This window comes from Calidris pugnax, unplaced genomic scaffold, assembly GCF_001431845.1.
Source record: "Calidris pugnax isolate Ruff unplaced genomic scaffold, ASM143184v1 scaffold56, whole genome shotgun sequence".
Taxonomy (NCBI): domain Eukaryota; kingdom Metazoa; phylum Chordata; class Aves; order Charadriiformes; family Scolopacidae; genus Calidris; species Calidris pugnax.
In genome coordinates this window covers 1,303,163-1,375,251 of record NW_015090839.1, presented here as the reverse complement: position 1 = coordinate 1,375,251, position 72,089 = coordinate 1,303,163, and the positions used below count along the sequence as shown (strand labels likewise).

At 35.9% G+C, this 72,089-nt stretch overlaps 1 long non-coding RNA gene across 1 annotated transcript; it reads right to left on the bottom strand.

Annotated features, from left to right (window-relative positions):
• Positions 1–25,648: 25,648 nt before the first annotated feature.
• Positions 25,649–47,767, bottom strand: LOC106887915. The gene is made up of 4 exons (XR_001411994.1): positions 47,644–47,767; positions 45,948–46,026; positions 34,828–34,932; positions 25,649–26,334 (listed from the first exon to the last, which is right to left on the bottom strand). It is a non-coding gene; the product is annotated as an uncharacterized LOC106887915 (long non-coding RNA).
• Between the last annotated feature and the right edge of the window lie 24,322 nt (positions 47,768–72,089).

The window sequence follows — 72,089 nt, the reverse complement described above, 5'->3', positions numbered from 1 at the left end:
TAATAATTGCATTGTTGGTGTGTGAGTGGATGCCCTTGCTCCTCATGACAATGTTTCGAGCATCAGTCCCATCAGTTTGGATGGATTCTATCTGAACTTGCAAATTATGTTACTGGTGAGCATTCTTCTGTTTTTCTTGGTTATTCATTTTGCAGTTTTCTTTCTCAAAAGTGCATAAGAGATTTCCATGTGCAATCTTCTTGCTAAATTCAAAGAGACCCCAAAAATAGTGGAAAGTTCAAATAAAGCCTTGCTGAACAATTCCTGTTCACACAATTGCAGAGCATTTTCATTTTATGGCTCTCCTGAGACAACTTCTCCAGGTGTGAGATTGCTGTAGGTTTCTGGCTTTCAAGGGTGCTGAAAACCTATACCTCTTTATTATCCTCTACATCACATTATTCCATACAGCTCTTCTGACTCTCATCTTCCAAGAAAGCCTGGCTAAAGCAGGAGCTGCCACTCTAGCAAGAATGCCAACCACACACATAAATGCATAGCTTACATTTCTGAGCCACTGAGATATTTTTGTTATGAATGTTCCAGTATAAATCTGCCATCCTTATAGGGAAAATGACTTTTCCTGAAGACACAACGAGGCATCGTATCTAGTGTATACTATGTTAGGAGGTTTAAGTGGTCTCTGAAGAAAAAAGAAACCTTTCTGAAAAAAAGGAAGTTTGGAACATATCATGTAGCAGTAACAATAAATAGGTTTAATTTATAAAGACTTTTAGGAAATGTGCGGAGTTAAATAATACCTAATTAAAAGCAAGAACATTAAGAAGTTGTAGACAAGAACAAAGGGTGTGTTGTGTTTCAGAGGAGAAGGGAAAGTTTTCTTATTAACGGACAGTTCAAAGCTACAATTGAGTAGTAATAATTGCTTAGAGTTTCATAACGTTGTTAGACAAAGCAAAGGATACTAGACTCTGTTGGTATCCTGGGATATTCAGGAATGGACATGCATTTCTTTCTGCTCTGTAGAAAAGGAGTTCACTGTGTGTTATAACTGTAAGTCTAAGAACTGGGTGTGTTTTGCATGGTGTGTACAACTAAGCTTTTGTTGCTAGCAATATCCTTAAGCACCTATACTGTACTCAGCACAGAGGACCCAATATCTCAGAAAAGACAAGATAGACTAGGACAGCAATATTCTAGCAAACACGTTTGTTTTGTTTCTTCTTAAAAAAAAAAAAAAAAAAAGAGAGGATTGATGAGCTAATCTTCGAAAAGTATGCTAAGCAGAGCTACTAGTACAACTAGTCCTTCTGTCCTTTTGTATGATATGGTGTTTTCCATTTCCCTGTGATTCTTTGGTAACTTCTTAGTAACAATTGTAGAATTTAAACTGATAAGGTATGGTAAAGAATATCAATGAAGAAACAGTGGAAAAAGATGATGTCCCTAATTTTTTTTCTTTCTTACTTACTGAACATTTACTATTCCTACTGAGATATGGAATTATTTATCCAGTCTTGTGGCAGGTGGGTAATACTCAAAATTTCAATATAGAAAAAGCTGGTTGTTTTCAAGCTAAATGAAAAAAAGACGAGGATGGGAAAATTTCAAAAAACACGTTTTTTTTTTTTTTTTTTAAAAAAAAAAAAAAAAAAAACGCCAAACAATTCTTTTATTATAGGTATTTGAAAACTGAGGTAGAAAATAGAGGGAAAAGGGGCATTAGGTTCCAGGACAGTAACAAAATAAAAACCAGATAGTTATGAGAAAGATTAGAAAAAGAATTTGGCCAGTTAAGAATTGTCGGTCTTTCTTAGGCTGTTAGTTTTTCCCAAGTGATGTATGGATGGGTGTGAACCTCAAAGAACTTGTCCTACAGTGATCAATATGAATAGATACTTTCCGTTCATCTTAGCAGAAGCTACATGCACTCCTGAAGGACAGAACAAATCCCTTAATCTTGTCCTGGTATTAATAGCCTATTAAGATCACATTACAAAAGCCTTTCTAACTGATATCAATGTCAGAGGGAAACTCTAATTATGGATTGTTTTAAAACATTACACTAGGATTTTGAATTAGAGACTTATGAATTTTATCATGTAAGAGAACTCATTCTGATCCCTTCTAAACCTTCCTTTATCACTAAATACTGTATTAAATCAATAAGACTTGGAGTCTCAAATTATTCTATAATTTGGGCTTGTGAAATTAGTGTTATGTGTTTATATTATTCCTCCTCAAGACAGTCCATTATTTCTGATTAATTTTAATTAAGCCAGCAAATGGCCTTTTATCTCTGTACTTCCAGTAGCTGCTCTGTGCTAACATTTGTTTCAGTTTACATTTAATAAATATCTTGTGCTTAACCCTTCAGCAGCAGCTTGAACTGGAGTGCTGGTAATGAAGATGTATGGAAATAAAGACAGGAGAAAAGCATTAGAATGAAATGGATTAAGTTGGCTAAGGAGTCTGAAAGGCTCACATAACAAATGATGCTAGAGGCGCATCAAGGCTGAATAAATATCAAATTGATTTAATTGGGTTACTTTTTCAAGGTCACACCTGAGAGATTATATTTATGGCTGTTGCCACACAACTCCTATTTGGATTAGGGAAGCATAAAGCAACACCCTGGAGGAAAAGAGTAAGTGCTGCTACTTCCACACAACTGCACCAGTTCTGTTGGACAATATGCAACTGTTGTGTTCTCCAAAAATAAGAGATTTTTGAAATCCCATGTTAAGTTACTAACTCTTACAGTACTCTGCAGAAACTACATATCAGCCACCATCTGTACCCCACTTAGATGACTGGAAAGAAGCTATTAAATATAATCTGGCTGCTGATGATCCAAGGCTGTATTGTCTAGTGGCTTCATTAATTGCTTCATTTGAACCGGAATAGCGACTTGAAAGTAGGAGCAGTTTAATAATAAAGGCATCATTTACTGGTGTAACTTTCTTAGTTTTGGTTGATATTTTATATTTCCTGCAGTCAAGATTCTAATCACCAATGCAGCAAATTTATACAGTCTTGGTTTATTGAATACTGAAAAATATAATGATATAATATATTTCTTCAAAACATTTCCAACTGATAAGATTTTTATTTAAATTACCCAAATTATTTTGACATTCAGTATTAAATCATTTAATATAAAATAAGCATGTAAAAGCAGTATGTATCTTTGAGTTATAGTTGATAACAATACTTAAAACATGCATAAATTAAGTATATTTAAAGTTTTGTGCCTGCTTTTGGGTTGATTTTCATGGAGTTATTTCTTTCTCTTTTTGCAGAATGTGTTGTTAACAAAAGGACAAAGGGGTTATGAAGCCCTGGATTTCACTGGGAGACACAAGTTTGAAGTCCCTTAGCCTTTAACTTCAGCCTAAGTACTTTCTTAGACTGCAGAAGGTAAGCAAACAATATATTCCTCATGCTCATTTTAATAGCAGGGACCATATATGATATGAGTTTGGAAATGCACAGAAGCATCCTTGATCAAAAGTCTGCTTAGTGTGCCCTTGGTTGCTTGAACCTTGAATAATGTGTTATTTGGAGTTCAGTAAACTTCATCCCTAGGAACATAACAGAGTATTTTTTAAGATGTTGTATGGATAATCACAAGACATTTAATGGATAACATATTTTTCACTTAAGAGGTTTAAGGGACCCAGTGGTGTCTTGCTGGCATTATGCCAAATGCGTGGCTGGCATTGTGAAAGTACTCAAATCTGTTGTAAGAAAACTTGTACTTGCTGGTTATGCTTGATAGGTGGTGATTTTGTGGTTGGTTCGTATTTCATGCTGGGAAACGGAAAGAAGGGATGCTTGCATTAGCAAGTATTTCACTAGAATGCAAAGAGAGACTGACGTACACAACCAAATACTGTGCGCTTTTCTGTGTGAATTAAAACTATATGCTGGTATATAAAATCAATGGGTCATCTAAAGTCTGCTTTATTTGTAAATGAGGAATTAGTTTTGGTGTTGGTAACAAATAAAAATTATTTAGAAATCAACAGTTACATTTCATACGATGCCTTTGTTTTGATGTTACAGAAACCCCTTAACCTCTCCTTAAAGTTTTTGCTCTTGAAAGTTTGCTGTGTAGAAGATACTAGAGAGACATCACTTATCTATCTGTTATCATGTTTTATGAACTTAAAACTAAAAGCAGATGCTACTGCAACCGAGTCCATTGACTGCCATCAGCTTAACTACATTTTCCAGTAAGGTTTTTCAGTTTTGCTGCATTTTCTTTCACCAATTCTGAAAGTTCTTTGACTTCACCAGAATGAATTCCTAAACTTTGTGAAATTCTTTTTCAGAATCTCCGTAATGTTCAATTTGTATTTTTTAAAACTTCTGTCACAAAAGTTCTTGCAGATGTTTGGGTAACGCCATAATATTTGCATTTCTTCCTTACGCATTCCTCAAATATAGCCCTGGCAGTGTTAGTACAGAAATAGTGGTTTAGATGGAATTATTGTACTTAGCAACCTTTAATTGCCCTGTATGCTTACTGTTACGAGAGAGAAAAAAGCATGCCTGGAAATGAGTTCTTGGTAGGCAAAGGCAGATCATCACCTCTGTGGGTCTAGAAGGCAAGCTTTATTTTTTTGCTTGACTTAATGAACTATTGCTGCTGTGCTTACACTCGGGAAAAGAAAACCTAAAAGTCTTCACAAGTTTCTGAACTGCATTTTTTACAGCGCTGAAACAAACAGTGCTTCTGCCAGTTTGCATTTAAAATGTTTCCTTATTTAACCATGTGCCATTTATAATCAATAATTAGCATTGGTTGCCCTCCAAAGTCTTTATACATTTTAAGCCTTTTATAAAAAGGTTTAATAAGTAAAATAGATTTTGCCATGTCTTATCTGAAGCAGGTGGGTGGAAGAGTTTCAGTGGTCAAAAGCGCGTATTTCCTAAAAAGTTTTTTCATGTCAGTCATGCAAATTAGTGTGTGATACAGTTCTCTTGGGAATACTGTAAAGCAAGGCATTGCTTGTATGAACGTTCTAGAAAGTACATTGGATTGTGACTATGGAATTTATACTTCCTTTATCTCTACTGGCCTCCTTTAGCACTAACTAGAGCTTTGAATATATCACGGGTCACAGAATGCTTTCATAGTTAAGTAACCTGTATTAAAATGCATTTCTATGCCATTCTATGGTTTTCCATTCTCAGTGCAGCAGGACCCAGCCATGTTTGCTGAGGTCATCATGTGGATATTGATTTCTCATTTTTATTTTGTATGCCAAAACAATTATATTGTATACAGAAAAGAAAACATGATCCCTTTCATAATAGTAAAACAGAGACTTCACTGAGAAACTAGTGTTGACTGGGCACTGATTCTGCTGATGACTTCAAGCATTTGGAATGCCACCTTCCAGGCTCTCGGTTAGTATCAGACTTCAGTTTTTTTCACTGGTATTAAAAGAACTGCTGGTTCTCGCAATATTACGGAGCAGTGCATTCTGAATAGTTAATGACCAGAAGCTTAAGCCTTAAAATTATTGCTGAATGAAATGAATATTGGAAACTCTGTTCAGTTTATGTGAGGACAGGTATTTTCAGGCTTTTCAGAGATGGTAGGTGCTAGTTCTCCCTGTGGGCTGCTCAACACCTAGGGAAGGCCCAAACGCTTCTTTAGTGGTAGCCAAGGTCAAGTGGATAATGACATTGGAAATGCCCAGGACACCCTTGGCCAATTCAAGTGACACTTGACATAAACTCCACAGTTTCTGTAGCTGCTTTATGCTCTTTGCAAAAACAGTACCAGGAGTGGGTTTCTCTCTTGCAACAGAAACCTCAGTTCCTGGCTTGGTTCCAGAGTCTGAAATAAAACCCTGAACCCCAAACCCCATTTGTACCCCACTGAAGGCTCTTTTACCATGCAAAGTTAGAGCCAGAGCACAGTTCTGTGACTGAGTTTACCACAAAACCCCTTTAGCAGAGAGTATTATACTGCTGATGCTACTGCAGAGCCCTGAATCCGATGTCCAGGCCTTTCCAGAACAGTAAATAATCCCACATGTAAAACCAAGGTAGGTCATCATAATTGTTATCACCCTACAGTGAATGCCAGAAGAATTAGTAATGACCAGCCACTTGCTGCAAATGTTAGAGAAATATGTCTTTTATACTTTATATGCAATAAAAGATGTGGCCGGAATGCAAGACACTGGTTTGATTCCCTGCACCTGGAGCCTTGGGGCTGTTTGTATCTTTCTCCTTTTCCTGTCAAATGCGGGTGTCCTCATCCGCTTTCTTATTTTTTACAATGTGTATTTGTTCATTTTTTTGTTTAGTCTTTGCATAGGTGAAGGCATTTAAAGTAATATCTCATTCCCTTTGGGTTTTATTTACACACATGACACACACTCACACCATAGCTGTAACTGTCTGGAGAATAACTATTCAGTGCATGAAAACTCTCAGTGTATGACATTTGTTTTTATTCTGCATGGGAACTAAATCAAAACAATCCTGAAACTTTAAAAAAAAAAAGTGTCAAAACAGATGTCTTAAGAGGGTAAAAAGCCCAACAATGTTTTTGGCTTTTCTCTTTCTGTCTGCCTCTGTGTCAACAAAAGTAATTGGAGAAATATGTACCTGAAAGATTGCCTACATAAAAGAACACTGAAAGTAAAACACTTCTAGTAAAACATCATAGTATTGAGAATGAATAGTTCAATCAAAATATATTATCTCAATGTTCCTATTAGGTACGTCTATAAACACTTCATAACACACCCTCATACCTTTCCCCCACAACAGACATAACACATGTATCTGTTTCAGTATAAATACATTAAACTATTCACAGAATCATAAATATATTTGTGAGCACAAGACAGTCATTTACACTTTGGTAGAGGTACAAATTTAACAGACATATAACGTGTAAAGGATATCATCAGGTCACTTCCTTTTTCCTCACAGAAACATTCTTTGCACCTTTTCTGCCTGGCAGTAGGAGTCACCTAAAGGATGTCAGGCAGAGGAACAATAGCTATATGGAGGTCAGTCAAATCCTGCTGTAAGAGCAGCAAGATATGCCCCAATGTTTCTTGAGTACTTAATCATCTGATCCGTGTCCCAAGCCAGAACCACCGGAGAGATATGTGCCAAGGTCTGTTATTTAAATAAGTGATAGACTTTGAAGGTAGCCATTCCCTTTGTTACTAACCTATATCCAGATCATGTCTTTATGAAACAATATTCACACAAGTTTTCTGCAAAGACTTCACTTTCCTATTTGTCCATCTAAGCAGAGTGTTTGTTTGTCCTCTTTGGTGGAAGCAAGAGGGGTGGGTCATTTTCATAGCTCTTCTACAACGTTTTTGAGGACTTTGTTCTTCCCAGGAGCTCCCTGTTAAAGGGCTTTCGTGCTACAGAAACAGTAGGGAAGAAAATAAGAATTGTATCCTGTTTTGGTAACTTGAGGGAATTAGCGATGCTCCCTCTTACACACAGCTGAGCTATGCAAACAGCAGTCTGAGCAGTTTAAAAAAAAAAATAAAAATAATCACACTGTCTACTTTGCACTAGAGTTCCTGTTTTGAGCAGTAATAAAGTACTGCTTTCTTAAAGGAAATTCCACATGAAAATTGTTGTAGTTGGAAGCCAAAGTCTCCTCTAAACATATTTCTTTAACTGGTATTAAAATGCAGTTGGCTAAGAAGTTTGGGTTTTTTTCCTTTAAACTGAGATATGTGCAATTATGTGCTTAGTTATATCAGTTCTAGTTCCTGGAGAAGAATAAATAAACTATAGTAGTGAAAGCAATTTCATACCATTATGCCAGCAATCATAGCCACACTTAAGGGACTGCACTACATAAGTCTTTTGATATAATCATAACAGTACAACTCTTGTGTATAAACAGAGCCTTTTAGAATATGGTAAGTATCCTGCTGATCTGTACTTGTTACTGGGATTACTGGCCCCCTCTGACAGAGCCGCCACAATATTTATAATATTTCTGCTTACATTTTATTACTTGTCATTCCTATCGCAGCTAGCTAGAGAAGTTGTGAAGAAGAAAGAATTAAAAATAATTAAATTAATTATTTAGTGCATTGTAACCTCATAAATTATTGATTTACGTTTTGGTGAAGCTTTTCGAGTAGTGAATAATGAAGGACTTGGTAGTATATAGAGGGAGGTATATTTCAGACTTAACCAGTTGGCCCATTACTTCTCTGTACCTTTACAAGCAGAGGAAATTCTTTCATTCCCATATTGTTTCCCATACATGTCCTTCTAATGTATCTCCTTCTAGGCAGTCTCCAACTTACTTGATTTTGTGGGGGAAAAAACCTCATCTCTTCTTGCTCCTAGATTGAGCACAAATGCAAATCTAGTTTCCACAAGTGTTGTAATTAAAAATAAAAAAACCATTTCAAAATTACACTTTAGAGAGCATATCTGTCTATTTGCTAAATGTCTAAACAGACTGTTGCTTATTATAGACAAAAAGTCTAGCCTGCATAAAAGTTAATTATGACAGAAACACCATTACACCATTTGATTCTTTTCATCTGTCTTTTGACTTCTCCCCCTTAAGCAATGGTTAAAGGCACCAAATTCAACACTGTTTATAACAGTTGGGTCTTTCTGCCAGTCAATTCAAGAAAAAAAAGAAATAGATTGACATTATAAAAGATAGCAGGCCCTTGATAACGTTAACCAGTACAGGAACCTAAACCCTTGTGATCTGTTTAGCAATTAATTATACCGTACTCTCAGGCTGCAGTTACTCAGACCACAAACGGGTAAATTGACAAGTTGCCTGGGATATTTTTTTTTTTTTTTTTTTCAATGATAAAACGCAGAATCTTTGTTAAGCAGAATTATTGGATTTTTTACAAGAGGACCTTTGATTAATAAAGGTTTTGAATTATTGTGCTGACTCCAAACTTCCCATTTAAAGCCAACAAGTAAAGACAAAATTCTATTCACAAGGCAAGAAGGAAAAAGGATGCAGAATGGAAAAGTGAGGTGGAATTATAGCTAAGCATCTCCAGATTGGATGCTTCATTTCTGATGAATTTTAGTTACAAATAACTAAAACCTGGTAGTGTTTTGTAATCTCTTTTGCACAGATGAAAATGTTTGCTATGCATTTTTTGTTAATCTCATCAAAGAACTGAAAAATTATGTAGGCTGTTGAGAATGAACTTTCCCTTTTGAACTCTGGAAGAGCTCTTTGCAGATTTTCATTGCAAGGTACACTTTTAGATCTTTGTGAATAAAGCAAACCCAATTGCTTTGTTGGAAGAAAAAAAAAAACATTTTACTGTTTGCTGACTTTTAAGATCATTAAATTAGCTTCAGTATTTCAAGAGGCTAGGAGTGTTTAGGTGGAGAGATAGAAGATCATAGTAGTTGGACAAAGGATGTAAGCAGTGCATTGAACATTAACCATGTTATCCTGAACTTACCATTTTAGAAAGTTCAAAAAGGAAGTGTTGTTCCATATAGAGATAACAATAAAGGCAAAAATACGCTTTCTTCATTGTACATGAAAGCAGAGAAATACAGTTTCCTCTCATCTCTCATCTCATACGTATTTCTCTCATACAAATACGAAAGCTGGTTTTTTCCAGTTCTATGAGGTAGAAAATTCCCATGAGAAATTAAACTCATGGTTTGGATGGAATCATACAAGTTTCATCAGTGACTTATTAGAAGCAGCATTTCACCTCTAGTAAGAAAAATTAATTTTCAGTATTCAGTATTTTTATCAGTGACCTGGGAGTTAAAGTTAAAATAACAGCTGATAAAATTTAAAGAAAAATTGAGGTAGCAGTAAATAATTATGTACACCGTAGTAGCTATATGGAACTGTGTGGAGCCATTGACTAATAAATTAAAGCTATTCAGGGAAAATGGATTTTAATGCAGTTTACTGTATACATTTAAATTGAGACATTCGCAGCATCTACTGGTTGTCGGCTGATCTGTTCAAACTGAGCTACTCAAAAGAGGCAAGCAGTTTCTCATGAACTCTTACGCAATATCTCTACTAGTGAACTAAACGGGACTAAGGTTGGACTTGAACAAACCATTCAATTGTGAAGAGATTGCCTAGAATTCTGTCACTGCTGCCATCTCAGGTAAAGCTTAATCTTACTTACCTTTCAGATACTTTAGGTTGTATTCACAATATCATATGTGAAACTATACTAAATATTTTTGAAAGTCAGCTAGTGTAGGTCTGTCACATTTTATTTAAGCAATGATCATTCTTGTTAAAGAGACTCCATATACACAGGTCGTTTCCTTTAACAGAACCTCTAACACGATGACGTTGCTCTTTACATCAGTAAAGTACCTGACTGAAAGCATACGTGAAGCAACCTGTAAAAAGAGATTGAATAAGGCCTTTCTACATTTTTAAAAGGGGGAGAGGGAATGTGAAATTGTTTGAAAAGGTGGTTGCTAAAAAAATACTGCTGCAACATTATAGGCTAAATGTTTTAAATGATTTGAAAGGAGTGACATGCTATTTCAGCTTTTCCGGTAACTGCTTTGGAGTATTTGTACCACTTCCTCTGGGTAATGTTCTGAGCTGCAATCAGTTCCTTAAAGTGCTATTCCTGCTGATTTGTGCAGAAGGTCAGTGAAGGCAAATATCACCTTTTAAAAGCATATCAAGTTTCATTAGTGCTAGTTCTTTTCTTACCCCTAATTGCTTGGAAACCTGTTCACTGTGTTTTGAACCATAGAGCTGTAATTTGAAGATGTTCTAATGTAGCATATTTAAGAAGACAAAAATTAAGTACCACAAGCATAGGTCATATTTGCAGATTGTACAAAGTATTTCAGCATTATTGACTTACTGGAGACAGTTGACCTCAATTTACATCCAGTAATTATGTTAAAAAAACATTCAAGCACAGTTAGTCAGATTCAGGAGTCATCTTTTTACTAAAAAGGGGACTTTTTAGTGACAGTCACTTTTATAATAGATATCTGTGTGCATACAGATATGCATACTGTTTCTGGTCTTTTCTTGATCAGAGCAATTAATTCTGCGTGAAATGTACTTCATTTAAAACTGTCTTGTAGATGCAGAAAAAACTGAACCAGGGTTTACACTTAAGCTTAGTGACAAACTACCCCAGGAAAACATGATGTGTTTCTGTCCCCAAAGATGTTGGATAGACAGGGAACTTTCTAAGGAATTTCTTGTTTCTTAAGTGAAATAAGATCTAATCTACCTTCATATTACTGACTTTATCTATCTCCACTTTGGCCACAAGATTTTTTTTCAGTCATTTGATTAAAATACTGCAGTTGCTTATTTTATTTAAAAAATTACATAATTAAAAAACATTTTGAATTTTCACTTAAAAACATGGGGAAGAAGAATGATGCAAATCCTTAAAGTTTACTTCTTTTTTGCATGTAGAGATTTGGCCAGTCCTACAAGATGAGAAGTCTAGAGATTAGATCCAGTGACCCTATTCCACATGCCTGAACTTTTTAAAGTTTTAAATCAAGGGTTTTAGTTTATATTACCATGAGTACAGAATTTTTACTGACATGATTGGGATTTGGTTACTTAAATGTTAATGTCAGTATTAAATGAAACTAATGACATTTGAACCAGTTTTTTAAAAAGTTTAGCACAAGATTTTATATCATCAAAATAACATTTACTGGAACTTGCAATTTCTGTTTGGTGTATTATTTTTCTTTAAGTCATGAACCCGTAGGATCTGTGGTATTTAGTTCTACTGGCATAATAATTTACAAATAAATATGCATACTAGAAACCAAGAAATGGCTATAGATATATTCATTAACTAAGTGCTTTTAAAACTTAACCAAGCTTTTCCAGATATTTTTTTTTTTCAGATCCAGAACAAACAACCCTGGATTCAGTTTTTTCCCTGATACGGATCAAGAATGGTTTAACTTACTTAAATCAGTTATTCTATTCCTACAAAACAACTTGAGTACAAATTAATTCTGGGCATAAGACATTTCTGCTTATACATGTTGCAAATAATGGAAATGTCTTGGTGAACTTAAAAGCACTGCTGTCCTCCCGGGGAGTGATTCTGTGCAGGTCTCTTGACGCTGAATAGCTCAGAGGAGGCTGTTATAACTTATAATACCTTTCAAGAACAGCCTAGATTTAAGCCCAGGGCTCAAAGACTTGGAGCTATTTAAGCCGTCTTTAACCGATTATCAATGTCTGATCTTAAGATCAGACATCTTTTTCGTCCCAGTATTATATATAGGTAGTATATAATTACACTGGTGTAACTTCTAATGTAAACAGCATTCTATTGATTTTGAAGTGCTTTGTAATGTCCTCATATAAAGAAGCTGTATTCCAGCCTGTGTTTTACCACAATAGGGATGTTGTATTGTTAAAATTGCACAGGCAGAATTAAAATAGTATTAAAATAGTACAAATTGTAATGCACCTGAGCTCAGACAAAAAATGTCAGAAAATTGCACTCTGAATTATTTTTCCACATCTGCTAGTAACATGGTGAAGGACCCATTATTTCCATGTTTTTATAAAAGAAAAATGGTAACAGAAATAACTTTTCATAGTATTTACTAAATTATTATGAAACATTAAAAACAGTTTTTGATAGGATAAAAATGGCATTGATTTTTCTTTTTGACATTACTCAGATGAATTAACAGAAATGTGAAATATATTAAAGTGCAAAGTCGTAAAATTAAAAAGTGAAATTTGTATTCAATTTCAAGCATCATTCTTGTGTTATTTTTAATAAAAAGTAGCTCGGCTTGGAATGTGTCTGTTCAAAGAATAATATATCTGTTAGTCGAACAGATACTGCAGTAACAAGCACGAGGAATTCAAGGTGGATTTATTGGGACAGCCAGAAAGTGAGAACCATCTTAAAATACTTTAAAAATGACAAAGTTATATGAGTTAAAGGTGGGGGGTGAGAGTAAAAAAAGACTGAAATTGGCCCCGGGTAAAGACAGGAAAATGGAATCATAAATCATATAAGACAGCTGTGTTCTTTTATCCATGGATCCAGATGTTCCCACTAAATGTGTAACAACTTCAGAATTATTTTACAAGGAGGAGAGGGACTGTGAATATTCCATTTCTCTCCTTCTTAAACAACACTTGCTGGGAATGTTTTATGCCAAGTAGAAACTTTGACCTGTGCTTGCAGGAGAGCAGAGTCTGAACAGAGTTCTTAAACAAAACTCCTAACCAACCTGGAATATGGTGTGATTTAAACAACCAGTGCTAAAAGGCTAAGGTTATACTGGAATCTTTCTGAGAATAGTGGCTAGAATCGAATCGCTGGTTAAAGCATCTGGACAATACAAGGCCAGATACCTTCACTGACTAAGGAGTTTCTAGATGCTGAGCAGTGTATTTGGATGATGCAGTCCTGTTAGAATTATAATCAGTTTCATACTCAGTTTGTGAATATTAGATGGCAAGAAAATGAAATCTGAAGTCACTTCAGATATGTTTTGAAATGGCAGCTCTGGACAGACAAAGCTATTTAAATATCTTCCAAATGGAAACTGGTTTTCCTCCCTCCTCTGCCTCATCCTTAAAATGTAATAGTTGGTCGTAAACCGGCTTCTTTTTTCAAGTAAAACAGAGAAGGAAATCTTTTCCCACTCTTCTGTATGTTTCTTTATTACCTAGAAGTAAAAGGCAATCATATTTTTTTCTATATGTTAGTTTCTTTCTACAACCTAGTTTTAAAACTTAAAAGACTACTACCTGGAGCTATTCTATAGTCATCTGGAAAGATACCTTATCCTGATGATAAAAAATAGCAAGCTACTGGGTATTATTAGGTTATTTCTGTAATTACAACTCTGTGACTGAAGACAGCTATTAGATGATTATCACACCATTGTTTGCTGAAGAGGGGAGAGGAGGATGAGTCTCCATTAAATCGTCAAAGGTATGAATGTTCTTTAAAAAAGTGCAGATATTATATTTTCTTTTTAATTTGATCTACAGGGACCTGAGCCACTATTCTCAATTTAGTTCAATGCAAAGAATACAGAGAAAAAGAAAATACCTCTGGATTCAGAAGTTACTACTGAAATCAGAGAGACAAATAAGTGCTAAAGGGTTGCAAAGCTGATTCTTTGCATTGAAGAAATGGGATCTTTTGCTTAAAAATTATATGACTTTTCTAGTGCTACATTCCACGGGAACCTGACTCCCTATAAACTTAAGGGTGCTTCTGTTCAGTCTTTTCTCTGTAGTTCAGAGCATGATAAAATTGAAGGTGATGCCTGGTCTCTATAGAGTCTCTCTGCATCTTTACATAAAAGCAGCCACTTCACAGCAGTAGAGATCTTTGCAAGATTTCTCACAGATTGAGATGTGAGAATTTTTAAATATGTTAGAAGACATTGTGTCCATCATATGTTCTTTGGTAGATTTTTCTTTTTTTAAAAATATATTTTCTTTTCAGTGAAAATAATTTTTTCTCAATTTGACAGGTCTCTGCTAGATTAAATATATTGAACTTTGTGCTGTTACACAAATGCAGTTAATATGAAAAAAAAAAAAACCAAAACATTTTTCTTTCTCTTTTATGTATTTTCCCTCAAAAGTTTTAATGGGGATGTGAGCTAGAAAAAATTAATAGTGTGACTACCTTTTTAAGATAAATTTTGAATAAATGGTTTTAAAGGCCCATAGACCTCCTGAAGAGCTTGGAAAGCCTATTTTCTTTCTGGCAGATCTATTTAGGTGTATACCAGCTCTAAGATATCTGTGAAGAAAGTGAGCTTAGCAGATTTTTCCAAAAGGCTGAGACAAACATGGTTATTTTCAGACATGCCCAGTTCTGACGGCAGTAACATCCAACACATGAACAGCTTATAGCTTTCCAAAATCTTATTAGATCTAAAGTTATTTCTTTTCCTTTTCTGGGGTACTAAAGCATCGAGACTCTACATGACTATTATTAGGAAAACATTGGCTTGAGGAAGTTGCTGTAACAGTGTTAAATTATCCATATTTCCTCTTTTGGCTTGGATGATGAGTTAATTCCCACCTGTCTTTTAAACCCCGCCCAGTTTACAAATTCTCCTTCAATTTGTGTATTACATTCCATTATGATATGGAATGGACTGAAAACTCATTATTTTCAATACTTAATCATGTTTTTGTTACCTGCTATTGGAAAGAATCTTCAATTAAACAAGGGCCCTGAGGTTGCTCAATGACCTGTGGGGCTCAGTTACTGGGCTCAGTGGTTTCGGGCTAAGTGACACACTTTGAGGAACAGATGTTGCTAATAATAAGAGTTCATACACCTCAAGAGTCCTGAGGGTCAAAGAAATAACCTTCATGGGCAGTGACTCATGGTATCACTAGACTGTGATGTACTGAACTAGATCTCAGTTGCTACAAATCAGTGTCATTCCGTGAGTCATCTCAGTAGTCTCCTACTGTAGCTAATATTTGCCTATACACACCATATTTGAAGCTTACTTTATTTAGTTTTTCTCCCATGATAAGAACTATATTTCCCAGGTTTGTTTGTATTATGATAATTGCCTCTGATCTGGTGATGATAAAGACCCAGGCTGAATGAAAAAAATAGGCAAATAAACTACCCATTTGGTAGAATTCATGTTAACTGTAGCAGAGCAGTTTACAAAAATCCTTTGTTCATTATTTTTTTAAAAAAAGCAAAGCATGAGAGAGCCTAAAAATCTAAGTATTGCTGAAAATTCTAGTTTCACATGGAATCACCCATATCAAGGATGCAGACAGGTAACTAAATTTCAAAGAAAGGGTTGATACCAGTGAGAGGTTTGTCTACTCAGTTTTTTTGGCTGGCTTTGATATTTCTTTAGTTAGTGTTCTGATTTTTGTTCTAAGCACCTTAAGGACCTTGCTAACCACTGCAGATTTCAATATAGCTGCCAGATTTTAGCTTTACACTCTGAAGGATTCAGCATAAATATGGCTAAAATCTTCAGAAAATCTGGAACCAGCATTTTGCCCTGTCTCCAACATGTGCCTTTGAATTCATGGGTTATATGACAAATGTGCACTGTTTCAAGACTTTGCTGACTCATTACTGATCAACAAAAGGACAAAGGATTTTTTGCCTTAAGGTAATGCATTTTTGTCTGATGCAGGTTGGCAAGGAATCAAATAGCTGTGGATTGCATTCCACATGAATAGAATGATGACTGGCTGCTCCACAGGAAAATGTCACAGTGTTTTCTAAGCAATAAAAGGATATTTTAATTTTTTTTTTAACCTGATAAAAATTCATGGAACCTGACCGACTAGAGTTTAGAATGGTCTTGGGTGAAAACATGACCATACCGAGATGACTTAAGAATTCTATTAATGCCAGTGGACTTGAAATTTATACTGGGACCTTTTGATAAAGTAATCTAGAAGATGTAGCTTTTGTTCCAGAATTCCTGATGGACTCTTACCTAGTATTTAGTGAAAAAGGTGTAGGTACTAAAAGAGTGAATGCACTTGTTTAGAATATAAACAGTTTTATTTGGGGAACAGGCCATCTATTTTTTTGTTTTGGATGTCCCCTGTAGTGGGCTTCCATAATGGGATATGCCAGGCTGCAGCAGCGTTGGTGGCTTGAGAGAATTAGGAAAGTAATTTTCTTTTCTAATTCTTTGCTGCCTTAAGTATCTTACCTGTTCTTTTAAGGATCAAGGGACTCAGGACCTCTGAGACTTCCAGCCTAATTCTACTGCATTGTTCTAATTTTTATTAAAAAAGCAAAATTGTTGGCAAAAATGAAAATACAAAACAGTAATGCTTTTTTTTTTTTTTTTTTTTTTTTTACCCTTGGATTTCATTCAATAAATTTATTTTCCTCAGGCAAGGACCAGGTGTTGAGACCCATTTCATTAGTCCTTTCATGCAAATGCAGGGAACTTCTGACCCTGCTGTATATAATTGGAAAGCTGAGTAATTACATGTTATATAATTATATGTTTAGTTCTTTGGAAAGGGACCCAGGCAACAGCTTTCAGCCAGGAAAAAAAAAACAACCACAAAACAAAACCCAACAAACAAACAAAAAAACCCCACAACCCTCATGTACTCAGCAATGATTTTATCTTTGTTTTCATTTTATGCATGAATGAGTGTCTTTTTCCTACTTTTTTTCTGCTTTCTATATAGTATACAAATATTGGAGAGTAAGGCTTTAAAAGAAAGACCATGAGAAACCAAAAGATTTTCTGCTGACTAGGAGAAACACATGGTTTTTTCCTATCTCTTCCTCCCTTCCAGCCCCTAACTGATTATCTCCATGTTGCTAACCTGTTGCACTTTTTTTGCATGCTTTAGAGCCATCTATTAACATGTAGAACAGTAGTTTTTAATTAAGATCTTGGAAAGACATGAAATGAAGGGCTGATTAAGGTCAGTATTATCTAAAGGAAAACAGTATGCAAAGACAGGGGAAACATGGAGAGGACAGACATGTGGCAACGTTGAGCTATGTTGTGGTATAGCTATGCAAAAATAAGGAGGTCAAATTTTTAACTAATCTAGAAGATTTTTTTGTGGTTTTTTTTTTTGTCCTAAATGCAAATTACTGCAACAATAAGACTACTATAATTATTCCAGGGTTTCCTGGGGGCTTAGGAAATTCAGGAAATTTTTCACATACAGTAGTGCCTCATTCTGTCTCCATGTCAACCTCTCAAAGCATCATATGCAAATAGAGGCTGGAAGAAGTTAGTTATGTGGACTTCCTTGTAACAGGAACCCTGAGGCTCTCCTGCAGGGAAGATGCAGAGTTGGTTTGGGCCACAATGCCAACTAACAGAAGAAGGAAATAGGGTGCACCCAAGGAGTGAGAAGACATAGCTAATCAGATCCGTTCTGAATATAAATAGGATGCAAAGAGAATCTAAAGAGCATTTTTATATGCAAGTATGTAGAACAACTCTCATTTCCATACAGGAGTGGGTATTGCTTGAGTATGTGTCACATAATATTGCATGACCACCTAACGCACAGTCTTCTGCACTGGTATCAGGTGCCTGAACTGATGTTTTTGAACTCTGACTATATGACATGAAATGCTGAGTAGAGCACATAATCAGGGTGATCCTCTGTGTAGGTGTCCCTATGTAGGGACCAGATTCTTTTCATTGTTACCATGGAAAGTTTAGAAGCAGCGGTGAAAAGAATTCCATCAATTTGCAGGCTGATCTAATTATTGCACTTCATCTTTTTCTTTTTTGTTACTTCACAGACCTGAGGGAAGTCTCAAGAATTACCATGCTGGGAAAAGGTTAATTGTCTGTTTAGACACTGAATAGAAAGAGAATATTTAATTCTACAGTTGCATCATTAATTGTAAATATTCTGAATGGAGGACTTTTTGGATTTCATTTGTTCGGTGCCTTGCATGCTAGTTCCCCTGATTGAAATCCTGAAGTATTACTGAAATAGAATGAATTGATGAATAAATGAATAAATAAATACCTAACCCAATGTTTCAGACAGAGGCATGAAATCCTTTCTATAGACCTAAATGTGCTACACAGTACCCTCTATAGAGGGAAAAAATTCTTACTAACAGCAGATGACAATCATTTTAAAATAGGAAGATTCATAATCCTTATAGGCTTTATCCTAATGTGTAATTGCAAATGCCACCAAAATACAATAGCAATACATAATTCTTGTATTAAAATAAATTTGACAAGTTCTTTTTTAAATGTATCTCATAAGCCATTATTTCATAGGTTAATAGAGAGAGGAAAAATATAATAAGAAAAAAGGAACAGTTAAACAAAAGCAGGCGAAACAAATTGGAGTAAGTGAGAGAAATAATGATTAGTGTACATAATAACTCCCTGCATTTTTTCCCTGAATTTTCTCAATTATCTCAATATGTTCATAGTGTTTCCTATTCCTGTGGGGTGTTTGCTAAATGAGACCTATTTGAGAACCCAGAACTGCATGCAAATGAAGCCTGCTGATTTTGCAGTTTTCAAATGCACTTTTGAATAGTCACACAGCTGCGCTGCACAGCACCAAAGCAACGGATGTTATTCCTTTGGCAACATGAGCTGGTATAGCATAGGAAATTTGGGATGATTTTTTGGAACCATTCCAAGCTTTCTGGTCCAGATTCTTAGCCTTTCTATGACTGCTTAGGGCCATTCTGGCAGTTCAAAGCAACTGTAAAGTCAGCATTTCCAGCCTGTTAGGAAAAATGAAAATTTGAGCCTTCAAAACTAATCTGGCGATTTGAAGAAAACAGGTCTTTTGTAAGGTTTTTGACACTTCTGTTTATTTCTCCATAAGGAGACTGGGCCAGGAGAGAAGAGGAAGCACTCAAAGAGTATCCAAATGCCCATGCATCTTGGAACATGCTCTGTATCCTATAAGCTGAAGGTATGAAGAAAGGTTTGGTAGAGAAACACTTAGATATATTTAAATCATGTTACACACTGAACAGTCATCCTGTCGATGTTTACTTCCATGAGCACATATACTGTTTTGAAATCCAAGGGTAAAAGTATATCTTTGGAAAAGGTTTCCTCAGCAGCTTGACTCTACTTGAAATGTAAACGTGGTGAAAATAAGCAGAAACCTCTCATAAATTGCTACTAGGGATTCCCTTCTCTGTGGTAGCCCCGAATTTCAGTCTGCTCACATGCTGCGAATCTTTTTCCGCTGTGGGGAAAGTGAAAGTGTGGCACCTTTTGCTTCACCTATACCCAGAGATTCCTTGCCAGTCACTGCTACATAACAAAATAATTCCCAATCTTCTTAACCCTAGGTAGGGACAAACGTGTACTTGAGTCACAGTTTCTACTTTTTGCTCTCAACTTCTATTGTGCCCTGAGAGACTGGTGAAAAAATACATTTATTTATAGCTATTCACATTCCCATCATGATCAAGCTGGGGTTTCTAAACCTGCAATGGAAGGAATAAATCCTTTCTTTCTCCCAGTTTTAATTCATAGTGTCTAGGCTGCAGGCCGAACATCTCTAGTTCAGAACATTAAAGACATAAGGCCTTTTTCCCATCTGATTCATTTAATCCTGTAAGAGGCATGTTCTGCGAAAAAAAAGGTAGGGGCTGTTGTAGAGATTTTAAATGTGCAATGTAACAGTCTGTCTTCAGCAAGAAGTGTAGCAAACTGTAGCAGAATAGAAGCCATAGACCTTGGATATGACCCTGAATGGACCTTTTTCTGCACCTTATATCTCCCCATTGGTTGTATTTATTGGTTTTTTACTTTCTCTTGAGACTTATATTAAAGTTAGTTATTTTTGACCGTATTGCTGTTTAATCCTATGAGGGATGGAAAGGAAAACAGTTTATAAGGCTTGTAGTGACCTTGAAAGCAGAAACAGCTGCCAAGGTCATGTTCAGCCTGTTGACTGAGTTCAGCAGGGATCTTTCAGGTTGACCAGTTTTGCCCCTGCTAAAGGTATCACATCAGTCAATGGAAATCCCAGAGAGAAAATGGGTTAGACATTTCTCCCTTCAAAGACAAAGAAATGTTTATACATGCATACATTTGAATCTACATGTGATGTGTGTTGCATATCATGAGGAATATCTGATAAGAAGTCATGCCTACTAAGAGTATACAGCTTGCAATTACATTTCTTGAAGTTGCCATTAAAAGTTTATTTCAGCTTTGATCTGCTATGCATTTCTGGTAGAGGACAGTAAGCTTATTTCTCTCTCTATTCCAGAGACTGACAGCACAAAAGAATAGGGTAAAGTGCTTCATAAAATGGCCCTGTGGGAGTTCTTTCTGTCTTTTTGCTATCAAATTTGCTCATGGTTTTTAGGGACAATTCAAGTGGGTTCCACACACACATCCCCATCCCCTTCACATTGCGAGCCTTGAAATTTGATTGAAGTTTTGAAATTTGTTAGTGTTCTTTCTAATTGATCATGAATAATGCTGCAGTTAGAATGCAAATGATTATTTTGTTGATGATGAAAGAACCATAGTAGAATCCAGTTTATCTTGTCTTATTGGGTGCGTAGTAAAAAAACATCTGTGAGAAAAAGGAAGATGAGGTGTCTATGAGAAAAACACAAAAATTGATCAAGGAATTTACTTTTCCAGATATATTTTGTATTCATGAATAATTCCAAGCTATATTTTTCAATTGTGCATGTCTCTTTACATAATTAAGGTGTGGAATGTAAGGGAAGGAAAGATGAAGTATGCAGGTTTGTGCAAAGGGTTTACGAATTTCCTGTTTAAAGAAATAACCAGTTCAGACAGCTCTTAATTTAGTAATGCACAATGACTGGGAACAAAAGGGCAAGGATAGGTAGTGGAAGAGGTAGCAGACAAAAAGCCTATTTTTCAGGTTCTTGGATGATTTGCATCTTTGGGATCTCCTGTGATCTTCTTGTCATTCCTGCACCGCAGTGGTCAGGTCATGACCTAACACTAGGTTTAAAACTGTGATTTAATCATTCTTAGTTCCAGTTGAGACTTTTCTTTATCCAAAATACAATTGTTTTCTACAATTTAAATGAAAGTGATGGAAATAACAACTATCTGCTCCCCTGATTAGTTACTTGGTTCTTGGATACAGCATCATAAGTATATTTAAGGAAGAAGGTTGAAGGTTTAAAACTGCTGCTGCTGCTGTTAGCCTTGTCAGAGCATTGGCGGGCGAGCAGTACAAAAGTAGCGGCTATTTGCTATTGCTGTGTTTTCTTTAAGCCCCTTTCTTACATGATTGTGTGTATTTCATCTTTATGTAGCAAAACTGAGCTTTTTGTTTCTTTTCAGAGGAAAAGCAATAGTCTTTCGTAAGATCATTTTTCCTTTCTTTTTTAACGAAATGAAACTGTACTCTAAAAGCATCACATTCTTTTAAATTTTCATATTTCTTTCATGAAATCTATGTTATAAAAACTGTAATCATTGTAGCGCCACTCTGATCAATATGTCACAGTCCTTTGTCTTCTTTCTCTGTTCCTCTATACTTTCAAGGTTGGATTACTGCAGGCTTCCAAATTATTCCATGCAACCTAGGTCTTTACACAGATTTTAGCAGCTAAAGTTTCGTGAGGCTTATATTTGTAGTTTGGTCCAACAGGAACCACAACATACATTCCTCATGGTATTGATTTCAAACTCATGGTGTACTTTAAGGCTAATAAAAGAATATTGACTTTAACGTTTCAAATTTTTGGTAATACCGAATTTATCAGTTTCACGTTGTCCAGCCTGGACATGCTTTTCTCCTTCCTTTCTCCTACTGTCCAGCTTGTAGCTGGAGAGCTCTCTTTGGTTAAGTGCTTTGACAAAGCTTAGAACACCTCTGGTGAATATAGCATTATATTTGAGCAATTCTATCCAAAGTCTGTGTGAGCTTGGAAAGCCAATTAGTATCTCCGGTTTGGTTCTGCATCTGTAAAACACAGAAGTTAACTTTAGTTCTATAGGTTGGAAATGAAGATAAGTACCTTCAAGACAGTAATGTTTTCACCGAAAAGAATAAGGAAAAAATCATTTAAGTGGTAAAGACAGATACAATTAATAGATAAGGCCTTCCATGAAAAAAATTAATCAAACCACACAAAATTGCTCCTTCCCACCTAAAAGCAGTTTAGATACTCGACAAAGATTTGTCTTTCTCTTAAGCACTTTATTTAAAATATTTATGGTTTAAAAGACATGGAAGACTAATGAGGACTGAGCAGCAGCAACATGAGAAAGAATTCATTATTATTTTCATGCTCTACCTTGCAGTTTTATTTTTCAGAAAATTAAACCAATTCTAGCTTCTCAAGAAACAGTTTATTTTCCTTTCACAAAATTTTTGTGGCTTGTATTTTCTTTAAAAAAATGGATAGAAGAACATTAACACTGTACCCATTTTAACTGTGGCTAAAATCTAAAATGAGGTGATGGGAGAAATGAACATATATTCACTGTTGAGTTGTGAAACATTTCATATATTTTTCTGCAAGGTAAAAAATTCATGAACTACAACTTGTTAATTCAAGAGTGATTTTAAGATTAATTTCCAGTAGTGATACACATATTTTGAATCTGGATGACATGCTTTTCCTATATGGCCTGTGGGGCAGCAACCTTTGGAAAATGACTGTTATGTTCTTTAACAATGTTTGAATGTTCTGCTTGGAAAAGCCCGGTACTTACAGCAGTAAATAATTCTTTTGACAGTAAAACAGTCATGTCCTGCTGTTGTTCACCTGAAGTAACTGCTGGCTACAATCGTCATATTAAGTAGCCTAAGAAGTGCATCTCTGTGTCTTTAGGTTACTGGTAAATGTATATTTTATTTTTTCTCTCTGCCTGAACTGCAAGTAGTCTTGCTGAACTTTTGAGATCTAAAAAAATCCTACCACCTCTAACACATGAAACATTTCTACAACTGTATTGGTCCCTCTTTGTTTCACCTCCAGTCATACGGAAATCTGAATATTTGATCTAACAAGCATACCTTCTTCTATTAAATGACTAGAGTAAACTCCTCATATGTTAGAGTGGTTATGTGTATTTTGGCCGTGTAATAACATCTGTACGGTGGGAGGGAAAATTCAGGTTTCTCAAAAAATGCAAACTGAAAAAAAAAAAAAAATAAAACCAAGGCCAGGGACTAATTTATCTGTCCTGTGATTTGCTCCATACTTACCATGTCACTTGGATCTGGCAATGCTTGGAAGAATTATACTGGTGGAGAAGATCCAGCTTGCATGTCCTAGTGTGATGACAAAGTAATTCACTTACAGCCTTATCTCTTTCTAGGAATTTAAGTTGTTACAACTGTTCTAAAGGTCCCTCATGTGTTGTCCCAGATAGAAACCACAATCCTTAAATACTCAGTAGAATCAAATATTTATCAGACCTAATGAGTATATTATGCCTAGTGAATTATTCTTAACCATAATTTGCCATGGACAGAATTATCTCAAGAAGACTAGGAAAATAAACACATACGCTGAAGAGCTTTGAAAAATGCAGTCAAACTTCTGATGAGTAGTACATCACTATAAGTTCATATTTAACTAACTGCTTTCCTCACAAGTATGTCAGTGAAACCGAAGACTACATGCTGTTTGCATATGTTTATTTCATACATAATTGCTGTCATTGGTGTAAATCTTTGGTTTTTTCCTTGTCTAGGCAAAATGATAACACTGTTATTAAATTGTTGCAGTAGCATGGGATATATTTGTAATTTGTAGTGAGAGGAAAACAATTTACAATTATTGTGTCCACATAGACTTACTTTATTTTAGAATAGTTTGTATACTCTCATTTTCCAAAATTATTCTACAAAGTAAGATATTTTCAGGTCTTCAGCAATGTAAACTGATTAAACTGATAATGGCCTTATAAAAGATTTATGGAGTAGTCCACTGTGATAGAGAATAATTAATCATAGTGCATCTATTGTGAATTTGTTTTAAGATCATTTAAATAAATTAATATTTATAGTATGTGAGAATTTCTTTTTTGCTTGTTTATATATGCAATCTGGCCTTACAGTTGAATCGTCTTCCACAGTAGGACTGTTTTTCACTATTTAGAAGCAGATCACAGAATAGTTTGTCATCAATTTACTAGATACATCCAGCTTTGAGTAGTGGAATACCCTGGCATTCACAGAAGCAGTGCCCTTCCTGAAATAAGAGGATATGCAGCAACTTTTGGAAGTGATAGAGAAATTTTAAGACAGCTTAAATATACTCCATAAGGATTTCAGCAATATCTTGAAGGGGATTTGCTAACAAATGCCAGAATTAATTATTTTTATGTGGTTTAAAGGTTGTATTGGCAACTCAAAAGTCAGAAATAGCACAGCTCTGCTTCCCCGCCACAACAGCCAGTGCAGTGAGGTGGCAGAACAGCATCAATTGCAGTTCCTGCTTTCTCAGCTTTGGAGTCCCCAGAGGTCAAATTCTGCAAATTAGAATATCTTAGGAAGTGTAACAGCCAGAATAGTGGGTTTTTTTTGGTTTTTTGTAGACAGTCTTGTACCCATTGCAAATAAAGAGACTGCACATTTCCCCTTTTTTACATCTCTTGCATAGAAAATGGAATATGGAGACACTTTACATGTGCATTCTTTCAAAATTTCTTCTCTTCCTTTCCTTGTGTGTGTTGGGGGGACCAGCTGAGGATCAGCTGTATATCGAATACAATTGTATTACTGCTTTCAGTAGAATAAAAAAAAATAGCTCTTGCCAAGACCAAGATTTACAAATAACTGGATTTTCAGGTATTTAGTGCTCATCAGGATCATCCGTCAGAAGAGAAATTGTTCTTATCACTCCCATGCAGTCTCTTCAGCCACCCTTCTAATAGCAGAGGGCTCTTAGCCTACATTTCATCTTCCTATCCCTTTTTTCCACCCTCAGTCTTAACACTTGTCAAATTATAAGTACCTGTGATATAGTTACTTAAAACATAACTTTTGTTAGAAGCTCACGCAGCTTTCCAGTGTAGGTAGATTTAATCAGAAATGATAATTATAGTTCCATGCAAAATACTTGTAAAGTGTGTAGAGTCCTTGTTCAGTCGGGTGCAGTGAATCAACTTTTAGCAAAGGCATGAGAAGGCCAAACACATTTTTTAGGAAGCTTAAAGGTCTCTCCTGTACTTTGGAATCTCATTTAGCAGTGCACCTTTTGCAGCAGAGATTTTCTCAGCTTGGAGCCAAGGGCAGTAAACAACGCACCATGGCTTTCTCCACTCAAGCTGAACATTTATTACATCGGATGAGACAAAGGTTGGAGGTCCTTCATCAGGCTAAATAAAGAACTGACCAGCTACAGGTTAGCATTGCTCCTTACCTCTCAAACCAGCCATCCACTTACTCAGGAAGCCAGAAGTAAGAGGGAACAACAGTAAGGTGTAGTCCTTGATTTTGCTAAAGTTAACCATTTTTTGCATTGGCAGAAGAGGTGTTTATGTTGGAAATCAGATCTCCACAGTGACTTCTGGTTGGGAGGATTTCTGGTTTCTCTTTTTTGGCATTGCCTTAGCAGCAGTTGCCTTTCTGATCGTGACGTTTATCTTTCTAAGCCACGGTTACTCATGCTGAGACCCCACTTTCCAGGTAGTACCTAAACATCTGCCTGCCGACAGGAAGCAGTGAATAAATTCCTTCTTTTCTTTGTTTGCAGACACGGCTTTTGCTTCACTTATTAAAGTGTCTTTATCTCAATCCGCAAGTCTTCCTGTCTTCCTTCTATTTTCTCCTTGTCCCATGGGAGAGGGAAGCAAGTGAGAGAATCCAAGTGTTCAGATGTTGGCTGGAGTCAAACCACAACAGTAGATCATACTGCAGTAAAGAAACCCAGTGATAAACATAGTATGACCCTGTAGAAAAGGACATGGGGAATCATTGTTTTTCAAATTCTTTTAAGATTTTTTTTTAATATATCTGCTGGACAGATTATGACTGCATATCCTCTTTAAAAAGTGTTCATGATCTTTGGATCCCAATAAAACCTAGTTTAGATATTAAAGTTATTCTGATCTTTTTAGCATGCTTACTTAAGGAATAAGGTGGAGGCAGATCAACCTCATGTCTATGACCAGCCTCTAAGATGTCAAAGGATTAAAACTAACGGTTCCAGCAAAAAGGCAGAAAACTAAGAGACACAGACTCTTACATCCTAGGCCAGGAAAACTCTAACCTTCATATTGCCCCATTTGAGCTGACAGCTTCTGTGATTTTCAAGGGGGTTCTCTAAGATATGGTACATCTATATCTCACTCCCTGTGCCACACAAGCAGATCTTCTGATGCTTCTGCAGTAGCTGACAATACAGTTCTCTCTCACCGTCCCAGTTCTCACAGGACTAATCCATAGCTTACCGAGTCTACTCTGAAAAAGTAATAACTCAACAGAGCATGGATCCAGGGCCCGGTATTCATCCCAGGGGTGGTTGGGATGGATTGAGCTCATTGGTGCCTCAGTATAGAGGAAGCGTTATTGTCTGTTATTGTTCAAACTACCTTCTGGAGACATAGAGGGCAGACTGTCCTCCATGTTTGCAGTGTGTCTTATGTTACTGATTTTCAAAATTCAGATGTGCTGAGGTAACACCACTGGATGGGACTGCCTTGATTTATACTAATTCCTAGAACAAAGTAGATAATCATGTCTGTTCTTTGTGACCTGCAAATAAATTTGGAAATCGGGCTGTTATAAACTCGGGGGACTATTTACTGAACTGTGCTGTGACAAAGAAGGTTGAAGACTGCATTAAAACATGTTAAGTTTGTGCAAATCATTTGGTGAAATGCCTTAATTTTCTAAAACAATTAAAGCAATTAAAAACAAAAATTGTGAGGAGGCTCAGAGAAAGCAGTCAGGCACAGGTACAACTGAGCCTCGTACCTGTCTAGTGATAACTCTTTGTATCTGTGTTTGAGTCTACAAACACTTCCCTGCTACTGTGGTAAACTTTATTCAGTACTACTGTTTTCACAGTCAAATATAATATGAGCAGATTTCGGGAGAATTTGATAGAAAAACAGATGGAAGCAGTGCCTAGTCTGACAGGATAATGTTCATAAATTATGCAGTCACTGACGGAAAGGCTGTTTATGTTTTTATACTCTTAAAAATATTCTCTATGTTTGTCTAGTTGATCAGTGCTGTTCTTTCTTTACTTCACTTGCTCACTCTCTTTCTTAGACACTGGTCAAATGGCAGCTGAGTATAGTCTGTTGAGATGAAAAATCAATTGGATCCAATGAAGAGCTATGCTATTAACATTTTTTTATGTCAGTACACACGCACCAATGCCATCTCATTGGGGAAAAAGGCAGAAGTGAAACCAACTTACTTTCAGCTTAAATCTTCATATTATGCTTGACTGAGAATATGTCAGCCTTTTTCTCTTTCATGAAAGGCTCAAAACAAACAGCATAAATTCCAGGAGGGGGCTGAACCATCCGGGAGCAGGGTTCAAAGGCAGGCGTTCATGTGTGACAGGATGAGCAGCAAGACAGCATTAAGGATCCATGACAGGAGGTACAAGTCAGTGACTGTGTTTTTAAGATGTAAATAACATCACCATAAGGCAAAAGGTTTTCTACCAAGACTTTTTGATGCTGCAGTTCCTCCCCAAACACTGGTTGCAGCATTTTTCATAGGAAAAAATGAAAAAAGGTTTATTAACACATAGTATAAATATACACACACACAATGTGTGTATATATGTGCACAGTATATAATATTGATATATTTGCATAATGAACTGAAAAGAATGTTCTAATTTCCACCCCTCTTGGATATACTTGGGAAATTACAATCAGTAAATATATAAGTCAGTTTTAATGCAAGAACGATAAGCTTATGATTTATCCAAGAGCATCCATCCATTCAGCATGAACACCAACCACAAACCCAGTAAAGACTTCTATTTCTTTATCAATGCTTTTGGGCAATAAAAATGACACAGTGAACCTTATATTTCTCTTCATCATGTAATTCTATGCATCTATCTTGGTGATTTATAAAATTTCTGTTCTCCCACAGCATTCCCTCTATGTTCAGTACTGGGTTTTGCTGCTCCATTGGGGCAAAAATAGTCTTGTAATTTAGGCTGAGAGCCAAGATTAATCAAACGTATAGCTCAAGCATTGTCAATTTGTGTCAGTTTCCACTTACAATAAAAGAGGACTGCACTTTTGTTTGTTATGAAAATCTTTGAAAATTTTCTGAGTGCTAATATTTGTGTTGTGGTTACTGTTGAAGACCATAAAATATCATGTTGGAAACAAGATCAAGTAATCAAACATTTACATACATTTCTTCAGTTTCTTGGAGTAGTTGCTCAGACTTTCAGGAAAAGCTATTCACAAAATTTAGAGCTAGAAGCAAGAAAAGCACAATCTTTTTCCTTTATATGAAACCAGTGAGCCTCAAAATTAACTCCAGTAGATAGGAACTGGTAGGTCAATAAGACATAAGACATAGTTGGTTTTGTACACACTTGTCATATCAAGGTGTTTTCCTGATGTGTCAAGGTTTTCTTATCTATTGGGTAATGAATGACTAGCCCTCTAGAAGACATTTCTTTCCACAAGGAATTCTGACTCTCAGAATTTCATACTCAGATGTATAAAAACAAAGTGTCTTAATTTATAAGTGCAAGGAGATCTCATTTTCTTTTTCTGTAACGATAACTGAGCTTTAGCATGTTTTTCTTCCTTTATTTAGGCAGGCCTACAGGAAATTACAAGTGTTGGACCAAGTCATTCAGCTTTTTAGAGAAGCTATTTGCAGCAGTTTGCATCTTCAAGTATTTTATTTTATGTTTTATTGTACATTAAGGACAATGTTTTATGCCATATTTGGGTTTTAAAGGCTTTAAAGGTTTTTTTAAAGCCCTGTTACTGAGGCTGTTATTGACTATTTTTACAAAGGAAAGTAAATGTCCACATCTGCTATAAAGCAGTCATCCAGCATCTCAACAGGGTGATAGGTTAGGTACGCAAATGTATTTGGAGTGTAGGCACTCCACAGAATAATCTTTTGGTTGCTGAAAAGCGAGTATTCAAAATGGGCTCCCACTGAGAACGCTCTTCAGTTGTTACTCTTTGCAAGGTATTTGTTAGAGTTTGAGGCAATTTAATTCAGCTGAGCGGCTGTTGAGATCACAGCTAGATCCTGAACCTGTGGTTAAAATTGTTCTTAAAATTGTTTCCACCTCTGTGAAAATGATCTTCCTGACACTTTTTCAGCCTCTCTGAAAGCCCTGCTGCCTTTACTGTAGGCTGCAGATGGTACCACCTGTGCTCAGTTTGTCAGAAAACTATGCATACAGGGTGGCCAGTCCCTCTTCACTCTAGAGCCCGAGCCTGCCCACACATTCCTTGGCTTCTGCCCCAAACTAGGCAACAGCAAAAAAGAAACAGCACTGGCATTTGATGTGGTAAAATAAAAAACTTGGTAGGGCAGATACGGACTTCAGCCAAACTGACACATCCCAAAATATCCAAATGCTGTGAAGCAGTTCAAATTCAAAATCCACAATGTTAACATTCAGCTCCGCATTATACCAAAAAATAAACTTATTTGAAATAAGGTAGACTTTTTCTAAAGTGCCTTAGTGAAAAAGTCTGTTCAGGTTGGCTGAAGAAACTTCCATGGTTTTCTTGATTTCAAACCAATCTGCAGTTCTGTCTGTCTTCTCACTATAGGAGACAGCTGTTCTTAAGACCTAAGAGATCATTCTTTGTTACTTAGAAAAGCTTCAGTTTGGGCACAGTCTTGTAGACCCATGCAAGAAATGCTATTTAAGGCCAACATGACAATAGCACTTAACAGCTGTTCAGTGCGTATCAGCAGAACTAATGCTTGTAGAATCTGACCGTTCCTTAATCACTTTTGAAAAGCGATTTAAAAACTCTTCATTTTTAACAAGCTGCGATCAGGGACATCAGTAAACTAAAGCCACTTACATCCCCCAGGGGTGTCCTTGGAGTCCTAGGAAAAAGGTTACCCAAGACTGACTATTACTTGTCATACAGGTAACTAAAACCATCTTTTTACTTTCTGTTCCATCTCCTGCCTAATGCTTTCCTCTAGCTACTCGAACATCATATCCTATGTCATCACACAATTAGAATGCTTAAAGTCTTAATTAAAATTACTTATTATTGACCGATTCCACTGCATAAATATTGTTACCATTTGCTTGTGTTTGCTTATGTCAAAAAATGAAAGTTGACACCTGTGTGTTGACTTTGTTCTTACCTTCTCCTTTGTCAAAAGTAAATGAAAGACATACATGACTAAACACGAAGAGGGCAGTGCCATGGTGAGGTTTACTCATTCAAATTCCTTCTCTACGATTGCTACTTTGGACTTCTTGATTATATTAAAACCTTCAACTTGCACTGCTTTAGGCTTTACTTGCTTAAATGCATTTTCATTCTCCTGCAGTCTTTCTTGCAGTAGAGTATTGATGTCTTAACGCTCTGTATATTTTATTGGCAATTAAGTAAACATCTTGAATTATTGAAGAAACCTAGACTTAGCCATATCCAATTAAAGGTATCCTCAGCCCACAACCGACATCCCTCCCCTACAAACACTGCCTGCTTCTAAAACACCTTGTCAGTTCAAAAACATCAGCAATGTACCTTCTTGATCCCGAGTACAGATCTTTTTACACCCTGATAGCAGGAAGTTTGGTTATTTCTCCTCCCTTCCCCCTTCTCGCTTTTATTTTTTCATTCCTGGGGAGCTACAACAACAAATCCAATAAAGAATAAAAGTGTGTTCGAATTCCTTCTTAAATCCATGCTTTTTGACATAGCAAAGGTATAGTCTGTGTTGCCCACAAATAAAATTGCTGATGTAGCTGAGGACCCCTACAGCAGCCTTTGCTTACCCTCTGGTCAAATTCATGGCAAAGCAGCAGTTGCCCGCAACGACAAGGCTGATTTACTGAACACAGTGGAAAACATCTATCACTGGGGTAAAACCTCTGGGGACAATCCTTATACATAAGATATATTTGGTTCAGAAAAATTTCTCTGTATGGTATTGATAAGTGCAGGAGGTAGTTTTATTAACATTAATATGCCAAAACATTGAAGTCCGTCATATTAATAGTCACTGGAATGCTGGTGTATTTCAGGAGCCAAAGCCTATGTCTGGAAAACATGTTAAACATTTAGAAACAATTCTTCCTGCATTGCTTTCTGTAAATAAATCCTACTGAAGTATAATTTTTCGCATAATATTTTTCATTTCCCTTGTCTAAACATTTGTTTAGTGTTGTCATGTACTGCTAAACAGCTGCCACATTTGATTTTGGACACAGCTCTGTTTGAGTGATGAGTGAAAAGATTCCTGGATGTGTATTTTCAATCATTACTATTAAAGAGCTTGGGAATGAGTGCCTGAGCGTTGGAAACTCTTCACTTTTTGTTTCATACTCTGAAACTTCAGGCCTCTGAGATGTTAAACTTGATAGTAATTTTAAAGTAGGCTACTGCAATAAACAACCAGAGTTCATTTGTAATGTTTGTCATAGTTTTAAAATACTTTTTACAGGAGCTGTTTTTCCCCTCAGAACAGCTGTTCTTAAGGTGTCTTTTATCCTTCAGTCTCAAAGGTTGACTCCAGACCTAGGAGACATCTGGTAAAAAGGCCATTGTCGTGGAGAGGAATGGCACTCCCCTGTGCAATGCTTCATAGTAATGTCATGTATTTGCCTTGTTCACATTTAGAAAAATGACATTTTCACAACTTACAGAGCAGTCCTGCATAACAGACGTAAGACCAGGCACACAGAAAAAGAAAATATGTATAACAGTGTATAAGAAAATGTGTACCGTCTCTCTAAATAAATAAAAAATATATATCGCAGCTGCACTAATACTCCAGCATATAGCCATAGGATAGTTAGCTATTCATCCCTTATTTTCTTTTAGATGACTTTGTTGCTAGGAGTCTTGTCTATCTAAGAAATAGGATCCTAAAGGAGAGGATTAAGTGAAAATGTATCTGAAAAAGCATGTGTAAGTGAATGGTAGAACAGTTCTAAGAGGCCCTCAGCTACATCATATCTTGTTTTAAACAGCGTGACCTCTTGATAACCACCTTACACTTCACTGCTAGTATGTTATTGTATGTTTATATAGGGGATTATTAACAGTGCAACTGTAGTGTAATTGAATGCAGGATTCAATAACAACATCGAAGTTAAAATACCATATGAATATAAAATTCCCTTTCAATCTTGCTCAGCCTAATTGAGGGCTTTCCCCCCCTTAAAAAAAAAAATAGTCTACTATTTCAGTTAGTGTTATGGCAGGGAAAGCGGGAAAGGAGAGGGACAGCAGAAAAGGTTTATTTTGATAACATTCTTGTTCATGTGGAGGAAGATTGCGTTACATGCAGCTTGATCCCCAGATAAGAGAGTGCTCAAAGAAACAGCAGCAGACCCCAATTATAATGAGCTTCCAGCCTTCAATCTAAAATGAAGGAGTGTGACTGCTTATTTAAGGTGAGGGCTTTTTTGTAAGTGAGATGTGTTAGGGGAGTGATGCCCAATTAACTAATTGATCTGATAGAAAGCTGAAGTCCCACATAAAAGGAAAAAAGGTCACTTTGGAAATTCGTGCCTTTTCCTGTTGTGATCATCCTAATTAGCTTCTGATAAAACTGAGAAGTGAGGTGGGGAGTAGAAGGGAAGGATTCGGTTCCTGATGAACCCATGTGAGAAATGAAGAAGCACATGATCAGTTGGAATGTGTGAAATGTTTGAACCTAAGGTGTGCCTGCTTTCTATTTCTTCTAAGTGCAATGAAGTTCAATGCAACAACAAATACATTTGAGTTCCTCTCCAAGGACTGCAGCCTTGGTGATTGACTTTTATCAACAGTTATTTCAAACTGGTTTACAGAAGTCTATTTTATCATTCATTGTATATGTCCTCAAGATAGCTATTAAGGAAAAATAAAATCCAGAATCGTCAGGTGGCTTAACTATTCATTTTAATTGTTTGGGGTTTATGAAAAAGTCCATCTATAAATGTGATGATTAAGTTCCATACAAATTATGAACTCTTTGGGAACTCTGGCCAATGCAAAATGTACACACACCAGTTTCAGAAGCTTAGAAATATGGCTGTTGAAGATTGAACAGCCACAAAAACAAGAATATTATTTGTTCAGAAAGGAAGGTAATGGAAAACAATGAATTGAGAGCTTACAAGTTTTACCTGGGAGGATGGGGGAAGATTGAGGTGCTGAGTGTTTTCAATTGTTGAAGTGTACAAGTGTTAGGTGGTCTTAACACATCAAAGGAAGCACAAGATTATGGTTGCAAGAATAGTATCACTGTTTATAGTGTAATGTGATGGCCCTGATGATCAAATACTGAAGTTCCTTCCTAGGCCTTGTTCTTGAGGTTTAGAGCCATGACAAAAGAGCAGATTAATACAAAGGAAAACACCTGCAGGTATATGAGCTAGTCATGCTCAGAAAACTTGCTAACCTGTGTATTCACTTCAACATATTTTTATAAGCTTTACTTTATATTACAAAAATAATTTTTTACCCACCCTTTTAAAGCATGTAAATAATATCAAGTGTTGCAGAAAAAAAATAAAATTCATACCTTTTCTTTGTGTTGTGTCATTATATGGTCAGGAAGACATACTCTGACCATCAGTAGACAGCCTGCAACAATAACCTGGAAGATTTTTCTCTGCATCTTCAACACAGAAATGCCTTGCAATAGAAGACTGAGCCATAATTTCAAACAAGTATGAAAAATTACTTCCCCTTATATTGAAGATTACTTTTAACATATGTGGCAGCTTTACTTTGGCAGAACCCCTATGGCTGCAGCACTTGCTTTCAGCTTTTGTTCTCCAGTGTTAAACTGAAATTATTTCAGTCAGCTTGTCAAGGAACACTTGTTTTCCTTTATAATTTTCTTTAATGCATCTGGAAGACTATTTTATACTGCTGTATTGTCAAAACTTATGTTCCTGTAGAAGTGTTTAAGTTTGCATTTAAGAACATCCTGAGAAAGGTGATAATTATCACAAACTGTATTCTCTTCCTCCTTTACTCACTCTATAAGACACTTTCCTCTACAGAGAGGGAGCCCTGCACAGTATTTTGTGGAACTACCATGGGCTAAGTTGCTCATCACTGAGAGCAAGGGATCAGATTTGCTTCTCAAAGTGTGTTGTTTATGAAGTTTACTAGTATATGTTTGCATTTCAAGTTAGAGATGAAAGAGATACTGAATTTCAATAAACAATAATTTGCTTTGGTCTGGAGCTGAAGCAGTTTGCAATATAAAGATTTACTGCGTTTGACTCTCACCTTAGACAGAATTGAAAAGATGTCTGTTTATTTCCTGGCCTCTTACTCTTATCCTTCCAACCAGCTTTGGAAAGCCAACACAGGATGCTAATTAGGGGCCTTGACCTGAAATAAGAGAGCAGAAGAAAGAGTTTTGGGTCAAGAAGGTGATTAGGAAGAACTGAAAGACATGGTATCCTTCTCTTGCCTCTGCCCTCCCTCCCCGCTGCCTTCTCAGAAAAGAAGAATTACGATTTGTGTGATTTTTCCAGTATCAGCAGCTCCTTCATCACCACACTGTGACTCCATCATCCTTCTTTCATCCTTAATCCAATTTTCTGCTTCTAGATAATTTTTAAAAGGAAAGAAGCAGCATTTTCTTCAGTTCTGTTAATTACATAGGAAGATTCGCAAAAAATGACTTTCCAATCTTTGCTATTTGTAAATTCATAATTCCGTCTGTCTGGAGCCTAAAACTCTACTAACAACAGAAGCAAGTCATACCAATATCAGTGTCTTACTTTTTCACCAATTAGCTGATATAGCTATCACAAATGTAATTCAAATAACAAGAGCACAAAGAATTTTAGACTATATAGATCACTTGTACATATGCTCCATATTAAAATGTAATTATTAGAGCTATAAAAAAACCATCAGCTGTACCTTTCAAACAATCTGACAGCAGTTTTATTCTAATTTTCTTGTAGATGTGCTGAACGTTCCCCAAACTTTTGAGTCATGAGTATGAACAGAGATCAGTTTCTCAAAGCAAAAATCTTAAAAAAAATTTGCAAACTTGCATAGCAACAGCACCACTGATGAACAGTCTGTCTTAAGTCCAAGTAGAAGTATGACTTTTTCAGGATTTAAATTAAAAAACTCCTAGGTTCACTTTAATCCCTTACCCTAGAATTTATAGACTGTGGTTAGATTTAGACTTCACTTAGATTTATAGACTTCAGTTTTCATTATTACCCAGTTCCTCTAGAACAGAATTACAGAAACTGGGAAGTTTTTTCCGAGGAATTAAAATAAAAAGCCCTCAACAACAGAACCGAAGGTATTATGTTTCTTCTGCCCACTCTATGTTAATCTGCATCAAAGGAAGATACGATGTATCTTTGTGAACGAGAAGGAAGTGAAAACTTCTTATTCAGGACCAAGAATAAAATCTGTTTTTTCAGGAAGTTGAGTGTTTTCAAAGTGTGACGTTATCTACACTATCTGCAGGTCCTTAGAGTTGGTGGGAAGCCTATTTTAATTCTGTAAGGCACAGACAGGAGAATACAGGCCCTATCTGGGGCAACTTTTCCCTACTAGAAATAAGAGAATTGTGGGGTCTAGGGCACAAGAGCTAATAAAATAACTGACACAGAACATTCAATGCCGCATTTAATGCTTAGCACAAGCATTTCAATCCTTATGTGCCCTTTTAAAAAATGATGATTACTACACTCTGACTAATGTGACTGGTTATTCACTGACCAAAAATGTGTTGTAAATTCGTGTTATTAATGTCTAGAACTGATGCAGCTTTAACTCAAAGATCAGTGACACGTCCATGTCTCTGGAATTAAAGACCATCTTGCAAAAGAATGTACAATAGAGAAGCAATAGTCTGCAGAAAAAAAAAAAACAACTAATGAAGTACAATAGCAAATTGTTGGCAACAGTAAATAAAAATACATTTTCTGTATAATTGGAAGTTTTTCACTGCAGTGAAGTTAGACCACAAAAAAGAAATCAAATCATCAAGGCGGCCTAATTCTTGTACTTTCTAATGAATTTCAAATGCTTAACTTCACACTTCGAATGTTAATTCCAAAACTATGCGGGTGTTACTTAGCTCTATATTTATACCTATAAAAATAAAGCAAATACAATATACTTTGCACTGCATATAAATTCTGCTTCATAAACTGTCAGTACAGACTTCCTGATGAATACAGTAGATTGGTTTTTTCTTCTGAATGTGTCAAGGAACTGCTTCAGAAAGTTTCTAGATTCCTGTCAGTAGCATAAATTGCTCCAAGTATAAATGTATGTATATGTGCATTTTGAATGTAAAACAAAACATAGATAAAACAAAGAATAGTTATCAGTGAGTGATTCCGTATTGAATTAGTGTCCTTCATTTATGGATTCACAGATTCACAGAATTGCCAGAGTTGGAAGGGACCTCTAGAGATCATCTAGTCCAACTCCCCTGCTAAAGCAGGGTTGCCCAGAGCACATCACTCAGGACTGCATCCAGCCAGTTCTTGAAGATCTCCAGAGAAGGGGACTCCACACCCTCCCTGGGCAGCCTGTTCCAGGGCTCTGTCACCCTCACCATAAAGAAGTTCTTCCTCATATTTGAGTGGAACTTCCTATGTTCCAGTTTATGCCCGTTGCATAACTTATTCATCCATATTATACTTCCACCACCAAGGCACCCACCTCATTCATCAGTGGGCCTGCATTTTCCCTAGCCTGCCCTTTTTTACGGATATACTGAAAAAACCTCTTTTGTTATCTTTAACTGTGGTAGCCAAGTTAAGTTCTGCTTGGGCTTTCGCCCTTCTAATCTTTCCCCTACATTTAGGAGTTTATTTTTTGCTCTAATCCAGTTTTAGATAGATATCCAGAATTGTCAGCTGGAAAGGACAAAAGAAGTAACTGCTTTGCTTTGAAAAGATTATTGGTTATTTCAAATTCTAGGTTGAGTCATATATTTTCATCACTTATGTTCACTTTCAAACATTGCTAATAATAATAGTAAAAAATGTTCTGAGTCTGTAGTTCAGCTATATTGAATTCTGGAAAAGATCAGAGTAGGTTTTCAATTTCTTCTCATACAATGGGAAATTATTGTTTATGAGTATAGATATTTAATTATATTTGGATTATATTTGAAGCTGTAATCTGAAAGTCTGTTTCCTTTGTCAGAAAGCTTAGTGATGAAAATTTTACTAATGTATTAGAATACATAGTTGGGAATAAAAGAGAAGCTGTCAAAGTTGGTACTCAGAGTTAGTTGTATACAACACTCTAAACAAAATAGTACAAGTCTGTGGTTGCAAATTGCCCCTTTTTATGGTTGATTTCAAGGCTGAGGTAGCAGTCAACTCTTGTTAGTTTTCTATTTTTAAATGGTAAATGAACCTTAACTGGAAATTTTATTGTTTTTATGTCCGCTTCTACAAGCATTAGCTCAGGAAGTGATAAAGCTGGCACAATTGCCTATGGCCTTTGCAGTGACTAATGCCAAGTGATTTCCTGGCTAATTATAGACAATGGATTAGGAAATAAGCCTCGTGACCAGGAAACTCTAATTGTTTTTACAATTTTTTCTTAAAGCTAACAGCTCTAAAACAATAGATGCAATAAAGTACCTTTCAGTTCATGATTGTAATGCCTGTAAGTAGTGATGGACAAGCAGCTAAATGTCTGAAGTATCCTTTTCAATGCAAAGTTTCTCTTGATATTGATACTACTACTCTCAACTACTTTTCATCATTCCCACTTATAAAAAAAATTCCATTTTTTATTCAAAATACACTAATATGGTTGAATGCCATACAAGATTTACAACACTGTGATGATATGCAGAAAAATATACATAAACATCTATATGTCTCACAAAACCAATTTTCATAACTAATTAGATATTTTCCAAGAAAAAAGCCTTCTTTTTCTTTTTTTGCAGACAAATTTGTTTCCTCCTTCACTTCAGCTGGGAAACAACGAAGTAGAATAACATTCTAATCAAAATTTAAGAAAGCTCCCATTTACTTCAATGGGGTTTGATGACAATGGGACCAGAATCTCAGTCAAAGTCTCTTAAGCTTCAAAAGATCTTTTAGCTACTTCTATTCTTAACAGAAGTGAGGAAAACAGACCTGGGAGAAAGTTACAGAAACATTTGTGAATGTTTATATATACACGTCACAATTTAGTAGTAAGGGTCTGCTTTAAATCCAATTTTACTTCATTTGTACCTTTCTTGATTGTATAATATAGTCTATTATTTAAGTTTCTGAGTCACATGCATTGACAGATAGAGAAGGAGAAAAACTCATAAATACATATAAAACCTCCTAACCATACATAAGCCAATGAAAATATTCTGTTGACTAGAATAGCATGAGGAATTCAGTGGAGCATCTTCTGTGAGAATGTAAGATATAGGAAGAACTGGTAAAATTTGAGGTCTGGATTCCACAAGATTTACAGAATAAATGATAACTGAGAACAGAGAGCAAAACAACCTTGCAGTAAAATGAAGAAGCAGAGAGAAACTATTTTCCTTACATGGAATAAAAGGCTCAATATTGAGAAACTCTGGTTAGGCTTCCTTGCCTCAGTTTCCCAAACAAAGGTTTTTGTGACATAGAATGAGCTTAATTTGGTTGTTTCTTAATTACTTTGAATTGTTCTTGTTGAGTTATTATTTAGAAATGCAAAATTGTGTGTCTTTTGGACAGCTGTGTTGTCTGCACAACTGGGGTCAGAGAAAAACTAGTTTTTTTATCAGATAAGGGTTTTGTTTGAGTAATATTGTGCTCAATGTGACTCCAAGAGTGTTGCTGCTGGCTGGCTGACTCTTCTCTTGGAGTTTTTGGAGACCTGATGGAGGAGGAGATGGTGGAAATCATCATGTATAAACACCTGTCCCTATACCCCATTCTCCCCCTCTCCCCCAATAAAAGGAAAAACTGTGATGCCATCACTACTGTAGTTATAGTTTTCATAGTTTTAGACCTTGCAAAAAGTAAAAAAGGCATGAATGGGCCTTGTGACCACCAGTCCTAAAATCCACAGTAATACAAGAAATAGAGAGCAGTCGGGAGCTAAAATTGGGACATCAAGCAAAATAAGAGAAGAAGAAAAAAATGCCATTTAATTCATACATTTGATTCACTTGGCACCTGGATCAAGGTGTGATTTTTTTTTCCTTTCCTTTCAGTAAACAGATATCTATATATGCAGCTATTTGTTTGTACTGTTAATTTTGGAACTTACTTGGCACATGGGATTTCTGTACACTTAAATTCCATTTTCCTAGAGAACGCGTATTTTTATATATATTGTATACATGCACACAATATTTTTCTTGAAGCCCTGATGTGTATAGTTGCATATAATACAGCTTGAAGACAAATAGCCTTGTAAAGAACCAAATGTTATTAAGATTTTAAAAATCTCACATGCGCTAAATTTACAGCCCTTCTTGTATATTTGTGTTTAATATTAATTGTTATTTGTTCAGAGCCTTATGGGCCTGAAAATGCATAAAAAGAGGATGGAAAATTTTCAGTCTTAAATAAAGAGTGAAGAAAACTGACTGCTCAAGAAAGGACTGTTTGAAAAGTTACGGTTCCAGTTGTTAACAGCACAGAGAAATGAAGGAGACATTTGAAACAGCAGTGTGTGTCTAGAATAGATATGCTATCTAGAATGCCTAGATAGCATATAGAAGTAACACTCGGAGAAAGAAAGAGCAAGGGGTGGCTCAAGAAAACTGTGAAGCAAGTTTTGAGGACTAGGATACAATTCTTGGTACAGAAGAAAGGACTTTGTAGACAAGTAAGACTGTACAGCGATAGGAGAAAATATTTCATCTCACTTTCCCAATAGTGGGCAAGAAGGTTAAATGAAAATGAGTACAAAGTCATAGAAAAGAATTTCCTACCTCTGCAGTAACCAGAAATATAACAACTAGTATCATGAACAGTAGCATTGTTGAAGTCAGGTATCTTGTACTTAGATTGTGTTGGTACTGGTAGAGCACAAGCTGCACTTGAAGCTTATTCCACGCTGAGAACATTCCAGGTGATGTTTCCTAGCTTAAGTTCTGTACTGTTTTACTAAGATTGAGCTAATCACAAAGCAAATCAAGGAAGTCTGGTTTTACCATGTTGTTTGTTTGTTTTGGTTTTTTTTCACAATCATTTATGTGAACTAAATATTTGGAGCCCCTTTACCTCTGTCAAAGTAGTCCATTTGGCCAATACATTTTAAAAGTGTCATAGAGAGGTGGGAGTTGACAGACAGAAACAGAGGAGGAGAAGGAGACAAGCCATGATCTCATTTCCTTCAGAGACCAGAACAGAAATGGCAAAAGCTTTTATAAACACTATCTCAGCTTGCCTGAGCCTAAAGAAAGGTTTAGATCAAAATCTAGGCAAAGCTCTTGGCTGGATGCTATTTATTTTTAATGACTCCACTCATTTTTAATATTGTTTTGAAACAAAAATTACTATGAGAAAACGTGTGCAGTAATTCCCATGACTAAGCTTCCCAGGGGTTAAAGTTTCCAGTCTTGAGCAAAACATTTAAATGTTCAGCATTGCTGTCAACACAATACATCAATTAAAGGTCCAAGCAGTGTCAGTTCACTTGTTTATTTCATATATTATATTTATCTTTTCCTGGATTTCAAGTGCCTTCTGATCAGCTTTCTTATCCTATGAAAACATCTGTACAGAATTGTTTCAAATGAACAGAAACTTATGGCAATATCTGTTCAGCTGTCAGACAATCAAGGTCATACAAGGTGCAAAAATGCTTATCTCGATGAGAACAGGCTGAAATCACCCCTTCTGTAACCCCAGTGACTCCAATTACAACTTTGTTTTCAGTGGGGAAAAAGACTTGGAACTTACAGTGGATTTTTCAAAGTCATCTTTTCCAAGACCCTTGGCCATTGTACAGACAGGAATGCATGATTTAGAGGAGGCCACAGAAGAGCTGTGGTTCCTTAGCTTGGTGCTTTATGCATTTTACACAAGGTTTGTTACTTCACCATGGCAGTCAAAAGACTGGGTCCAGTTTTATCTATCAACTCTACTATATAACATATAATCAGTTCTGGGATCAGAGCCAGAGACTCAGTCTTCACTCCCTCTCCTTCCAGAGGCTTACAAACTAAATTCTGGTTAGATTTGAATTCTGCTCTGATCTACAGAATATACCATATCATGTACAGAATAAACATTACAATATTTGATGGCTTCTAGCTTCTTCACAACAGTTAGCATTAGCTGCCTAAATCACTGTCGGGTGGGTTTTAGCATCTAAATTGATTGGGTGCATTCTGAAATTGTACTTGAAACAAATGCTCCTGTTTTCTCTCCAGTTCATGATTATAAACAGAATTATAAACCAATATGGATCAACATACATGCTATTAGACACGAGGTAAATCCATACTGTGGGACACATGCATCCCGAAGTACCCTTGCAGTTCTGATTCCTCAGCTCTCCACCACAGGAGTATCCTACATCTCCCTTAAGAGTATGCTGAGGATTTTCTTCAGGAGCAATATGGATGCGCAGGACAGCGTGTACCCAATTTAATATGTACCAAGAACCTGGGCAGAGCATGAACCAGAAGCCTGTCATATGGTGTTTACCATATGACATAGGAGCCTTAAAACCCTCAGTTTAGATTCAGTTGGCTTAGTAAAAGAAACAGAAATTTCCTTTATAACTAGTGGCAGCAAATCAGAAATTAAGAGTGTTCAGAATCAAGAACCAAGATCAGAAACGGAAAAGGCATGCAAAACTATGGAGATTAGATTGCATTAGATTAGCTGATATTTTCACTTCAAACACCTCCAAAACATACAAATTTGAATGTATGCGTCAATGCTAGCTAATATGGGCATTTGAAGTTTGCTTGTCATACATGTGGGACATATTCCAGTAATAAAAATGAAGTTTTATCACAAAACTGTTTTGAATTAATCTAATTACAGTATGCGTTTGCATCTATAGCCATTTCAGCATGCAAAGGAGCATAAGGAAACGTTGCACAGAGAAGCCTACTCAAAACAGAGGTATACTTGGAAAATGAAGAAAGCTTCTCACATAATGTGATAGAACTTAAATTGAGAATTTTTAAGTCATGTAAATGATGAGTCCAAATATTTTTTTTTTTCACTTACGTTTTTACTGGCAACCTATTTCTATCTTAAATAATCTTGATTACCCCATCTATAAAACCGGAATATCAGAGTTCAGACACAATTAGAGAGTAATGGAATTGTGCCAGAAAAGTACTTTAAAATATCCCAAACCAAAACAATGACAAAATGAACCCAAGATACAAATATACACAAATAATAGCGTGAAATCTTAACTCTGTTTAGATACTCCAACTGAATTGCACGGCCTCAAGCCACTAGAAAAATAAAAAGCATCTTACATACCAAAAAGATAATCTGACTTTATTTCAGGTTTCCTGAAGTGGGAGAGTTTAGAAAATCATACAGGGATTAAAAGAGGTTGTTCTGGAACAATTTAGAAGAGGCCCTTTCTGTCCTGGGAGTCTTTCCAATTCTCTTCACCCTTGTAAATTCAGACTCCTATTACCCAATTTTTCACACCAAATGCTTGTTCTCAGATATGCAATCCATCTTTTTATATGACTTCCTGGTCATTTAAACAGTTTTTCAATTGCAAACCTAATCCAGAGTCCCCCAAACTATTCCCATTGAATTTATATCATAACTGCTCAGTTATTTGCCAACTTCCATAATTTAGTACTTTATTTAGACATCACTGCTTGTGCAGTTTTTCAATCTCACTCAACGCTATTGACTTGAGAACTTAATTCTCTGCAAGCTGCATGTGTCAGTCTGGATTTTGTTTACTCTCCCCTTTTTAAAGAAGACATGAAAACCAGCAGCCAAATTGAAATGAGATTCAGTCACAGATAAAAGAAATTATCTAAAATCTCTCTTACTTCCTTTTTCCATTATGCAAAGCCTGACATTCATCTCACTCATTTTCAAGCCATTCATTCTTTCCATGTTTTTCTTTTCCAGATTAAAGATCTCTTTAGTATCTGGTATTTTAATAAATAAATACTACTAAGGTATTTATAGACCACAATATAACCACATCTTTGTCTTCTTTTAGGTAAGATCAAGTGCTTCAAGTCTCTCACTTCCAGGCTGTGTTTACAGCTCTCAGAGAAGGTTGTGGTTTCTTTATACACTTTGGACAATGTTTAAGTTCAGTCCCAAGTGTGACAAAATGCCTGTGAGTAACTCATGACATTCAGAATTTTGATGAAACTCCTAATTTGGCCTATTTTAAACCTATTTGGTCTGCCCTTACTGCATAGAGAGCTGAGAGTATATAATTATGGGTAAAAATCCTGGATAGAAATTGGAATCTTTCTTTTCTTTTAAGTCTGAGAAGGCGTGCTAAGAAAGTTATTTTGCTGGAGAGAGAAGAACTATGCAGGAGTGTCTGCACTTTGAAAAAGAAAAAAAAATGATATGACAAAAATCATGGGGATTTATGTGAAAGCATCTGTGGGGAAAAAATTACTACATGTCTAAAATGAAGCTGAGAAGTAATTAAATTTTTTAGATAATTAAATCTTATATTTAAACTTGCCAAAGATAAAAAAAAGAACTTATTTTTTAACTTTAAAAGTTGTACGGTTATACTGACAGAGCAAAACAAGGCACCAGATAACTGAATGCAAGAGAAATAACTCACAGCATCACATGCTTTCCATTGTATCACAGTTTTCAGCTTTATACTCTATTTGCATGTAAGCAGAGTTTCTCCTCAGCATGATTGTCTGCTTATTCACACTGAAAATATTAAAAACAAGAACGGGAACAAACCATTTATAAACACTTCTGCTGTACATAGCCATTACACTCTGTTTTCCCTGAAAGACTTTTTTTTTTTTGCAAGAGTAATCTAAGTCAACAACCATTCTGTTAAGCAGTATCTTAAATTAGTTAGGGAAACATATGGTGTGCCCTCCTATGGAGGTTATACTTTGGCTATTGCTTTCTGATCTGGTTCTGGCATGAAATATCTGCCCAAGGACATACAAGGTTTTTAAATGAAATATAACTTAAATGTTATCAATAATGATTCACAGCTGTGGATGATTAGACAGCAGGTTTATCAAGCTTGGTTTTTCTTTTTATAATTTGGAGAAATGATTTTTTCTTATATAAAACTCAAAAGTATAACACCTGTGTTGGGGGAAGGATATATTTTTCTGAGGCGGTGTTGATGGGAGGTGAAGTACTTAGGTGAGGTAAGTGGGAGTGGAGGAAACCCAAGGCATTCTGAAAAAAATATTCACACTTCATATATCTTTGTGTGAGCATGTTTACTTGTATTTCCATACAGCTGTAAGGTGGTTACAGTGGCTTTCTCTAGCAAAAGTGATGCAATCAGAGCAGCATATGTGTAGGTACTTAAGCAGAGATGTTCATTCATGCTTGATTTCTTGCAGAAAAACCCCAATACTGTATTTCCAGTTTACCATATTATAGTGTCCAACCTTTTCTTACTTTAACAGAAATCTCAACACCTGTACATCTTCCCCTGCAGTGCTACAGCAATTAAATATCATGAGGGATTTATATGTAACTTGCACCACCCATTCTTTCTTAAGTGACATGCAGCAGCAGTAAGCATCATTTTCTGCTCAACTTCCAATTAGCCAGACTGAGAACACAACTCCTGCTGATTGCTATGGAAAGTACCTAGGAACTGGAACACGTGCCTCTGAGTCAGTACTCCTTGCTTCTACTGCTGACTTTGTCAGTGCGTCACTGTGCAGCTTGATTTAAAAAAAAATAAAAAATCTTCAGTACATCTATCAGAAAAGGATCTGGCAGAATATGCACATTGCACAATGGGGGTGTGACGCTTAATATTAAGTGTATAAAATGCTCAAGATTTTTATAGTGGCAGTGATGCTGATGCTAAAATGTTTCCATAAAGTGTTTTTTGACCTACTGTGCAACAATTCGGAATCATGATTGTTAGGTCCCGGTCTGACTGGTCCACGAGGAGTTCACAATGATTCTGAGGGTGTGATTAAAACACAATGATAGAGGCTGCATCCACAGCTAGACCAATTTCTTCAACAGTGCTTAAAAAGCAGCCATGTCAAAAGCGTTTGAGAAATTGGAGAGAGAAAGAGCAAGCAAAACCTTTGCATTTCGCTTGGAATCACTCATGTGACATCTTCATGAGATTCCTGAAGGGAGAAGGGGCTTTACTTGCTTTTTGTAGAAAGACAGAAGCAAGTCCCAAGTGCCAGTAGCAGTCAAATGCTGAGCTAAGCAAACAGCTTTAACTATGAGAAGGTGATAACATCTGCTTACATGGATGCTTGGATGCTCTTGTTTCATGCTTCAGTACTGTCTCGGTTCATCACTGCTTGTATACCCTGCCCATTAACCCCTGTCAGAATAAGGAAAAATATTAACCATTAGTTAAATTTAAAGGAAGTTTATATTTTCTGCTGAAGTTGTATAGTTTATAAGCACATAATTATTCATACAGACAAACCTATGCATATATACTTATATTTTTGCTGTTTGCAGGGTTTTTTTGCCATTTTTAGTGCAGTTTAATTTGTGTGCAGTTTACTGTAGGACCTTGAGATAACTTAGTCTGGTGAGACACTTCATACACTGAAATTGCTATTTGGTTTATATACTTTGCAGTCCTGTAATGCAATAATGCATCCCTCAAATCTCTTCAGCATTCCACCTTGGGGTTTAATCCACTTGAATTGCATGCAGAGCACTAATTGACATTGTCTGGTTTCATGACCCAGTCAAATGTTTTACAATAATTACAGCGAACAACATGAACTTGCTGCATAAGCGTAATCTGTGTCAGTGTCACAAAGAGTGGCTGTTGCCTTTTAGAGTCTTCTAGGACAATAATGACAGATATTTTTGTTCAATAACTGATATTTTTCACTTGCAGCTGGACCATCCTGTGGTGGTGTTGAATCACTTTGCCCCTGCTTAATTTTATTTTCAATGTACTGTTACTAGTGACATTTCTACATTCCTTTAATGTATGCAAATGAAAATGAATGGCTGAAAGGGTTGTCTAGCTACTGCTGCTATGTGAATAATTTCTCAACATAATTGATATGTTTTAATGCACACCCATAGTATTTAGACCAGGATTACTTAGCGGTGGGCGCCGACCAAGATTTTCTTTCACATGGTAATCTTTTAAAAGTTAGCTTTAAATATTATGGTCTTAAATAGATTAAGTTTAAAGTTTGAAAAATACAGTTTGATAACTGAAGTCTTTTAATCATATTGCTGCAGAAAGACTAAAGACAACTCCTGCCACTCCCTCAAACTGCTTCTCAAGACATTTTCTTCAGGTATAAGAGCAGAAATCCAACCATACCTATTGGTTCCTGACCATCAGGAACCAACCAGGTCCAAAGGACACTGAAGTGCATTCATGTCTAGTTTGAAAATCTACCAAACTGTGTTTCATAACTGGCTTCTCCTGATGTGTTTCATTAGTATTTTGACTTTAGTTATAAAGTTAGCAGTGAAAATGTTTCAGAACTTCTCAAAAATGAGAATTTTGAAAGTCTTTTATCAATCCACTTCATTAGGTATATTTTACCAATAATTCAAAAATGTTTAAAACATTATTCAGCTAATTGTCCCAAGACAAAATGAAGTAAATATTAAAGAGCTTCAGCATTTCAATAAAAATTTTTGCTGTATGTCAGGGGTGAAGGCATTAGTCTTGCAAAAATATTCTGGCTTATAATTGTCTTTTCTGTCCATGCTCAAAAAAGTTAAGCATAACCACTATAATGGACTTAGAGAAGTCCTGCTGTCAGTCTTTGTGACTATACTTCTACTACCAGAATATACATTATATAGAAAAATTGACTTATTTTTATGCAAGTTCTGCATTGAACTAATGCAGTTCTGCAGTACTGTAGTGTCACAGTTCTTAGAAGATAGGTCTGACCTACCTTATAAAGTGCTTGGACAAAAGTTGTAGTAAATGCATGGTTTCTCAGCTTACCACTTCAAATTCCTGGTGAAAATAAGTGCTCCCTCTGGCCTTGGGCAGGTCTGGTGCTGGCAGCCTCTCTCTGTCCACTTGATGTTGCTATTGTGGAGCATGTGCAGCGGAAACAGCAGTTAGATCCCCAACCAGCTCTGAGGTAATCTGAAGGACACATTTCAGCAGCTGGTTTCCTGCTTTTTTTATGCGATGTTTAACTCTTCTTTGGCAGGAATTTAGTGAGGTCTGAGGGGACCAGGACATAACTAGCCATCAGATATTACTAGAAAAACTCATGCTCATGCAGCGGGCCAAGGCAAGGCCTTATGTCTCGTCAGGAATGTGTACAAGGAAAACTCTAGGAGAAAAAAAATGCATAATGGTTCCAGTAAAATTGCATAATGATCCAAGTATCCAGTGGAAAAAAAAAAAAAAAAAGTCTAGTGTAGTTGTTCATAAGCATTAAAAGTCCACAGACATGATGAGAGGAACTGATCTAGAAGCACCCAATCGGAATTCTTTAGGCACTAAGCTAAGTTGATATTGGTAGAAATAAAAGAGGCTCTTTAGGTGCATGAAATTTGTCATAGGAGAGAAGACAAATAAAGATTCAGACACTTCCTGCCGGTAGCACTATATGGCCTGCTCTCCCACCCTAATGCCTGCATATGGCTATACAAATAATTTTCTTGGAGTCATTGAGCTTCACAGCCTCTCCACTCTGATCACTCAGACCTCTTGCCTTTCAAATCAGGCCTGTATCAGTCCCTAACACTTCAGTTGTCCAGCTGTCCTGTATTAACTTTAATTTATATGATTGGCAGGTTCTTCTGTTTTTTCCTCACTGCCTGAGATTGCCCTTTCCTAAGGCAACTACTTACCACTTGAAGAGAAAAAAGTTACAGGATCTCTAATGTCTACCATAGAGGAACAAGCTTGAGCAAATTTATCTCCTTAATAGCATTAATGGGGCAAATTACTTGAGTGTACTGGATCACATCACTTAGTGAGACCCTACAAGTATAGGGCAGGGTGAGGTTGTTGATTGTGTTACTGCTTTTTTTCCTTCTGTTCAGATCTGCACAAGAGCTAGCCTTATTAAGAGTTGGGGGGTTTTTAGAACAGAAATAAATCTTGGCAAGCCGTGCAACTTGAGATCTAAGCTTTGTTGAACTGCACAAGTGAAGTCAAACAGGTAGCATCCACGTAGAAAACTAGCTAAGAACCGGGATTTGAAAGATATAACTACTTTCCATATCTTGTATTTAGAGTGTGATGGACACTGAACAAACTTGCAAGGTGATATGTGGCTAGATTACACTTATTTGCCCTAGATGATTTACAAACTAACAACAGGCAGACACAGTCACCAGACAAAGTTTAACAAAAGGAAGAAAAAAAGTACAAACAAGATTTAGCCATATCTTTCTAGTTCCCATAGATGACAGGCTGACCCTTATGACTCTGAAGTGTTAAGTTAGCTAAGAAACTGTTATCTCTACCTTGTTCTTAAACTCCAGTATTTTTATTTTAAATCCAGCTTCACACCTCATCTTTCTGCCACTGGCCCATTAGCAAGATAACTTTGGTCTGGGGTACTGCACTACTGTCAGTGCACCTCCATTCATCATTCCAGAAGAAACCAAGAACAACAGGCACACCCAGTGCATTGACAGATTTGGTACTGCTTTTGCTTTCCCAAAAAAGCTTGGCCTGTTTCTCATCTGAGGCACTCAACTGCTGATCAGCTTCACGGTTCATGTTTCAGTCGGTAAATACGCCTCAGAGCAAGTTAGTTGCACTTTGATATTCATTTAGAAATATAGTTTAATAATAATGAAATTAAGGGACACAGGAACTTTTTTTTCCCTACTGTTCAATATTACAATATATTCCCTATTCTCTCAATAATGCAATTTGTTCATTAGGATTAGTTATAGGTTTCCTTAATGTCTTCCATTTTCCTTTAAAAGGAAAGTAGCCATCCTAAACCAGAGAAAATATTGTTATTTTTTTAGGTGTAATTGAAACCATAAAAACTCCTATCTAATAATATAGAAGAATTATATCAAACAGCACCTGTGGGTTACTTTAGTTTAATACTTATGGTACAACAAGGACCCATTCTGAAGTGGAGTTAAAAGCTACATGGAGGAGAAATCATTTATCTGTTTTACAAAGTTTTGAGACTTGAAGAGTCAGAACAAACTTGTGCTCACACATGCAAGGAGTTTGTGGGCGTACCTTGTTCTTTTTACAACATTGCTACCCTAGAAAAATCCTGGTTTAATCGTGGCATGGAAAAGTATCAAAAGTGGCAAGAGTGGACAGCTCTTCAAAAGAAGGCAGCAGAAAAATGAATGCAGGGGTGCAGTCCCACCATATGTAAGAAAGGTGGGCAGAGCAGGTCCTGTGACAGCAGCCAGGTTCAGTTGACTCCCCAGCAAGCACTGGGCACATCCATGCTCACCAGAGAGGAGGGTAAGGGCAGAAAGACAAAACAGAACATAACTTCCACACAGGTCTGGCAAAGGAAAAAGCCTGAACTTAAATGCAGCTCTTGGGCCAGTGGACAAATTGTGCATGGGTGGAGCCACCAGGTGTGGCGAGTCAGGACAATCAGGGCCTGCTGGTGTACTCGAGGTCTTGATAAATGTGTCAATTGAATAATAGATGTTGTAAGCAGTTAGGATGTAAAGAAACCCAGGGCTTCTCTAGATGCAATCTGTCAGATAAACAGTCAACCCACCTACATAGTTACTATGTAGTTATTTTTATGGTTTCCAGTAAACAAAATTCACAATGCCATATGCATTAAAGAATGTTACAGATCAGCAGCAGCACAAGTTTAGTAAGTTGCACCTGTGTTTAGAAATACAGTTTACAAATTAAATCGTTGCCCAAATACGTATATGCTTTAATGCAATTTATTAAATGTCAAAATAGTATGGCTCATATGTCCACAGAGAATATATTTCTCCAAGTATCGACCTATACTCCAACCAATATTCCTTGCATACATCAGGTCAATTCATAAAACACCAGTTTATTACAGAAGAAAATATACAAAGCACAAACAAATCAATAAACTTTATGCAATAACCAATAAAATGTGTGTATACATACACACAACTCAGGAAAGTTATTGCACAAGACTCCTTTTTTTTTTTTCTTCTTCTTTCTTTTTTTATAACATGCAGCAATCCAATATTGGCAGAATTTATCCTAATTATTTGGAGGGGTTATTGATGCAGTTTCCCAAACATTGATAATGTAGAGCACCCTTCATGCTTAGCAACTGCTGGCTCAGATCTAGTAGTGGTCAAAATCCCCCTGGATTTTCATGGCAGTTTGGTTGTGGACCTACACTTGGATTCACTGTGTTGCTCTAGCTCATTAAGAAGTGGTTACTTCAATCATCCGTTCTTATTTTATTGTTGGTGACTCTTTCATCGCCTGATCACTACTTGTGGGATATTGTAGGCTGTTTAGGCTAGAAAGCACTTGGGACATACAGAAATGGTGCCCTGACATGAGAATGAAGTTACTAGCTCGGCTCACTAGTCAGTTTAGTTATCTAATAAAATTAGTGTGTAGCCTCCCAGTCTAAAAAAACAAAACGCGAAAAATGCAGTCACTGTAACATGTGATGTAATTGTCACTTTATTTGACTTGTTTTGGAAAAGCCAAGGATCAAAATGAATTCATGACCAGCAAACAAAATAATCCTTCCACATGAAGAATGGTAATTACTGGCCAATACTGTATAAATTTTATTTTCCTGCTCTACCAGTGTGGTATTGCTGAATTTGTATAGCTATCAATCCAAAATTTTTAGTGAGGTAAAGTCATTTATCATAATCTATAAAGAACCTCTGTGTTCTATAAAGAACACAAAACATAGATATTTCTCCCCTGTACTAGCACACGTGCATGTGCGTACACACACACGTGCACAGAGTGCACGTGTGCTTTCCTTCTTCTGAAATGCATTTTTAGAGAAAAAAACACAGCCTGTAAAAGTTAGTCCTGAGCTTGGAAATTATACTACAGTTCAATTTTATGTTTTATTCACTCTTGTGTGTAGTTTGCTGCGACCATCTTTGTTTCATCAATGCTAACTCGAGAGCAGTATTGCTGATTTTGCTGCTCCCGTAACAAGCACTTGTAATTCCTCCTCAGGAGATGATCAGCTCAGCTTTGACAGGTGTATTTGGTACTCCCTGACGGTCCTCAGGCTAATAAATACTTCAGGCTTCAGAGGCTGCTTTCCCTTTGGTCTTTTTAAGGAACTAGTCAACCGTAAAAAATGACATTAACCTTTATTTTAATTTCCCCCTGATGGTAGTGCACGAGGCTTTCAGGAGTTTACTGGCAGGAGCTGGAGTCAGCGTAGCGCGGCTGTGAGCTGGTGTGGGAGCAGCAACAGCGTGACAGATGTGGTCGGTCTCTGCTGAGAGAACCGAAGGTGAAGGGAATTACTTCTAGTGAAAATTTCACAATACACACCTGCTTAAGTGAAATATGATGACATATTATAGCATATTTAGCTGTTAATAATTTAAAGGTGGTTAGGGTGACTGTGTCACTGGACAGATAGCCTTAAGGTAGCTCTGAAGAGGCAGGCATAGCACCAGTAGTGCTATCCAGAAATATTACTACACTGCTTGACCGTTATGTCTATTTTAGTGTAATACTATGCCTATACCATCTTGCATGGCATAAATGAGCTGAAAGGCCTGTAATCCTGTACTTCAGTAAGATCAGGCCTCACCGTACCCTGGCAGATGATAAATACCGTATTTCAGACCTTTACTATTCTTCACTGTGCAGATGTGAAACAACAAAGGAAATAACTGAATTAAAAAAAAAATAATATGATAGAAGCTGAGACTGTAGTGATGTGAGAATCTTACAAGACACGGGTCTGTCATCTGAATCACAGAATCACAGAATCTTCTAGGTTGGAAGGGACCTTAAAGATGATGTTGTTCAACCGTCAACATAATTAACAAAAATAGACACCCACACAACAAACAAGAAGCATCACCATCACTAAACCGTACCTCCCAGCACTACATCAACCTGTCTTTTGAACACCTCCAGGGTGTTCAAACAACTCTGCAGTTCAGACTTCTACTCTACTAGCTTTCTTCCACTTTATTTAGATAGGTATCTTTTATGTAGTTGGCAAAGACTTGGAGTCCTGCACCTGACACTTGTACAAAACAAGCAAAACTCCATAGTATGTATTTAAATGTGATTTAAAAATATAAAGAAATGCCAAAAGCATGGTAGAACTACAGTAGAATGTATTTGTTTGTTGGCTTGAATATATGACAATTAAATATTAAGGTGAATACCTTGCAAAAATACCAATATATCAAAAAGTCCTTAAGAATTCCAGAAATGAAAGTTTTGTGTCAAATGTGAACAAATGCAACAAATAGTTATGATGGTGGTTAAGAGTGGTAAAAATTACAGCTACAATTTTTGGACTTTAAAACTATTGATGTTGGAGTAAGAAATAAGTGCTCTCAAAGGTTTTCTTTGAAATGCTTGTCACTTTCACAGGATAAAAGAGAAATAAAAAGGAATAAACCCACAAAAATAACAGTAACAGGGTCTAACCCTTTAGATACCCGTGCATCCCTCTGAGCTTCGTGCTCTAAATCTTTTGTTTCCCTTTCTCTAGTCCTGCTGCACAGACTTCTCCCTCTGTGTTTAGGCTGTGCTGTTCTTTCTTCCTTTCCTGCTGCCTTTTTCTGCTTTGCCTACAGACGTAACAGCACCCCAGCAAATGCTGGGCCTTGAATTTACTCCATCTGCAGCTAAGGAAACTGCTTTAAGCCCAGTTGTTCAACTGCTGTTTAAGGCTTGCCTTGTGTCTGTACTTTCGATGGTTACTTCTACAGCTTCTCCTACATAATTTCTGAATAAAGGGCAGTGGTTAGGCCTGCAAAATTCACAGTGGCTGCGTGTAAACTCCCATATCGGTACTGGTACATACTGGTAGCTTAACAAAATCCCACAGCAACCACTGAGTTACTAAAAGGGAAAATAACAGAAGGTAATTTAGAAAAAAATCTCCCACAATAATACTCTTGTAAATTATAATAATTTGAAAATTTCGGGAAGTAAAGCAATAGAATTAAACACTGTTATAACTGCCCCCGTGTTTCATCTATGTTTCTCATCATCCAGTGAGAAAGAAATGAAGGGTTCAAACTAGTGCCGTGTTTCTTTAAATCACTCAGCTAGCCTTTGAAGGAATAAGGACAATGATAAAAGAAGTTCCCAGTTCAGCCTGGATAGACAACCTTACACAGATTTAATAGGTTTTCAATAAGCATTTCCAAAGAGGTGTAAATCCTATCATATCCAATAGCTCTTAACCTTTTCAATGAAATCTTTCCAACTTTCCAGAACTCAGCTCCCCAGATATAATGAGATTGTCTCGGACAAAAGAAAATGAATATAGGCACCTATGCTTTATACTCAGTGAAAAAAGGATCAAGTACTTTAGCTTTTCAATTAATCTCTTACTCCCATTCCTATCCCCAAATTAAAGCAAACTTTTTTGAAAGTTGGGTCATGGAACTTCTCTGTAGAATACGATTTAAGGCGTGAATTACTCACAACAACTTTACAAGTCTTAATCAGACATTGGTGCATTGACATTTATATACTAAAAATAACCCTTCCCAGAGCTCCCTGAATAGATCTTGCTGGATTTTTCTAGCAAATCATAAGTCATTTCTTTAGAAAATCATATCATTACAGACTACCTTAAATTCATATTGTCCCAACAACACCTGTTAAATGGATAATTCATTTTATCATGTCTAGTATAACAGACTTAGAAGCTGTTGTTATATTATTCTTAAAAGGGTGGCCATGGGAGCAGCTGAGCACTGATATGCTTCCAGCTCTGCTCACTTCTTAACTACACAGGTCGTTTTACGCAATCTGCATATTGATTGCAGAAATACTGGCAGGTGGTTTGTCTGATTAGGCTGAGAGATGTCACAACCTTCATAAAAGTCTGCCAGACACTTGAAACAGAAATATCTTCAGAGTTGAGATTGGCAGAGGTAACAAATCTTATACCATCTGAATTAAAGCTGAAGTTTAGCACCAGGCATTAAATTTGGAAAGTAACATCATGATCATTTAGAGTATTGCACTGCTGTAATGCAGTCCCGTACAGAAAGCGACCATGTTTGTGATTTAACAACCTCCCATGTCATGTTGCTTTTTAGAAGCTGTGTTAGAAGTCTTGAGCTATCTACCAAAGTCACACAGCTGTCACAGATGACCATTAACTAACCTGATGCAGCCTTCCAGCTGAATTTAATGTGCACTTTGATCTCGTTACCTGCTGATTCCAAAAGAGTTTTCTGTCAATGAGTAGGGGTGTTTTGACCTTTTATATTGAATTTAACATTAATATATTTTCTTTGAAAATAGATACAACTTCTAAAAAGACATCCAGTAGGTGAAAGGAGCAATTGATAAGGGAACAAGTTCCCTTTTGTTAAGGTGAGACTCTAAGAGTGCTTTTGAATTAAATCTCAACATTGTGAGTCATCCTTTTTTGCAAAAGGTAAGTGAAAACGATAAAGATCAGCATGAAAAGATTATTTCACAAGATTTTACAGGCAATGATGCAGAGAGCTGGAAGTAATTTTATAACCATTATCCCAATGGATAGAAAAAGAAGAAAGTTAACTTGAACTATTTCAGACTGTACAAAACCACTTAATGTAGGTCCGCTCTTCGTCAAGCTTAACCTCGTTTGCTCTATCAAATTGTTAAAATGGCATTGAATTTCTACTTTTTACTTTTAGAAAACCTAATTCATTATTAAGAGATGTTAAATCTGAAAGATTTAAATAGGTTATATATCGGTTATAAAGTTTTATAAATTCTGAGGTCAACTTTGAGTTAAATGTTTGCTTAGAAGAGGCTGTGGTATTATTCTTTAATTTGCTTTCCCCTGAAATGGATTCTGTATGTACACAATGAATAGACATTTCACATTTCCTCATTACTTTTATTTTTGTTATTATTGGTTTCTTAGAGAAACAGTTTGATCTTATTTTATATTTCAACCTCCTTTGTGGTTTGTTAACCGCCTCTGTTATGTCAAGCGATAGGTTGAGGTGCATAATTTGTTCAAAACTCGTTATGCTCAGAAGAATGCCATAGTTACAGAGACAATTGCATTCATTGCCAAACCTGCCAAACAAGAATTAAACAATGTTAAGTAATTCTGAGTTATTTAAGTAGTTAATCTTGTGTTTGTGTATGTGCGTGACTGAGATCCAGTGGTTATCAAGTTATTTTCAGGTTTAAGTATTTACCCCTAACACATCTCCTTCCTTGCAGATTGGATTTATTTTTGCTATTGTAATGATGAAGTTTAGCACAATAGAAAGTGTTCAAATCTTCCTAAATTTTCTGAAAACTGTAATAGCACACTACTTCCTGTATCTTTTTCCTGCCAAGTTTCTCTGAGCCAAGATGGATAGGAAAATATGATCCTTGGCAGTAGACAAAAAGATATGAAGTTGCTGGGAAGCCCTGAATGAGAGGCCAAACTGTGTTAAAATGCACTGTAGAATCAAGTTAAATCAATCTGTTCATTTGGATTGCATCAATGTGACCATGAACAATATTTTATGGATGAAATTTTCAAGGCTGAGTGTTACATAGTGTGTGGCTTCATCCTTCAAGTTTAGTTTATATAGCATGAAGGTAAAGGAGAGGTGAAAAGAGGATGATTGTTTGCTGTCTTCTAGCATATAATTTGAGAAGCATCAAAAACCAAGCTTGAAACAAAGAAAATGGTATAACTTGAAGTTAAACTAAAAGATAACAAAAGTGAAACAATGGCTGAAAAATTCATAGAAGAAAATTAATGAAGCATTTTTAAATAATGGTATGACTTCTGTTTTAGGAAGTCCGTAGAGCAAGTTGGTGGACAGTAGAACAGTATGTTGGGGGATAAATATATAAAGCAAAATATCTGTTCTTGTACATACTTTTGTCTAAATATTCCCAAATTGCCACACAGTACTCGGTTACATGGACCTTTGCTGTGGCTACATTTGTTGTGTTCAGGAAAAGACCAGGAATGTGTTTTAAAATGTCTTCTTTCTTTTAACAAGTAACAGACTACTATATAAAGACTACTATATTTATTTTGTTGGCAGTTGACATAGGTCTGAGAAATAATGCATGACTGTGCTAGCAGCCTGATATGTAGACATGTTGGTAGTAAATGGGATTCTGTATTCACTTTGGATAACTTTTGAGGAGAAAATACATAAAGAAACAGACAGTATCTTATTGTTTGTGAGACGTGTAATTTTGAGATTGCATTTGTCTATGCATAATATAGATCTATTTGGTTATATGGTATGCAGCATCAAGATGTATCTGTAGTCAAAACTTTTTCTTTTTTGAAAATAACTGAAAATGGAAAAAATCTTGCGAAAATGCTTCCTGTTTTTGCTAAAAATTGCATGGTGCATCTGGGTAGCGGCACGCTTGCTGATCTTCCTACACAAAAAACCCACCACAAACACACCACAAAATAAAACCCCAAAAGATTAGCGAAAGTGATGTTTAGATTTATCTCCTGTTGTAGGAGGGAAGCTGCGGGCTGAGGTCCTGGATGGTCTAGATTAAGATCTGTTAGAGAGCACAGTGCCTTTACTGTTTCTTGTCTGAGGTAGTAAGCATATGAATCCTACATATCTGCCATGTTAAGCCAGAAATATAAAGCACTCGCCAGTTCTCTCATCTGATTTCAGGCAAGCTTATTTATTTATTATTTTCACAGCTGCTTCAGAAACTCTCAGGGAACCTGAGACTGGGGTTTAAACTCTGTTTTGTAAATCTGTGCTAAGCATCCCAAAGCAGACAACATATGTTCCCAATATTCTGGATGTTTTTTGTTGCTGTCTGCTTTGCTTGGTGTATACAGCCCTTTGCAAAAAAATATAATAAAAAAAGAGACAAGTTGACCATATGAAGTTTTTGCAGGCTGACAAAGTAAAAAAAAAAATAATAATAATAAAAAAAAAGAGACAAGTTGACCATATAAAGTTTTTGCAGGCTGACAAAGAAACACAGCCTAAATGAATTCTCTGCATTTATATAATTAGTCAATTCAGTCTATTTATAAAAGTGTTCCTGTCGTGACATTTTTCTGCATTACTTCAATAAATTCCCATTAAAAATTCTTGTGGTATACCTGAACTGGTACCTTTATGATAAAAAAAATTCTGTTTGGCTGTATTCTGTACTCTGTTTTGCCATTTGCATTGGACTCCAGTTTCACTGAGATCTATTATAAACATTGCTTCTTGTTACAAGCGCTTTGCTTCACTTTTTAAAAGTGAAGCACTTATGAAAAGCAGGATAACGTTTTAGAATGAACAGCTAATTCACAGTGTAGAGTGCTGTTACAGCTTTGTGATGAATTGAGGAGGGAATGGTAAGCCTCATAGTGCAGGTGAGTAGCGTTCAGTTTAGCCTTTCCTGTGAAAGGCTCTCATTCCTAAATGAGAATCAAGAGTCCATGAAAATACAGGTTAGATTCTGATCTTTATTGGACCATTATAAATCCGTACTGTTTAGACTGATTTTTTCAAATATACATCTGGTGACCTAGAAATCTATTCTTGTTTTCAAAAAAGCCACAGAGGACTTGCTAAACTATTTAATATTATCATGAAAAGAATTTATTCTTCTCCTAGTGATGGATGTGACAGATGGATTAGGATTATGTCAACGGACTGGAGAAAAGTGAGTTCCCACTTCAAAGTAGCTGTATTTTACAGAATGGTAAAAATGATCATGGACCAGAGGGGAAAAAATATCAGGAACAGTCCATCATTTCTTCTTTTTCCTGCATGTAAAGGAATTGAACTCCTTTTGCTTCATCATGCATAAATAACTGAACAGTGCATTCAGAGCACTTGCAGCATCCTGGTGTGATCTGTCACATTATTCTTATTTGTCCCTTCATCTGTACAACTTGAGGTTTAAGAGGAGGACACAGGTGATGGATTGTTCAAAAGGTACCGTTTCCAAAATGCATCCATCAGGCAGTGGGGAAGAGATGGGTTTGTAATCTCTGGTTTGTTTGCATTATTTACATTTCCCGACAATGTGCAGGGCAGCTGGGGGCAGCAGGAAGCGGAGGGGGTTGAGAGTGCACTGCTCACATTGCTTCCTTCAGCACATTCCACTGGAGAGGAACAATGCGAGCCTTTTGGAAGATTTAGTAACTGACTTGCAGAAGAAAAATATCAAAACATACTAGAGGTATGAGCAGACAGCCATCCAAGAGAAAAGAGCAAAGATTCCTTTCATGTGTTGTCTTGTTGGATGTTGAAGGTTCAGCACACTCAGTCACGTGTTTATGGACGGACCTGGTATTTCTCTTACCAGACCAAATGATTAAGATAGCTGCAAAATGTTTCATAGCCAGCTTAAAGCAAGTTACTCTTTTGACAGGTCCAGTTGTAGTTCGTGTAATATGTTCATTGATCTGGAGTGTGTTTAAATGGATGTTTAAATAAAGAAGATGGGCCTTCCATCAACTACTACAGCATGACTATCAGCTACATGACTACTACTACAGGAGTCATACTACAGCTCCTCTGGTTGTCATGCTGGTAGTCAAGGCAGCAGAACCAAGTCCTTTGTCTTAAGTACAGCAGAAACAGAAGATGGTTGTTTGAAAACAATGTTTTTTAACATAATTCTTCTTGTAAGAAGATACAGCTGGACAATTTGACATTGTTACAAGCAGATATTAAGGATAAGAAAGGATTTTTCTGGTTTTAAAAATAGAAAAGAAGTGCTGCTATGCATAGAACTCTGTGGAGTTCTGAGTTTTGATAAAATTGGAGTGACCTGTGAAGTCCAAATATAAATCTGTACCTCTAAGCAGAGTGTGATATGCATCTGGGGGTTTAGATTAGGCCTGCTTACTTAAAAATGCTGCTTCTTTTAGTTTTGGGTGTACTTAATGTTTAATATGTACATTCAAGATATATAGCTATTTGTACACTGACATGTATACACTGTGGCATTCCTTAAGAGACTCAAATCTGAGAAGGAACAGTGCAAGCTGACATAGTTTAGGTATATATACACTAGGACTCCTCTCTGTTGTTGCTTCTCCCTGTTTACCTCTTGGATCAGCTCATTGACGCTGCTGACCTTCACAAATACTTTCCACCCTCCTACACTGGGTTGTGTATTTCACCCTCACTTCCTAGTTATTTATGTTTTGTGGAAATAGGAAGAAGTTGTGGCTAGATTCAATAACTAACATGAGTACTGAATCTGGCCGCTCCATTGCCGTTTGGAAATTCTGACTGTGTGGTGAGCTGTACGAGGTACAGTGGAATGAGATTCAAAACAGTGTGGAATTGTTTAAACTCTGTGTATGCACCAAGAATCTGAAATACTGAGATACAAGATACCAGACTTCAGAATTCTCCTCATTCTGCTTGGGAGCCACAGCTTGAAAAACTCTCCCAAAGAAATGAGAATGGCTAAAGCATCAATTGACATGAGTGAGAAGTAGGGCCTCGGCCTGGTTGTTGAGGCACCTCATGGCAGGACTGCTCAGACTGATTCTAGACTGGTTCATTCCTTCCTCATCCAAATTTTTTTGGACTCATGTCAGTCAGAAGAAAACTTATTAAACCATTAGTTATTCTGGCCTAGTTCTTCCTTTCTGAAGAAATCAGGATTGATCAGGCTATAGCAATACCACAGCAAACATGACTGACTTGGGAGGGAGCGTGCTCTCTTGCTCTGAGTGTTCCAACTGTCAAGATTATTTTTTTTTTTTGCATAGCAATTGCTGGTAGCATGATCAAAACATTCTTGGATTCAGAACTCTTGGGATAAGTATTGACTGTGTGCTGAGATAAGGAAGGTATATTGGATGTAGGAATAATCATCCATTAGTAACTTGAGAGTGTTCATTATACTCATAAGCTCTTTGTTACCATTGCTGAAAGTCATATATTTTTCAGTGATAATAGTCAAATTAACTCTTGAAGTAGTCTCAAACTAATTTTTAATTGAAGTTTATAAAAAAAAATAAAAACAAGTTTTTCTACCCCTTATTTTTCCATTCTACATGTATAGCCATCCAAACTTCTCAACAATTAAAATGCATAATAAGCAAATACTCTATTTTGCATGTATTTTATACAGCATCTTTTCACCTAAACATTATATAATAGATTGTTTTCCAAACATTAAAGAATTTAAATGCAACATAACGTGCTGCATTAGACGTTTTTAGGAAACTCTTTTCTCCCTAAGGTCCTGTAGAAGAAAAAAGATAGACTGTATGATGAATAGCAAAATTGTAATCAAACCTAGGCTTGCTTAATCAAGTGGGAAGCTAACTTCAGAGATCTAAATCTTTATCTGATCATCAGATTTCATTTATAAGGGAGTCACAGCTTGAATTTTTCCCTTGAGCTTTGCTATAATATACTGATGTAGACAGAGATGTGATTTCTAAAGTTAGATTGGATAGACCATGCAAGATGACTTTGGGAGTTTTTTTTTTTTGCCTGTTAAATGGGCCAGCTGTTTTGAAATTCATAAACAAGGGAAAATGTAGAACTGATATATCCCTGAATACAGAATTCCAAAAATGTTTATGAAATTAAAAAAAATAAATCTAACTTTGATGTACACTTACTTATTTCAGGTGCCTCAAGTTCACTGTTCCCTCAAAATACTATTTTAGAATGAATTTTTGATTAATTTAAATATAAAGATAATGCTCCCTTCACTTTAGCACCACCTTAAAACAGTCTTCCTCTTACTCTTTGCTTATGTATAGCTATGTTATTATTCAATGTAGCTAATAATTTATCTCTCTCTCATTTACACCAGTGACATCCAAACCCAGGAAGACTAGACACTTAATCCATGCCTTTTGGTTATTTGAGACCTATTCATGTGTAGGTTCCTTGAGTTTCTACTGTAATCTATCTAATAATGCATATGAATGGCTCATGCCATTTGGGGAAAAAAAAATTGCATATTTTTCTTTGAAGAACCTCTTTATTCTTCCAGTTTACAACACATTTCATGTGCCCAAGGCTATTTGCTGTCTTTATAATAAGGTATCAAACTGTGGCGTGCTAGAGAATAAAACTGGCACATCTGCAGTTAAACCTATGAACAATGCATTCATGAATGAATGTAATGAATGAAACAATATTATTATGAAGACTATTATTATTATAACATTATTTTTATATTAGCAATATTATTATAATGAATGAAAAATATTATTTATGAATAATACATTAATGTCTGTCTGCTACTAGGTGCCAGAGCAGGGAAATGAATATAGTACTCATCCTACTCTGGATCTCCACTCCAGCTTCCCCTTTCACTCTTTTTTAAAGCAGTTCCCACTGAGAAATACATAAATTGCTGTTGATTTAAATGTAGGATAAAGCAATGTAAAACGTTCAACTCAGCAGCTGTAGTGTTCTTTCTGCTCAGTTTGATATGTATGTCCTAAGATTCACTGAATAACTGACTCTAAGCCTCAAGATAAAAATTCCACTGTAATTAATACATTCCATCAAATGAATTAGCTAAACCATGCTAAACATTCTTAACTTTAGCATGAAGACACAGACTGTGTTTAATGCCTTTGAAACAGTGGTACAAGTTTCCTTTTAATGAAGTTAGACTGTCTTTGACTTAAAATGAAACAAACCAGGAACAGAAAGTGTTGGCATTTTTAGAAGAAATAGTCAAATTCAATTTGGATTTGATTATTTAGGTTTTTAGCATTTAAAAGTTCAAGCAAATTTAAACACCATTTGTTTTTTTTTTTTTTTTTGCAAATATCTGACACCCCTTTAGAGCAGAACCTTTTCTTCTCCAACATAGCGGTCCCTTTATTTGGTTTTTATGTTAAAGAAGCCATGGCATAAAACTTACAGACCCTCATTCAATTTCATTTGACTCTCATCATTAAGATGTTTTTACACTCATTTTCTTGCTCTTTTCCTCTTCAGCAATCCACTCACATCCAGCCACTCAGATTCCAACAGTTCATTGCTGGCTAGAGATCTTACGGAGACAGATGTGCGATGCAGGGCATTTGTTTTCCTTTTAAAATAGGTCATTCATCATATGGTCTACACATCACAGTAGAGGGGTCCTTCTACCTTTGCAAACTACTAAATGTTTTTTTAAGTCTCATAAAACTTACATGTGAAAATTTTAATAGTTGTTGAGTAGCCCACTGCTATTTAAGACAGCAAATAGCTTGGTTTCTGTGAAAATGAAGCCTTAACCTTTCCAGACTACATTAAATCAGTATACCTGGAGATGTGCAGAAAGCACATTTTCCACATGATTACCTAAAGAGAAGTTGATAGTTTTGCATTGTTTAAATGCTTTAAATAACTAATTTATTTTTTTACTGTTTTCCCACAAGATCATGCTTAATTCATCTATGGTATGAATGACTGGGCTTTGTGATACAGAGATCATGTCATGATTCAAAGCAGGTTGTGTATTCTGGTCAGAATCAGTAATTCAAAAATTAAATGCTTTGGGTCTGTATTTTCCAAGCCTAAGATTATTGCTATGTGAGATATAGGAAAAATCAATTTTTCTGTATTTTACCACTCTCACCTATGAAAGGGAATTTTTTTTGAACAAGGCATGTCAAATTAAAATATAGATCTTGATTTCAAATGCCTTACTGATCAATTTGGATTTTGAATACTGGGTTATATTGTGTGGATAGACAGAGTAAAGGAAGTGCAACAGAGCAGTCTGTGCCTGTTGTATAGTTAAAAAACCTCTGTGTATGTGTTTTTATAATATAGACTGTCTTTTTTGTTGCATTTCCTTTGATTCATTTGCACTAATTGGTGACAAATGAAATCATGACTGTTTCAACAGTGCTTTAAAATAATTTCCCCTCTGCAAGAGCATTTGGAGATTTTAAGAATTGTAATGGAATGTGAAATTCCCATTACTTCTGCAAAGCCACAATTTATTTTTCTTTGTTTTTTTTTCTTCGAATTCTTTTTTGTTATATCAAGCCACTTATCAAGTCCATAGTATAATTTTTCTAAATAAAGGAAGAACTCCTAAATTATGACTAATATATCCAATCATCCACTAATGGTGAATTCTAAATAACTGAAATAAAGACTAAGCTGAAGTATAACCACTGCCTTTATGCATACAAATATGTATCATTAATATTCTGTGTAAGAATACAAAATAAAAATTTCAGAAAGCAACATTGGTCTATGTTCTTATGCAGCTGTTTAATCCAGCATAAACTATGATTTCTAAACAGTTGAAAAGTTGAGGCCTATCGTATTTATTAACCCTATTCTTTTCCAACTTGGTATAGATATGTACTATATATACAGAGTAGATATATGAGTTTAAATATGCACATTTATTCTAAACTTATATTATTAATAAAAACAGTGCACAGCATTTGCTTGACTGTGTTTCTAAATCCTTGGAAGAATTCATACAAGTTAAAAGACTCACCAGGTCTGACATTTAAGAGATTCAATCTAACCACGAGCTAATAGATTTGACTATACGGTTGCTAAGATCTTTTTTTATGCATAATGTTATAAGTATCTGTAATAAGTGCAAAAATGGGACATTTAAACATAATTTGGTACCATTGAGCAGCTTTTTCTCCTGAATGACTGGATGCCATTAAAGATAGAGGAAAGAGAGGAAATCAAACTCAAAGCATTATGAACTTTTAATAATGTACTTCTTCTCTGCTTTGAACAAATTTGTCATGCTTGTGTATATGTGGTAGGTCAATGGAGACTCAGCATGCTCTTATCCCTCTGTTTTAGTTCTTCAGAGGCATCTTTTGTTTTAAATTCTTCATTTGCCTGTGATACAAAATCTCTGAGAGGTACCATGGAAACAACTTATCTTTGAGAAAATAATAGACCTTTTGCCAAATCCAGTACAAAATATTTCTTCACTTGTCCTATGTCATCTCACCTTTTTAAATCAGCAAATAATAGAGATCATAATCATCTCCATCCAAAAAAACAAGGATAACCAAGTAAAACATGTTAGAGACTGAATATTTGTTCTTCCTTTTGACAGCTTTATTACCTGTAAAATTATATTATCAACTATGCTAACCTTTTTGAATTGAATGAGAATGGATCATGAAAGCAACCTTGGAGATGTTAAAACTGACTCCAGGTCTTTTAGAGTTAAGCTTTTTGCAAAGATTTATTCAAATACTTATTGAATCTACTAAGAAGACAATATAGAAAGGACATTCCTTTTTTACTATGCAAGAAGTAGTGTGCACTGGAATTCACTGTGAAATACATAATTAATCCAAACAGTATTTTTTATTTTTTCTTAATATACTGTGCAACTTAGATCTAATAATTGCTCTTCTACTTTTCGCTTTATTTATTATTTACACCCAAAATGGGTGGAAGTTAGTGAGATGTGGCTAGTAATAATTACATGAAGTGCTGACAAAGATGCCAAGTGCACTGCAAAGCCAGAAAAGAGCATTGCTGCTTTTGTTTTTTTTTACTGTACTGTCTGTCATTTTCTACTGAGAAGTAATTAGTTAAATAAACCATGGAGAAGATACATATACATTGAAATCACTTCTTCTTCACTAACTGCATCCTGTGTGTCAATTGGCTGCATTACAGTCTTTAGCAAAAAGAAAACAAAAACAAAACAACCCAAAACCCCATTAATTTCATGGTTACTGTAGAATCACATGGAAATGAATTCCACATGTTACTTATTTATTGTCTGAAAATCACTTCTGTTCTCTTTTTTTTTAATTTGTTTTCTTTTAGTTTCAATTTAAATTTCTGTGCTCTTGTAATTTCAAGGAAAGCAAATGAGATTTTAAAAATTATCTTTCCCAAAACCATTATTTGTGTTTTTTGGGCTCTTCACAGATTCTTTCCTTTTCCTACTTAATGTTTTTTTTGTTCAAAAGAGGAATTATCATTTTTGTGGATCATTGAAAAGTTGTTTCACACAATTTTCCTAACAATTATCATTTTTGTGGATCATTGAAAAGTTTCACACAATTTTCCTAATGTCCTCAAAAATCCTCCTGCTCCTTCTTTTTTTTTTAACATGACATTTGACAAAAATTAAACATATGCCTATTAGATATAAGGACCTACCATATGTTTATATGACCGAATTAAAATACGCCAACAATCAAGGCTTTCCCAATCTTTCCCTAATCCTAAATATTCCTTCTTTTTGGTCTTCCCCTGCAACCTAATGTTACAAACTGAGCAGAATTTTTATTGAACTCTCAACACTGAGCCTGACGTTTGTTTTGTTGGGGTTTTTTTCCCTTGGATTGTCACAACGGTGAGAGATGTTGACTTTTTTTAATCAATACCTGGAAAGCAATAATAAAATTACCTAAAAGCATGATGAATGTTTGAGTGTTTTGTGTGACAGGCCAGAGTTAATAAGCTAAAGTTCTTTTCACTCTCATCTTTGACGAACATGTTCAGGCTGGTTGATTCTCTTAAAGTAGTTACTCAGCCTTACAGTCTCAGAAATAGATGCCATATCAAAACTGAGATGAATTAGTTAAATTATGGCACATTAATATTTCTAAATAGTGAAACTTCAGAAGTGGATGTAGAAAATAAAAATTTTATAACAGAGTTAGATCTGGAGAAACTCTGGGAAGGATTATTTCTTTTCTATCATCTAAAAGAATAGAGGGGCGGTTTTCTTCAAAACAACTGTGTCATCAGATTTTGGATAGTAACAGCCAACCTGTTTTGGAGCTGGAAGTATTACATTTTGAGTAGGCAATAAACAGATTTCAAATGGATTCATTGGCTCTGCCGCCTTTACTGGACTGTTTCTCTGAATGTTTGCACTCTCTGCTCAGAAACATCTAGCACTGGTTTTATCTTATTTCTACCATAACTAGTTAGCTTGGGATATGATATAAACTACACCCCATAAAGGAGAAAAAGACAATGTAAATTTTACTATAGTAAACAAGATGTCTGAGGATTAAGTAGAGAGATTGAGTCAGAATTAGAGGGACTTCAAGCTTGTTTTTTTGATCATGATAATTGCTAAACATTTTTTCAGCTTGAAGACAGTTTAGTAGTTTTTCATTTATGTTAAGTTCCAGGCTGGAATAAGAACAAAAATCTGAAAGCTAGATGTCTCCAACATCCAAAACTGAGCACAACCTTTGCCTTAAAATGTTGCAAGGTCTGATCTTTTTGAGACTGACAAATAAAGTCCCTGAAATAACTGATCACAAATCCTCTATCCTTACAGCTTTGTCATCATAACCATTATATTTATCTAAGATTTGTTCAAAGTATAGCAAAAAGGTGCTCTGTATTTCTTTATTCCCTGAAACCTACAAAGCTGTTTAAAATAGCTCCATCACTAGAGACTTTATTGCGGGATGGGCCAGAGACACTAAGGTAAACTAAAGTTATAAAAAAAGTCCATAGGCAACTTTAGGTTTCTCTGTCCAGCTGTGCCAATAGATTGCTGTAAGAGTTTAAAAAGTTTTTTGGGTTACAGTCTGCCTCAACAAATTTTAGGTAATAAATTTTAGGAGTTAAGCTTCTAGTCCAAGTGAGTCTGTAGCATTTCTTTGTAGTCATTAGAGGTACATGGGTGCATCCTAAGGACAATTAATGAAGCTTTTATGATTTATATATATATACATATACGCATATATAACATGAAATTCTTACTGCAGTTGCCTATTTTTCTCCCTTAAGTATAGAATGAACTTATATTGATTAGCCACCCGAAAGTTATGCATCTAGGCGACGCTGATTCTACTTATAAGCATTACTCATTTTCATCTGTCTAAAAGGAGGCAAAATAAAGCTCATGCAAGCTTGGCATTCACTGCAGAAATATTTGGAAGTGCCAATATAAAAGTGCACTATGAATTCCAAAGCCTCCAGCTTTTCCTTGTGAAAGAGGAACTGAGGTGCTCTTCTATTTCAGAATCTGCCCCATGATATCATCACCGCTTTATATTTTTTTACTTCAGAATCTAATAACCCAAACTTCTAATAAACACGGCATGGGATACCTATAGACAATGACAAGGTTAAAGGTTACTGCTGTATGCAGATGCTGTTTGGAAACCCTGTATCTTTGCAGTTACTTAACTTCCTTCACTGCCAAAATGTGCTATTGTAAGTTTTCAGCACTTCTGTTCTCTTGAACTGAAGATAATAGACCTGTTTTCTGCTGGTAACTCTAGCTTTAAGGGGCAAGCAGTATGTTGTTTGCTGTAACTGCTGGGAACTTAGGTCCACATCTGTAACCAAAATCAATACTAATGCTTATCTATTCTTCTTTCCAAAGACCTCTCTATTTATAGGTGATAAAATTCAGGCAGTAGGTTTAAAAGGCTCTGAAACTCAAACTTAATTAAAGCATCTGTTTATCACCAAACATAACAAGCCATAAATTATATAGATGTTTCAGTTTATTTTGCACTACAAACATGTCACTTTGATCGATATGGATTTGGCTTCTCTTGTGTACAGGAACCTGCTTGAAAGTGACAGCTCACATTTTTTTTAGTACAACAGTAGGAAAAGTTGATGAATAATTGTCAAACATGATTGACTGGGGGGAGATTTTCAAAGGCACAGGTGCCCGGTCCCTATTAGCTATCAGTGGAATGTAGGTGCCTGGCTCCTGTTTGTGTCTTTGAAAGTCTCCTTCCTAGATATATCAAAAGTCTTAGGTGGAGTTAGTTAGCTGAATTAGAAATGAGCTTCCATATCTTTGAAAGGGGCTGAAATTTTTGCATGAGTTAGAAATTCTGCTGGAGATGAGGAAGGTCTTGTTGCAAGGAATTCCTTCTAGAATTCCAAAAAGGATATAATAAGTTAGAGCTGGAAGACTTGACTAACGGAGAAAAGATTTAGGGCCTGAATCAGTGTAGAGAAAAGTTTATTAATAGAGTTTATTCGCTTTTGCTAACTTGGAATTAGACCTTAAGGAAATGGAATAAGCTAAATAAAAAGTAAGAGAGCATAACCATATCCTGAAAAGGAAAGCAGTAAATTTCAGTTCTTTCAGGATCATCTTAATGCTTTTTTTATTTGGGGAGAATAGGCTATTATTCTCTAATAATATAACTTTGTTCTGCTGTGTAAATAGTCTGTACTTCAAAGAGTGAAGCCTATGCTTGTAGAATGACACTGCACAACCTGACACTATCTGACCTGTTAAAGCCAGGTGGGATTAGAGAGTGAGGCCTAGAATGGGCACTTTAATATCCTAATTACTTGCTGGTTTATCTTTTCTTTATTTCTTTTTTCCTTTTGTTTAATTCGAGAACTATTACACAAATTGAGAAATCAAGTGGCCATAGGTGACCAAAGTATTACCTGGATGGAGTTGATTTCCTCACATCAGAGGAGTGTCTTTCCAGCATTTCTCTTTTAACCAATTGAATTTTATGAATATTGTTTCCAAATGTGTTTCAGATTTTTATTTATCATCCTATAGCTATAAATGGCTGCAAACATGAAGGCTCTTGGTTTTGTATAAATGGGGTTTTTTGATAGATCTCATCTAACACCTTTGCATGACTGATGGTGGGTTTCATCCCACCTTAGTATTTTTAGTAAATGTGAAAAGTTTTGATCAGACTTCTTATGTGGCAAACACTTCCCCCCCCAGTCCCTTTGAAAGCCTCAATTAACTCAGTGTTAATCTGACAGATTAGTAATTGGCGATGATCAGGAAATGTAGAAACACTTCATAAATTAGTATCTTGATGACTGAATGCAGTGAAAACTGCCTTCATTTAAATTCCAAGAAGTTTGGTGTTTTCTCTTCAACTTTGTTTACCTTTTCTTTTAGTGACTCTTTTTGAACATAGGTCTGGATTGATTTTTGTTTATAAAATATATTGGGAAGTGGCTAACTTTGTGATAGTAGCAGAACCATTTATTGGGGTTTTTTAAACCATATTTTTCTCTTAATTAAGAAAGTTTTAGCCAATCAGCAAAATAAAAGCAGTTCTATGTGACTTACCTGTCCATCCATTCACTTTGTATAGAAAATTATACTGCAGTGCGAAGTAATCCATTGGATGAGAATTATTGAAAATTATTTGAATTTGAAATTATTTCTGTATATTAAGAAAAAAAAAAAAAAGATCATAGGCATATTGATTGGAAGGGACCTCATCTGGTGCAATCTTTCTTGGCAAAAGCACAGTCTAGACAAGATGCTCAGCCCCCTGTCCAGATGAATCTTAAAAGTGCCCAATGATGAGGAACCCACCACTTCCCTGGGGAGATTATTTCTAGATAGCTTTACAGAACTTGGGTCATGTTGTTAAATAAGAAACAGATATTGAAAGACAGTGCCTAACTGACTGATCCACTTTGTTAATTATGAATCATATGCCGCTTTTTCAGCTCTGTGGGTTAATGAAGAGAGGTTTATATGAGATACTTTGACAAGGATTCCTATGCTCTACAGATTATTTTAATAGCTTCTAAAAGTATAGTTTTTTCTTACTTAGAAAAGACTTTGCAATCTGCTTCTTACATCAGATGTCATCAAATGTAACCCCTAAGGGAGAAAAGGGAAAATATAGTATATATTTTAATGAACTATGAAAATTTTACTATCTAAATATTTTACAAGACAATAATATTTAAATGCTTAGGCTGCTTCTCATTGATATTATACTTAAATACGACTAGTTCCACTCAAATCCAAAAAATTCCTGCTTGAAGTAATGGTAACTAATGCTGCTTGAAAGCTTTTTAAACTCCCACTAGTGCAATTTTGGGTGGATTTGTCTTTCTCTTTATGGTGAATATAAAATACTACTTCTCTTATAACTCAGCTGGATTGTGAGTTATCAGAAATTTGCAGGGACATAGAGTTGTTTTGGGTGTTTCTGGGTGTGTTCAGTGGTGGATAAAAATTGTTAGGAAGCTGGCTGGATATGCAACGTGATAGTGAGTTGAGAAAACTGGTGACATCAGAGCTCCTAGGAGGGTAAAAGCTATTTTGAGAGCTATTTGCGCAGTGGAGAGATTGATTTTCTTCATAAGACAAAATAAGTGATACACTCCTTTTTTTTTTTTTCTTTTCATTTTCAGAATTAAAGTAAACATTCAAAGTAGTAAGTGGTGCTTATGTTGCTTTTCAGCGGCATAAATTTCTTACCTTTATTATTTTCATGATAATAGCAGCACATCAAGGCTCTGAGTTCAGAACATCATCATACTAGCCACTATACACGCATAAAATCCAGACGATTTCTATCCTGTTGGGTTTATAGTGCAAATAGGCATTATAGAAAGCCTAGTGTAGAACTTTCAAAAGATAAATGAGAAAGCTAAACGTGGAATCAGTCTCTTGTAACTACCCTACCAATGTCTTGGCTGCTAATCGAGTCTGTCTTTCTTGTCTCTCAGCCTAAACATTTACTCTAAATGGAAACCATGTTTATTTAGAACTGTTTTGACATGCTGCCATTTCTAAATTAATTTTTCAAATAATATAAAACTTAACCACATGGAAGAGAGAGAGAAGGAGGGAGAAATGCAAAACAAACCACGAACAACAACTGCTAGGCTGCAATGCACCTGGCCAGTGATGATAGTGTGTGAATCAGCAGTATACCCTGATGAGTTTTATACCATCATTTTGTCCAATTATTTGAAGTGTCTTATGTGCAGGACTTCATGTTAAAAAGACTGGCAATCATAGTGCATCCTTTTTGTTTTTAAACAGTAGGCAATCATTGGGTTTAAGCAAATGTCTGAGGCTTACAAAAGAGGATGGTTTGTTAGGGTAGATGAGTAAACTGTGCAGATCCTTCTTTTATGCCACTAATCAAACTTTGTCTTTAAATTGTTTGTTTGTTATAGTTTTGCTGAGGCTGACGTCCCTTAGTGAAAATTCTTGTGTTTATGAGATAACACAGCTGCTGGGCAAATAGCAAAGATTTAAAACTGCTGTTGAGCTAAAATGGGGAAATCAGTTTGCATATAGCAGTAGCCCTTCACGCTCACCTTACCCCACTATGAACTGCATATCAATTTAACCCTTTTAGAGGCAGGGGATGGGACAGGACAGACACACCATCAAACAAAAAAAACCCCCACCTTTCACCTTTGTTCTATTCTCACAAAAATATCAGCACATTTCTATAAGTCTGAGATGTTAGGTAGAGCTCTAGAAAAGATTTATTTTAAACTAAGCAAAAACTCCTGATGATTTTGAAATTATTGAGCTGTATGAGAATAACAGAGATTTCTTATTAACTTGCTGGGGTCTAGCAGGGGAGTAGGACTCATAGAAAGAAGGAAGTTATTTTCTCACAGGAACAT